This window comes from Ochotona curzoniae, unplaced genomic scaffold, assembly GCF_017591425.1.
Source record: "Ochotona curzoniae isolate NIBS_2020 unplaced genomic scaffold, NIBS_Ocur_1.0 scaffold_274, whole genome shotgun sequence".
Lineage (NCBI taxonomy): Eukaryota > Metazoa > Chordata > Mammalia > Lagomorpha > Ochotonidae > Ochotona > Ochotona curzoniae.
Genome location: NW_024467101.1, coordinates 673,262 through 744,911, shown reverse-complemented (window position 1 = coordinate 744,911; position 71,650 = coordinate 673,262). Strand labels below are relative to the sequence as shown.

Sequence of the window (71,650 nt, the reverse complement as noted above, 5' to 3'; positions counted from 1 at the left end):
GCACCGGCCCCGCCCCTCTTCCCGGCCCGGGCTTGGGTCTAGCCACGCCCCTAGCGCCACTGGCCCGGGGTCTGGTCGCTGTACCTGGGTTACCACGCTAGGCCCGAAAAGGGCCTCGTGTGTGGATCCAGCCTCCCCGAAGCAGCCTTCCGAGTGGGGGTGAAGGCTGCTGGTTGCATTCCGGGAGACAGGCTTGATCGGGCTTGAGGACCCCGGCCACCATCTGCCAGGGGTCACATCCCCGCGCGCCGGTCCCAACCCTCTTCCCGGCCCGGGCTTGGGTCTAGCCACGCCTCTCTGAATCAGCCTTCCGAGTGGGCGTGAAGGCTGCTGGTTGCATTCTGGGAGACAGGCTTGATGGGGCTTGAGGACCCCGGCCGCCATCTGCCGGGGGTCACGTCCCCGCGCACCGGCCCCGCCCCTCTTCCCGGCCCGGGCTTGGGTCTAGCCACGCCCCTAGCGCCACTGGCCCGGGGGTCTGGTCGCTGTACCTGGGTTACCACGCTAGGCCCGAAAAGGGCCACGCGTGGGGGGTCCAGCCTCCCCGAAGCAGCCTTCCGAGTGGGCGTGAAGGCTGCTGGTTGCATTCCGGGAGACAGGCTTGATCGGGCTTGAGGACCCCGGCCGCCATCTGCCGGGGGTCACGTCCCCGCGCACCGGCCCCGCCCCTCTTCCCGGCCCGGGCTTGGGTCTAGCCACGCCCCTAGCGCCACTGGCCCGGGGGTCTGGTCGCTGTACCTGGGTTACCACGCTAGGCCCGAAAAGGGCCACGCGTGGGGGTCCAGCCTCCCCGAAGCAGCCTTCCGAGTGGGCGTGAAGGCTGCTGGTTGCATTCCGGGAGACAGGCTTGATCGGGCTTGAGGACCCCGGCCGCCATCTGCCGGGGGTCACGTCCCCGCGCACCGGCCCCGCCCCTCTTCCCGGCCCGGGCTTGGGTCTAGCCACGCCCCTAGCGCCACTGGCCCGGGGGTCTGGTCGCTGTACCTGGGTTACCACGCTAGGCCCGAAAAGGGCCACGCGTGGGGGTCCAGCCTCCCCGAAGCAGCCTTCCGAGTGGGCGTGAAGGCTGCTGGTTGCATTCCGGGAGACAGGCTTGATCGGGCTTGAGGACCCCGGCCGCCATCTGCTGGGGTCACGTCCCCGCGCACCGGCCCCGCCCCTCTTCCCGGCCCGGGCTTGGGTCTAGCCACGCCCCTAGCGCCACTGGCCCGGGGGTCTGGTCGCTGTACCTGGGTTACCACGCTAGGCCCGAAAAGGGCCACGCGTGGGGGGTCCAGCCTCCCCGAAGCAGCCTTCCGAGTGGGCGTGAAGGCTGCTGGTTGCATTCCGGGAGACAGGCTTGATCGGGCTTGAGGACCCCGGCCGCCATCTGCCTGGGGGTCACGTCCCCGCGCACCGGCCCCGCCCCTCTTCCCGGCCCGGGCTTGGGTCTAGCCACGCCCCTAGCGCCACTGGCCCGGGGGTCTGGTCGCTGTACCTGGGTTACCACGCTAGGCCCGAAAAGGGCCACGCGTGGGGGTCCAGCCTCCCCGAAGCAGCCTTCCGAGTGGGCGTGAAGGCTGCTGGTTGCATTCCGGGAGACAGGCTTGATCGGGCTTGAGGACCCCGGCCGCCATCTGCCTGGGGGTCACGTCCCCGCGCACCGGCCCCGCCCCTCTTCCCGGCCCGGGCTTGGGTCTAGCCACGCCCCTAGCGCCACTGGCCCGGGGGTCTGGTCGCTGTACCTGGGTTACCACGCTAGGCCCGAAAAGGGCCACGCGTGGGGGGTCCAGCCTCCCCGAAGCAGCCTTCCGAGTGGGCGTGAAGGCTGCTGGTTGCATTCCGGGAGACAGGCTTGATCGGGCTTGAGGACCCCGGCCGCCATCTGCCTGGGGGTCACGTCCCCGCGCACCGGCCCCGCCCCTCTTCCCGGCCCGGGCTTGGGTCTAGCCACGCCCCTAGCGCCACTGGCCCGGGGGTCTGGTCGCTGTACCTGGGTTACCACGCTAGGCCCGAAAAGGGCCACGCGTGGGGGGTCCAGCCTCCCCGAAGCAGCCTTCCGAGTGGGCGTGAAGGCTGCTGGTTGCATTCCGGGAGACAGGCTTGATCGGGCTTGAGGACCCCGGCCGCCATCTGCCGGGGGTCACGTCCCCGCGCACCGGCCCCGCCCCTCTTCCCGGCCCGGGCTTGGGTCTAGCCACGCCCCTAGCGCCACTGGCCCGGGGGTCTGGTCGCTGTACCTGGGTTACCACGCTAGGCCCGAAAAGGGCCACGCGTGGGGGGTCCAGCCTCCCCGAAGCAGCCTTCCGAGTGGGCGTGAAGGCTGCTGGTTGCATTCCGGGAGACAGGCTTGATCGGGCTTGAGGACCCCGGCCGCCATCTGCCGGGGGTCACGTCCCCGCGCACCGGCCCCGCCCCTCTTCCCGGCCCGGGCTTGGGTCTAGCCACGCCCCTAGCGCCACTGGCCCGGGGGTCTGGTCGCTGTACCTGGGTTACCACGCTAGGCCCGAAAAGGGCCACGCGTGGGGGGTCCAGCCTCCCCGAAGCAGCCTTCCGAGTGGGCGTGAAGGCTGCTGGTTGCATTCCGGGAGACAGGCTTGATCGGGCTTGAGGACCCCGGCCGCCATCTGCCGGGGGTCACGTCCCCGCGCACCGGCCCCGCCCCTCTTCCCGGCCCGGGCTTGGGTCTAGCCACGCCCCTAGCGCCACTGGCCCGGGGGTCTGGTCGCTGTACCTGGGTTACCACGCTAGGCCCGAAAAGGGCCACGCGTGGGGGGTCCAGCCTCCCGAAGCAGCCTTCCGAGTGGGCGTGAAGGCTGCTGGTTGCATTCCGGGAGACAGGCTTGATCGGGCTTGAGGACCCCGGCCGCCATCTGCCGGGGGTCACGTCCCCGCGCACCGGCCCCGCCCCTCTTCCCGGCCCGGGCTTGGGTCTAGCCACGCCCCTAGCGCCACTGGCCCGGGGGTCTGGTCGCTGTACCTGGGTTACCACGCTAGGCCCGAAAAGGGCCACGCGTGGGGGGTCCAGCCTCCCCGAAGCAGCCTTCCGAGTGGGCGTGGAGGCTGCTGGTTGCATTCCGGGAGACAGGCTTGATCGGGCTTGAGGACCCCGGCCGCCATCTGCTGGGGGTCACGTCCCCGCGCACCGGCCCCGCCCCTCTTCCCGGCCCGGGCTTGGGTCTAGCCACGCCCCTAGCGCCACTGGCCCGGGGGTCTGGTCGCTGTACCTGGGTTACCACGCTAGGCCCGAAAAGGGCCACGCGTGGGGGTCCAGCCTCCCCGAAGCAGCCTTCCGAGTGGGCGTGAAGGCTGCTGGTTGCATTCCGGGAGACAGGCTTGATCGGGCTTGAGGACCCCGGCCGCCATCTGCCAGGGGTCACGTCCCCGCGCACCGGCCCCGCCCCTCTTCCCGGCCCGGGCTTGGGTCTAGCCACGCCCCTAGCGCCACTGGCCCGGGGGTCTGGTCGCTGTACCTGGGTTACCACGCTAGGCCCGAAAAGGGCCACGCGTGGGGGTTCCAGCCCTTCCAAAGCAGCCTTCCGAGTGGGCGTGAAGGCTGCTGGTTGCATTCCGGGAGACAGGCTTGATCGGGCTTGAGGACCCGGCCGCCATCTGCTGGGGGTCACGTCCCGCGCACCGGCCCCGCCCCTCTTCCCGGCCCGGGCTTGGGTCTAGCCACGCCCCTAGCGCCACTGGCCCGGGGGTCTGGTCGCTGTACCTGGGTTACCACGCTAGGCCCGAAAAGGGCCACGCGTGGGGGGTCCAGCCTCCCCGAAGCAGCCTTCCGAGTGGGCGTGAAGGCTGCTGGTTGCATTCCGGGAGACAGGCTTGATCGGGCTTGAGGACCCCGGCCGCCATCTGCCGGGGTCACGTCCCTGCGCACCGGCCCCGCCCCTCTTCCCGGCCCAGGCTTGGGTCTAGCCACGCCCCTAGCGCCACTGGCCCGGGGGTCTGGTCGCTGTACCTGGGTTACCACGCTAGGCCCGAAAAGGGCCACGCGTGGGGGGTCCAGCCTCCCCGAAGCAGCCTTCCGAGTGGGCGTGAAGGCTGCTGGTTGCATTCCGGGAGACAGGCTTGATCGGGCTTGAGGACCCCGGCCGCCATCTGCCGGGGGTCACGTCCCCGCGCACCGGCCCCGCCCCTCTTCCCGGCCCGGGCTTGGGTCTAGCCACGCCCCTAGCGCCACTGGCCCGGGGGTCTGGTCGCTGTACCTGGGTTACCACGCTAGGCCCGAAAAGGGCCACGCGTGGGGGGTCCAGCCTCCCCGAAGCAGCCTTCCGAGTGGGCGTGAAGGCTGCTGGTTGCATTCTGGGAGACAGGCTTGATCGGGCTTGAGGACCCCGGCCGCCATCTGCTGGGGGTCACGTCCCCGCGCACCGGCCCCGCCCCTCTTCCCGGCCCGGGCTTGGGTCTAGCCACGCCCCTAGCGCCACTGGCCCGGGGTCTGGTCGCTGTACCTGGGTTACCACGCTAGGCCCGAAAAGGGCCACGCGTGGGGGGTCCAGCCTCCCCGAAGCAGCCTTCCGAGTGGGCGTGAAGGCTGCTGGTTGCATTCCGGGAGACAGGCTTGATCGGGCTTGAGGACCCCGGCCGCCACCTGCCGGTGGTCACGTCCCCGCGCACCGGCCCCGCCCCTCTTCCCGGCCCGGGCTTGGGTCTAGCCACGCCCCTAGCGCCACTGGCCCGGGGGTCTGGTCGCTGTACCTGGGTTACCACGCTAGGCCCGAAAAGGGCCACGCGTGGGGGGTCCAGCCTCCCCGAAGCAGCCTTCCGAGTGGGCGTGAAGGCTGCTGGTTGCATTCCGGGAGACAGGCTTGATCGGGCTTGAGGACCCCGGCCGCCATCTGCCTGGGGTCACGTCCCCGCGCACGCCCCGCCCCTCTTCCCGGCCCGGGCTTGGGTCTAGCCACGCCCCTAGCGCCACTGGCCCGGGGGTCTGGTCGCTGTACCTGGCTTACCACGCTAGGCCCGAAAAGGGCCACGCGTGGGGGGTCCAGCCTCCCCGAAGCAGCCTTCCGAGTGGGCGTGAAGGCTGCTGGTTGCATTCCGGGAGACAGGCTTGATCGGGCTTGAGGACCCCGGCCGCCATCTGCTGGGGGTCACGTCCCCGCGCACCGGCCCCGCCCCTCTTCCCGGCCCGGGCTTGGGTCTAGCCACGCCCCTAGCGCCACTGGCCCGGGGGTCTGGTCGCTGTACCTGGGTTACCACGCTAGGCCCGAAAAGGGCCACGCGTGGGGGGTCCAGCCTCCCCGAAGCAGCCTTCCGAGTGGGCGTGAAGGCTGCTGGTTGCATTCCGGGAGACAGGCTTGATCGGGCTTGAGGACCCCGGCCGCCATCTGCCGGGGGTCACGTCCCTGCGCACCGGCCCCGCCCCTCTTCCCGGCCCGGGCTTGGGTCTAGCCACGCCCCTAGCGCCACTGGCCCGGGGGTCTGGTCGCTGTACCTGGGTTACCACGCTAGGCCCGAAAAGGGCCACGCGTGGGGGGTCCAGCCTCCCTGAAGCAGCCTTCCGAGTGGGCGTGAAGGCTGCTGGTTGCATTCCGGGAGACAGGCTTGATCGGGCTTGAGGACCCCGGCCGCCATCTGCCAGGGGTAACGTCCCCATGCGCCGGCCCCGCCCCTCTTCCCGGCCCGGGCTTGGGTCTAGCCACGCCCCTAGCGCCACTGGCCCGGGGGTCTGGTCGCTGTACCTGGGTTACCACGCTAGGCCCGAAAAGGGCCACGCGTGGGGGGTCCAGCCTCCCCGAAGCAGCCTTCCGAGTGGGCGTGAAGGCTGCTGGTTGCATTCTGGGAGACAGGCTTGATCGGGCTTGAGGACCCCGGCCGCCATCTGCCGGGGGTCACGTCCCCGCGCACCGGCCCCGCCCCTCTTCCCGGCCCGGGCTTGGGTCTAGCCACGCCCCTAGCGCCACTGGCCCGGGGGTCTGGTCGCTGTACCTGGGTTACCACGCTAGGCCCGAAAAGGGCCATGCGTGGGGGGTCCAGCCTCCCTGAAGCAGCCTTCTGAGTGGGCGTGAAGGCTGCTGGTTGCATTCCGGGAGACAGGCTTGATCGGGCTTGAGGACCCCGGCCGCCATCTGCTGGGGGTCACGTCCCCGCGCACCGGCCCCGCCCCTCTTCCCGGCCCGGGCTTGGGTCTAGCCACGCCCCTAGCGCCACTGGCCCGGAGGTCTGGTCCCTGTACCTGGGTTACCACGCTAGGCCCGAAAAGGGCCACGTGTGGGGGTCCAGCCTCCCCGAAGCAGCCTTCCGAGTGGGCGTGAAGGCTGCTGGTTGCATTCCGGGAGACAGGCTTGATCGGGCTTGAGGACCCCGGCCGCCATCTGCCGGGGTCACGTCCCCGCGCACCGGCCCCGCCCCTCTTCCCGGCCCGGGCTTGGGTCTAGCCACGCCCCTAGCGCCACTGGCCCGGGGGTCTGGTCCCTGTACCTGGGTTACCACGCTAGGCCCGAAAAGGGCCACGCTTGGTGGGTCCAGCCTCCCCGAAGCAGCCTTCCGAGTGGGCGTGAAGGCTGCTGGTTGCATTCTGGGAGACAGGCTTGATCGGGCTTGAGGACCCCGGCTGCCATCTGCTGGGGTCACGTCCCCGCCACGGCCCCGCCCTTTTTCCCGGCCCGGGCTTGGGTCTAGCCACGCCCCTAGCGCCACTGGCCCGGGGGTCTGGTCGCTGTACCTGGGTTACCACGCTAGGCCCGAAAAGGGCCACGCGTGGGGGGTCCAGCCTGCCCGAAGCAGCCTTCCGAGTGGGCGTGAAGGCTGCTGGTTGCATTCTGGGAGACAGGCTTGATCGGGCTTGAGGACCCCGGCCGCCATCTGACAGGGGTCACGTCCCCACACGCCACCCCGCCCCTCTTCCCGGCCCGGGCTTGGGTCTAGCCACGCCCCTAGCGCCACTGGCCCGGGGGTCTGGTCGCTGTACCTGGGTTACCACGCTAGGCCCGAAAAGGGCCACGCGTGGGTGGTCCAGCCTCCCTGAAGCAGCCTTCTGAGTGGGCGTGAAGGCTGCTGGTTGCATTCCGGGAGACAGGCTTGATCGGGCTTGAGGACCCCGGCCGCCATCTGCCGGGGGTCACGTCCCCGCGCACCGGCCCCGCCCCTCTTCCCGGCCTGGGCTTGGGTCTAGCCACGCCCCTAGCGCCACTGGCCCGGGGGTCTGGTCGCTGTACCTGGGTTACCACGCTAGGCCCGAAAAGGGCCACGCGTGGGGGGTCCAGCCTCTCCGAAGCAGCCTTCCGAGTGGGCGTGAAGGCTGCTGGTTGCATTCCGGGAGACAGGCTTGATCGGGCTTGAGGACCCCGGCCGCCATCTGCCGGGGGTCACGTCCCCGCGCACCGGCCCCGCCCCTCTTCCCGGCCCGGGCTTGGGTCTAGCCACGCCCCTAGCGCCACTGGCCCGGGGGTCTGGTCGCTGTACCTGGGTTACCACGCTAGGCCCGAAAAGGGCCACGCGTGGGGGTCCAGCCTCCCCGAAGCAGCCTTCCGAGTGGGCGTGAAGGCTGCTGGTTGCATTCCGGGAGACAGGCTTGATCGGGCTTGAGGACCCCGGCCGCCATCTGCCGGGGGTCACGTCCCCGCGCACCGGCCCCGCCCCTCTTCCCGCCCGGCTTGGGTCTAGCCACGCCCCTAGCGCCACTGGCCCGGGGGTCTGGTCGCTGTACCTGGGTTACCACGCTAGGCCCGAAAAGGGCCACGCGTGGGGGGTCCAGCCTCCCCGAAGCAGCCTTCCGAGTGGGCGTGAAGGCTGCTGGTTGCATTCCGGGAGACAGGCTTGATCGGGCTTGAGGACAAGGCCGCCATCTGCTGGGGGTCACGTCCCTGCGCACCGGCCCCGCCCCTCTTCCCGGCCCGGGCTTGGGTCTAGCCACGCCCCTAGCGCCACTGGCCCGGGGGTCTGGTCGCTGTACCTGGCTTACCACGCTAGGCCCGAAAAGGGCCACGCGTGGTGGGTCCAGCCTCCCCGAAGCAGCCTTCCGAGTGGGCGTGAAGGCTGCTGGTTGCATTCCGGGAGACAGGCTTGATCGGGCTTGAGGACCCCGGCCGCCATCTGGGGGGGTCACGTCCCCGCGCACCGGCCCCGCCCCTCTTCCCGGCCCGGGCTTGCGTCTAGCCACGCCCCTAGCGCCACTGGCCCGGGGGTCTGGTCGCTGTACCTGGGTTACCACGCTAGGCCCGAAAAGGGCCACGCGTGGGGGGTCCAGCCTCCCCGAAGCAGCCTTCGAGTGGGCGTGAAGGCTGCTGGTTGCATTCCGGGAGACAGGCTTGATCGGGCTTGAGGACCCCGGCCGCCATCTGCCGGGGTCACGTCCCCTGCGCACCGGCCCCGCCCCTCTTCCCGGCCCGGGCTTGGGTCTAGCCACGCCCCTAGCGCCACTGGCCCGGGGGTCTGGTCGCTGTACCTGGGTTACCACGCTAGGCCCGAAAAGGGCCACGCGTGGGGGGTCCAGCCTCCCCGAAGCAGCCTTCCGAGTGGGCGTGAAGGCTGCTGGTTGCATTCCGGGAGACAGGCTTGATCGGGCTTGAGGACCCCGGCCGCCATCTGCCGGGGGTCACGTCCCCGCGCACCGGCCCCGCCCCTCTTCCCGGCCCGGGCTTGGGTCTAGCCACGCCCCTAGCACCACAGGTACGGGGGTCTGGTCCCTGTACCTGGGTTACCACGCTAGGCCCGAAAAGGGCCATGCGTGGGGGGTCCAGCCTCCCCGAAGCAGCCTTCTGAGTGGGCGTGAAGGCTGCTGGTTGCATTCCGGGAGACAGGCTTGATCGGGCTTGAGGACCCCGGCCGCCATCTGCCGGGGGTCACGTCCCGCGCACCGGCCCCGCCCCTCTTCCCGGCCCGGGCTTGGGTCTAGCCACGCCCCAAGCGCCACTGGCCCGGGGGTCTGGTCGCTGTACCTGGGTTACCACGCTAGGCCCGAAAAGGGCCACGCGTGGGGGTCCAGCCTCCCCGAAGCAGCCTTCCGAGTGGGCGTGAAGGCTGCTGGTTGCATTCTGGGAGACAGGCTTGATCGGGCTTGAGGACCCCGGCCGCCATCTGCCGGGGGTCACGTCCCCGCGCACCGGCCCCGCCCCTCTTCCCGGCCCGGGCTTGGGTCTAGCCACGCCCCTAGCGCCACTGGCCCGGGGGTCTGGTCCCTGTTCCTGGGTTACCACACTAGGCCAGAAAAGGGCCACGTGTGGGGGTCCAGCCTCTCCGAAGCAGCCTTCTGAGTGGGCGTGAAGGCTGCTGTTTGCATTCTGGGATACAGGCTTGATCGGGCTTGAGGATCCCGGCCGCCATCTGCCGGGGGTCAAGTCCCTGCGCAGCGGCCCCGCCCCTCTTCCCGGCCCAGGCTTGGGTCTAGCCACGCCCCTAGCGCCAAAGGACCAGGGGTAGGGTCGCTGTACCTGGGTTACCACGCTAGGCCCGAAAAGGGCCTCGTGTGTGGATCCAGCCTCCCCGAAGCAGCCTTCCGAGTGGGGGTGAAGGCTGCTGGTTGCATTCCGGGAGACAGGCTTGATCGGGCTTGAGGACACCGGCCACCATCTGCTGGGGGTCACATCCCCGCGCGCCGGCCCCGCCCCTCTTCCCGGCCCGGGCTTGGGTCTAGCCACGCCCCCAGCGCCACTGGCCCGGGGGTCTGGTCGCTGTACCTGGGTTACCACGCTAGGCCCGAAAAGTGCCACGTGTGGTGGGTCCAGCCTCCCTGAAGCAGCCTTCCGAGTGGGCGTGAAGGCTGCTGGTTGCATTCCGGGAGACAGGCTTGATCGGGCTTGAGGACCCCGGCCGCCATCTGCTGGGGGTCACGTCCCCTTGCGCCGGCCCCGCCCCTCTTCCCGGCCCGGGCTTGGGTCCAGCCACGCCCCTAGCGCCACTGGCCCGGGGGTCTGGTCGCTGTACCTGGGTTACCACGCTATTCCTGAAAAGGGCCACGCGTGGGGGGTCCAGCCTCCCCGAAGCAGCCTTCTGAGTGGGCGTGAAGGCTGCTGGTTGCATTCCGGGAGACAGGCTTGATCGGGCTTGAGGACCCCGGCCGCCATCTGCCGGGGGTCACGTCCCCGCGCACCGTCACGCCCCTCTTCCCGGCCTGGGCTTGGGTCTAGCCACGCCCCTAGCGCCACTGGCCCGGGGGTCTGGTCGCTGTACCTGGGTTACCACGCTAGGCCCGAAAAGGGCCACGCTTTGTGGGTCCAGCCTCTCTGAATCAGCCTTCCGAGTGGGCGTGAAGGCTGCTGGTTGCATTCTGGGAGACAGGCTTGATCGGGCTTGAGGACCCTGGCCGCCATCTGCCAGGGGTCACGTCCCCGCACGCCGGCCCCGCCCCTCTTCCCGGCCCGGGCTTGGGTCTAGCCACGTCCCAAGTGCCACTGGCCCGGGAGTCTGGTCGCTGTACCTGGGTTACCACGCTAGGCCCGAAAAGGGCCACGCGTGGTGGGTCCAGTCTCCCTGAAGCAGCCTTCTGAGTGGGCGTGAAGGCTGCTGGTTGCATTCTGGGAGACAGGCTTGATCGGGCTTGAGGACCCCGGCCGCCATCTGCCAGGGGTCACGTCCCCGTGCGCCGGCCCCGCCCCTCTTCCCGGCCCGGGCTTGGGTCTAGCCACGCCCCTAGCGCCACTGGTCCGGGGGTCTGGTCCCTGTACCTGGCTTACCACACTAGGCCCGAAAAGGGCCACCCTTGGTGGGTCCAGCCTCCCCGAAGCAGCCTTCTGAGTGGGCGTGAAGGCTGCTGGTTGCATTCTGGGAGACAGGCTTGATCGGGCTTGAGGACCCTGGCCGCCATCTGCTGGGGGTCACGTCCCCGCGCACCGGCCCCGCCCTTCTTCCCGGCCCGGGCTTGGGTCTAGCCACGCCCCTAGCGCCAAAGGACCTGGGGTAGGGTCGCTGTACCTGGGTTACAACGCTAGGCCCGAAAAGGGCCTCGTGTGTGGATCCAGCCTCCCCGAAGCAGCCTTCCGAGTGGGCGTGAAGGCTGCTGGTTGCATTCTGGGAGACAGGCTTGATCGGGCTTGAGGACCCCGGCCGCCATCTGCCAGGGGTCACGTCCCCGCGCACCGGCCCTGCCCCTCTTCCCGGCCCGGGCTTGGGTCTAGCCACGCCCCTAGCGCCACTGGCCCGGGGGTCTGGTCGCTGTACCTGGCTTACCACGCTAGGCCAGAAAAGGGCCACGCATGGTGGGTCCAGTCTCCCTGAAGCAGCCTTCCGAGTGGGCGTGAAGGTGCTGGTTGCATTCTGGGAGATAGGCCTGATCGGGCTTGAGGACAAGGCCGCCATCTGCTGGGGATCACATCCCCGCACGCCAGCAATGCCCTTTTTCCTGGCCCGGGCTTGGGTCTAGCCACGCCCCTAGCGCCACTGGCCCGGGGGTCTGGTCGCTGTACCTGGGTTACCACGCTAGGCCCGAAAAGGGCCACGCTTGGGGGGTCCAGCCTCCCCGAAGCAGCCTTCTGAGTGGGCGTGAAGGCTGCTGGTTGCATTCTGGGAGACAGGCTTGATCGGGCTTGAGGACCCCGGCCGCCATCTGACAGGGGTCACATCCCCACACGCCACCCCGCCCCTCTTCCCGGCCCGGGCTTGGGTCTAGCCACGCCCCTAGCGCCACTGGCCCGGGGGTCTGGTCGCTGTACCTGGGTTACCACGCTAGGCCCGAAAAGGGCCACGCTTGGGTGGTCCAGCCTCCCTGAAGCAGCCTTCTGAGTGGGCGTGAAGGCTGCTAGTTGCATTCCGGGAGATGGGCTTGATCGGGCTTGAGGACCCCGGCCGCCATCTGCCGGGGGTCACGTCCCCGCACGCCGGCCCCGCCCCTCTTCCCGGCCCGGGCTTGGGTCTTGCCACGCCCCTAGCGCCACTGGCCCGGGGGTCTGGTCGCTGTACCTGGGTTACCACGCTATTCCCGAAAAGGGCCAAGCGTGGGTGGTCCAGCCTCTCTGAATCAGCCTTCCGAGTGGGCGTGAAGGCTGCTGGTTGCATTCTGGGAGACAGGCTTGATCGGGCTTGAGGACCCCGGCCGCCATCTGCTGGGGGTCACATCCCCGCGCACCGGCCCCGCCCCTCTTCCCGGCCCGGGCTTGGGTCCAGCCACGCCCCTAGCGCCACTGGCCCGGGGGGTCGGGTCGCTGTACCTGGGTTACCACGCTAGGCCCAAAAAGGGCCACGCGTGGGGGGTCCAGCCTCCCCGAAGCAGCCTTCCGAGTGGGCGTGAAGGCTGCTGGTTGCATTCTGGGAGACAGGCTTGATCGGGCTTGAGGACCCCGGCCGCCATCTGCTGGGGGTCACGTCCCCGCGCGCCGGCCCCGCCCTCTTCCCGGCCCGGGCTTGGGTCTAGCCTCGCCCCTAGCGCCACTGGCCCGGAGGTCTGGTCCCTGTACCTGGGTTACCACGCTAGGCCATAAAAGGGCCACGCTTGGAGGTTCCAGCCTCCCTGAAGCAGCCTTCCGAGTGGGCGTGAAGGCTGCTGGTTGCATTCCGGGAGACAGGCTTGATCGGGCTTGAGGACCCCGGCCGCCATCTGCCAGGGGTCACGTCCCTGCGCGTGCCGGCCCCGCCCCTCTTCCCGGCCCGGGCTTGGGTCTAGCCACGCCCCTAGCGCCACTGGCCCGGGGGTCTGGTCGCTGTACCTGGCTTACCACGCTAGGCCCGAAAAGGGCCACGCTGGGGGGTCCAGCCTCCCCGAAGCAGCCTTCCGAGTGGGCGTGAAGGCTGCTGGTTGCATTCTGGGAGACAGGCTTGATCGGGCTTGAGGACCCCGGCCGCCATCTGCAGGGGTCACGTCCCCGTGCACCGGCCCCGCCCCTCTTCCCGGCCCGGGCTTGGGTCTAGCCACGCCCCTAGCGCCACTGGCCCGGGGGTCTGGTCGCTGTACCTGGGTTACCACGCTAGGCCAGAAAAGGGCCACGCGTGGGGGGTCCAGCCTCCCCGAAGCAGCCTTCCGAGTGGGCGTGAAAGCTGCTGGTTGCATTCTGGGAGACAGGCTTGATCGGGCTTGAGGACCCAGGCCGCCATCTGCCGGGGGTCACGTCCCCGCGCACCGGCCCCGCCCCTCTTCCCGGCCCGGGCTTGGTTCTAGTCTACAAACTTTTAAAATGATCACATACTACTACGATAGCATGGATTCAAGTTAAATGTAAATACTTAAGTCAACAGCTTGTTAATACACACAACTTATAAGTGGAAATTCATTCACATTATTAACAAGCCATATGTTGCCCAGACATCAATTTCTAATACAAAGAAGTGCTTTAAAAACAAAACAAAACAAAACAAAAGCTGTGTGTTGAGTCTGGTGAAATTAGAGAAATTGAAAATGTTGTTGTGTTCTTCTGATAGAACATAATTCTCTCTTGATTTCATGATTGATCAAATGCATTCACACACACACACACACACACACACACACATGAGTCCCATGTTCATTTGAAACTGAAATCCAAAGTCTGAGTTTAAGTCGAGATGTTGCACTTAACGATCAGCAGCAAAGGAGCACAGATGAATTGCCTTGTGTCTAGGTCCCAGGGACAATGGCTTTCTACATTCCCTCTTCCAGTACTATCAGCCAGTCCTCAGAGACTGGGACTCTCTGGACCTACTGGCTAATGAGGAGCTCTGGGCACTGAGACCCCAGGGTCTTCCAAGTGTAAATAATGAGGCAGCAACTTCAGACCTTGACCTTGCTGGTGGAAACCTGGCAGCTTCTTTCTATGATAAATACCCCTGTGAGCACCTGTAGGAGGAGGACATGTTGTGAGTCTGTCTCTTCTTCACTCCAGAGTCAAAGATGGGAGGCACCACTGCCTGAAGGGAAGAAGAGGAACAGCAGAGCCCTCACACGGTTACACCTCATGTGCTTCCTGGTAAGTTCTCAGGGAGACTGCAGATGGATTTGGATGGATCTGTAGCATGTCAGGAGTATTGCTTTGTCATCAACAGAAAGAAATCATGATTGTAAGGACAAAGGGGCGGGATTGTTTTAGCTCCTCAAGTTGTAGAGTTTTATGGACTTGATTCTCATGAGTGTCTAAAAGATCTCATTCTGTGATTTTTTTTTCTTTCCTTCCCACTGGTATCTCCTTCATGACAGTAGCAACTGAGTCTGTACAAACTTCCTTCAAATTCCCAAACATAATTGTGACAGTTATGATGAGGCCTCCCCGTAATCAGTTTGTGAATTACACTGCCTCATCTTACCATTTAATGCTTCAGGGAACAGAACATATATTTTTTCACTTTGTATAGAGGAGAGGAACTCAGCACTTTTGGGTAACTTTCTTGTGTAAGCTGTTTAGGAAGAAGGTGAAGCCACTTCTGAACCAGGAATTGGGTTCCAGACGCTATTGTAGCATGGCCACCCTACCATTCTCATGTAACAAGCAATCTTTTCATGATTCTTTGCTCTGGGAAGAAACCTGGTGCTCACCGTGCCCTCTCTTGTGGTTTACCTATAGACCACAGTGGGCGGCAGCCAGTAAGTCATGACTGAGTTCAAATCTAAAGTCACAGAAAGGGCAATTACAGGGTCATACAGGGACAGCCTTCTCCTGACCCTCTATAGGATTTCACTTAAGCCTTCAACTCTTCGCACACCTCCTGAAATCACTCCACTTCATGTGAAAAAGCAGCACAAATCTGAGGTGTGAGATTCCAAATCTACTGCAGAAAATGCAGAGAGATTAACAAGGGAGCTCAGCGGTACCTGATGTGACGTGTTGGAACTCTGCTAGAAACTTTCTGATGATTGGATCCAGCAGAGAATGCTAATAAAGCAAACCCAGGGACAACGTCATTGGGAAGCAGGTCCACTCAACTGACCACTCTTCTTCTGTGGGGTGGGTTCTCAGGATCGGTGACAGTGGGCACTCCAGCTGGCAAAACGGATGCCTCAGTGGCAACAATGCTTTGAGTAATGTCATGAAAGATTGCTCTTTGTAACATGTAACTCAAAGATGAATAAAATATGCTTTAGATATGGTGATTAGGATTTTAAAGTTAAGCTTCATAAAATTTATTGAAATATAACCTGGTTAACACTATGCATTTCTATTTCTATACTGGCATTTGTTACTCCTGCCACTGTTTGAGAGAACTTCAAATGTTCATGGTAAACAGGAGCAGTTGTTAAGTAATTCTGGTACAAACCTTTTTTTTTTTTTTAAATCTACATTCAAGTTTTTTTTTTATATAATATTTACTTTCCAAATATAGTTATACCAAAAATAGCTACACCAAGAATGATTTTTTATTAAGTGAAACACACTTTCATCATTCCCAAAGCATTTTTAAGCCAGAGCATGTCCTCACGAATGTGGACTCTGTGTGTTTGGGAAGAATGACTGTCTCTCACTCCTGCATGTGTTACTTACACAGAGGAGGCCTCCAGGGACTATGTTTTCCATACTGAACTGAGTGGTTCATGCGTCATGGTAACTGGCCCTAGCCACTGTTGCTTCCACACATCTTCTTCTGTCTTGCCAGTAGCTTGATCCCTTCCAGGAATTTGATGGAATCAGAGATGCACGGGCATATCGGAAGAGCATGGGTTGGTGACTCTGAGGAGGACAGGAAGCTCCGGTAACTTCATTTAGCGGAGGCTAGATTATAACTCTTCCTGAGGAGTACTGACAAATGAAGGCAGAGATATTCGGGTGTGTAATAAAAGAAGCAGAAGAGGCAGATTTTCTACCTGAGGTGAGACGCATTATAAAATTTGAGCATAATTGCAGCTTCCAGTCTCTTTTGACCATGACTTTCATGACAAACCTGCAGATGTTATGTTCTACACAGATATTCTGTGTATCTCCAGAAGACGATGACGTTACAGAGAGGTGGCAAGATTTGCAGGCTTGTGTGTATCCTAGGTGAATGATCCATGAGTAGCATGCTGATTTCCTTATACCTTTCCCACCACACTGGTTCCACCTTTCAGCAGAATGAAATCAATATCCCCCTGTCAAGTGAGTTCTCATGAAAGGACTGTTATCCAATATTCCACTGCGAGATAGTGATTGTTTACTTTAGTGATAAAAAAGCAGTGATCACTTTTTCCCAGAACAGCAAACACAGCTGGTGAATAACAAGACTGCGTTTTGCAACTAAGAACAATTTCATGAATGATCTTTAAGAAATATTCATATGTGAGACATGGAGAGAGGAACAGAAATTATCAAAGCATTGTCATAGTAATAGACAAGACAAATGATGACCTCCTAGACAATGAATGGACAGATCAACTACTTAAATGAGGGGTGTGTGCCTGAAAGAATGAAGATCAAACATCAATGCACACTCAGGCATTTAGCAGCAGTATGTGCAGCACACTTTTTAAAAGGTCTATAAACACATTTCTTGTAGCTTGTAAAGAAAACTCTTTCAGTGCTCTGAAATCAGTGCTGACATAAGGGGTGTGTGTTGTGCTGCTGTGGATTAGAGCTCCACTTGGGAGATTGCATCTTATGTCACAGTGCCTGTGACTGCTTTATTATTCCACTCCTGATCCATTCCTATTCTTGTGCATCTTGACATACACCAGATGTTAATACAAGAAATGAGTTCCTGCCATCAATAGGAGACTTCGCTGCAGTTTCTGGCTTCAGATTTCAACTTGTCCTGGTTAGGTATTACGGCATTTGAGGGAGTGAAACAATGGATAGAAAATGGCTATTTCTTTCTACCTTTGTAATAAAAATGGAAAAGTGATGAAAATAATATAAAATTTACAGAAACTGCCTATAATAGTCCTTAAGGTCCCTAATTATTGTTCACTTACAGATGAAGAAATTGCTTGAGTGTGTTTTATATTATTTGATTTAATGGGTACTAAACGATAAGAATTATATGCAAAATGACTTATTTTTAAATCATACATGATTTTTTCAGTAAAGGATTTTTTTTTCATTCTATAGGTATAGTTCGAAACGATCCCATATCCTTCACTACCCCGCTTCTCCTAAAACACCTGCCTCCCTTCAACAGCATTTATGAAGTCACGGCTTTTCTGCATTCCACATTCACAGGCTTAATTTGCCACTAGTCATAATATTCAACATGTGAAATGCAAGAAGATGGCAAGACATCTTATCCATGGGCATATAAAGATAGGGTAAAAACAGAACCCTCTTGTTCCAAGGTGACCATTTCATTCCTACACATTCTGTGTGCTCTCGATTAGCTGCCACAAGGCAGGGAAAATCTATAGGGGCTAACATGTTTCCTCTCACACCTTTTGCTTTCAAGTGGTGGCTAGTGACGGCATCCTGCCAGGGCTGACTGTGAGAGTCAGTGATGAAGGCTGCATTCATGCTACCCATATTGGAGTTTGGGATTAAGTTCCAGCTCCCAGCCCCTGTGCTGGTCCTGACAGGGACACTGTCGGCATTTGGGGGAGTCTTCTAGAGGCTAACTGCCAAAAAGAGAACATAGAGTTACTTGAAAAAATGTTTATAAAATGCAGGAAAAATAATATGTTACTATCAAGAACAATCAAATTTTATGCTTATAGAATGCAATCCTAGCTATTTAAAGAGCATTTATAAATATTCTACGTCAAGAAAATAATTATCAATGATTTTTTAAATATATGTGATGCTGTCCTGCAGGTGGAAAGGGTACTTGCTATTGCTATTAACATACTTGGGTGCATTTCACTTTGATCAATGGCATGTTAAGCCTAACATTCTTATCTTTTGATATTTTTCAGCCAAGTGTTCTAAAACAGGGACACACAGAATATCAACAGGAGGAGGTAAATACTGCAGAAATCAATTCCGAAGCGGTTGCAGGTGACTGACTTTGTGAATGTTGAGCTAGAAGTGAGAAGTTGTATGGTGAGCAAGCATGGAATAGAGGTGAGTGTATTGAAAATTGATGAAAATAAAATCTCAAAAATTCGTGAAGTTCAATAATAATATTGAGTCAAAACCTTTTATTTTAATTCTATTTATTCTACAAAATCTTAGAGTTGTCCATGTCTTACATAATTGAAACACAGAACTAAGAAAATGTACAATTCCCATGTGCCTAATTATCCTGAGACTAACATTATTTTCTATTACACACAGTTCCCAGGTTGTACTAAAAACCAAAATCTCACACATGTCTCAGAATTCCATCTCATGGGCTTCTCAGAGGATCCAGAGCTGCAGCCCCTCCTATTAGGGCTGTTCCTCTCCATGTACCTGGTCACGGTACTCGGGAACATGCTCATCATCCTGGCTGTCACCTCAGATTCCCACCTGCACACACCCATGTACTTCTTCCTCTGCAGCCTGTCCTTGGCTGACGTGGGTTTCACGTCTACCACGGTTCCCAAGTTGATGGTTGCCATCCTCACCCACAGCACAGTCATCTCCTATGCAGGTTGCCTGATTCAGATGTCTTTCTCCATCATCTTTGGATGCATGGATGATTTGCTACTGACTGTGATGGCCTATGACCGGTTTGTTGCCATCTGTCACCCCCTGCATTACCAGGTCATCATGAACTCCCACCGCTGTGGCTATCTACTTTTACTGTCTTTTGTGGCCACCCTTTTGGATTCCCTGCTTTATAATTCCATGGTCTTAGAAATTACTTGCTTCAAGGGAGTGGAAATTTCCAATTTCTTCTGTGACCCCACTCAACTTCTCAACCTTACTTGCTCTGAAACCTTGAGCAGCGACATAGTCACCTATATTGTTAGTATCATATACGGTTTCCTCCCTATGTCAGGGATCCTCTTCTCTTACTATAAAATTGTCTCCTCCATTCTGAGGGTCCCATCTCCAGGTGGCAGGTACAAAGCCTTCTCCACCTGTGGTTCTCACCTGACTGTGGTTTGCTTGTTTTATGGAACAGGCCTTGGTGTGTATCTCAGTTCAGCTTTCTCTCTTTCTGCTGGAAAGGTTGCCTTGGCCTCACTGGTGTACATGATGGTTACCCCCATGCTAAATCCCTTTATTTATAGCCTGAGAAACAGGGACATCAAGAGGGCCATGTGCGTGTTCTTCAGGAAAACAGTCTTATCCCGGTCCCTTTACCATACATTCAGGCTTGGTGAGAAAAGGCAGCAGACATAAGCATTACTGCTCCAAATCTCATCTTCCCTAATACTGGATATGTGAGGTGCTTGTTTTCCCTATTTTGTGTCTCAGTATTGCTTCTTTTGTTTTTATTTCCAGTAGAGTTTTTGCATGTTTAAAATAGCTTTACCATTGCTTCCCTGAAAATGTTTTTGCTTTATTCCTAGGTTCCTTCCACACACATTTTGAACCTATCTAATTTAATTTGTGATTGTTTTCAGTATAGCAACACAACACTGCTCCTATTTAGGGAACTGCAATTGATGCCTTCACAAATCTCAGGCATGTGGCTCATCCCAAAAGATTCTGGTTTCTTCAAACTGTTTGAGGAGTGAGATGAGAGCCTTTTCAGGAACTGTAAGGATTTGCTGAAAATGCCAACAATTTTTCAGGAGCTCTACTGCATGTAATGAGTCACTTTTTCTTCACTGCTGCCAGAAAAGTGTGAGTGTGTGTGTGTGTGTGTGTCTTGGAACAATTTGATTATCATTTACCTGCATGATTAACTTTTGTTTTCATTCTAAATATATTAAATTGGAGCTCATTGAACTTTTTGAATGTAAATGTTGGCTTCCTCATTCCTGTTCTTTTTTTGGTATTCAATATATACCTCTGTCTCTATTTACTTTTCTTTGTTCCTTTTGTTTTGTTCTTTTGAGTTAGTACTGTGAAATGCCAAACAAGTCAACATGAGTACAGAAAGTTGATGCCTGGTGCGTGGAAATTATGAAAGTGTTTTGTGTTTAAAAAGTAGTGGAAGAAGTGTGTGGTTGAAGGAGACAACGACATTCACATGAAATATATTAAATGAGACAGGAGAGTGTAGGAACTCTTTGAATGACGGCTTCACAATTTTACTGCATATTAAAGCCATTCTGAAATAAAGTGTTAAAGATATAAATTCTTACAAATAAATTATTTGAAAAGCCAAAAAAGCTGGCTGATGCTTTATTTTGTCTATATGACGCCACTCTTGAGCACTCTATGAAAACTTCTAGTTCAGTTATATTATTTCTTGCCAACATTTATTTCTTTTTATATTTTGTTATCTTTATGTTTATTCTCCCTTTTTCCTGAATTTTTCCTGATGTTAGAGTTGGATTGTCTATGTTGTCTGTAAGTTTACTGACCATCTTGAAGATGCGTGTTTTGAGTTTGTTTTTTGAAAATACATATCTCCACATCTTTAAAGAGGATTAGGTTCTTTCTGGTGATACAATTTGTTCCTTCAACTTGGTCTGTTTTTTAAATTTCTATATAATTCTGGTGCTCTCTTAGGCATGAAAAATAAAAATCTGGCCATGTGGCTGCTTGGGCAGTCTCCAGCTACCATACCAACTAAGGGGAAATCAAAATGCCAAAACCAGAGAAATGTACAACAAAAAGAACTGTAAACCAATCACTGTGAGGAACATAAATGCAAAACACCTCAACCCAGTACCAGGTACTTAAATCCAGCAACACTTCCGAAAGATCATTCACCCAGATTAAGTGGAATTTATCCCTGTTGTATGGAGATATCCCTGGTATTCGATATATAGAAATTGATTAGCGTGATACATCCTATAACAAGTTAAAGAGGAAGAACTATGATTCTTTCAATAGTTGCAAAGCATTTCATAAAATACAAGATCCTTCCATGATAGAAACCTTAAGCAAATTTGGTATATATAAGGATCATTCCTCTATACAGTTAGGGAAATACCTGACAGAGTCTCAGCCAGTATCATACTGAATGGAAAAAAACCGAAAGCATTTCCACTAAGACCTGGAAGCAGATGGAGATGCCTACGTTCATCATGGCTCCTACTCAATACAATCCTGGAAGTTTTAGTGAGAAACAGTAGGCAAGAAAAGGAAATCAAAGGGATACAACTAAAAAAGAGGATGTCAAGGTATCTCTGTGTAAAAAAGACAACTGGATCTCATAAGAGGTCTTGGTAAAGTTGCAGAATACAAAATCAACATGTGAAAATCAATAGCCTTGATGTACACAAGCAATTCCATGGCTGATAAGGAACTTGTAACAACAATCTAACTAATCACAGCTGTAAAAATTTAAATATATTGAAACAAATTTAGTCAAAGATAGGAGGGATCTCCCTCATGAAAGTTGCAAAACATTAAATAGATCAAAGAAGGCATGCAAAAATTCACCATGCTCTTACATTGGTAGAATTAATATCATCAAAATGTCCATACTACTGAAAGCAATCTATGCTTCCAGATCTAGAAAAAATGATGCCAAACTTCATATGGAGACATGAGTGAATATCAAAGAAAATCCTAAACAACAAATACAAAGCTGGAGGCATCACAGTACCAGAGTTCAAGATGTACTGTAGGGCAGCTGTAATCATAACGGCCAGACATTGGCACAAAAACAGGCATGCAGATCAACAGAACAAATAGATTTCCCAGGCATTAGCTGATATATGAAGGTAAGCTGTGCTTTGCAGAGACAACTGAAATATACCCAGGGAGAAAGTACTGTCTCCTTAACAAATGGATGGAAATCACACTGTAGGAAACAGGATTTCCTCAAGCCCAGGATCAGAACGAAAGCTTGGGGTTGGTAGAGTGACAGAAGAAATATTTTCAGTGCAAATATCTGAAATGTAAAATCTTGCTTCAAGGGTGCAATTCAAGGACACTCAGTAAGAATTCTGCTCTCCTTTCACAAGCATTTGTTATAGAATTAAACAGCTCACCTTATTTATTTACTGAATGCCAAGGCTAAATGGAGATATTCTAATTTGCATAAAGACCTTCAAAATTACCAGGAAATTCAAATTTTTAAAAAATTAATCCTATTTTTCTATTAGCTTTTGATGTATACCCTGGGTTTCATTCTGCTACTCCCAGAACAACAAAGAGTAAGAGTTCACAGGAATCTGTACAATCAATCATTTTTAAATATATCAGTATAATGAAAATACAAGTTTCCAGGAAGAATTATTTAAGTATTCTAACAGCCCATAGGCCTTCAACACCTAAAATAGCAACACAAGCATGGATTTAAGCAATGAATATAGGAAGCTGTCTTTAGAAACAAATTCTGAGAAAAATGGACAGAGTGTCAGATTCTTAGCTTAGAAAGGAAATTGATCATGATCTTTTGGGTTAGTTCAATGAACTCAAGGACATAAGATTCACATTTTGATTTGTGAAAATGAAATCCGGTAGCTGAGTTTTATGTTAAGATCCTGCATGCAGTAATCCAGCAACAAGAAGCAGAAATGAACGCACTTTGGAAACATTCCAACATACATTTTCTTTTTTCTTATTTCCTTTCCATTGGCATCAGCCAGACACCATGGCTGGGGAAACCATGGAGATCTTGGCTAATTAGGAGCTCTGGGCATTGAACTCCCAGGGCCTCCCAGTGTCAATAATGAGACAATGTCTTTAGGCTGTGTCTTGGCAGTATACATAGAATGGCCCCATATGAATGTCCACTGCCCTTGTGAGCATCTGTATCAGGAGGACACAGCCTGAGCATGTCTGCTCTCCATTCCTAAGTGTAGAGCCCAAGACTCTTCATACCGTACACAGAAGAGTATCAGTGGAGCCATTGATCCTCTGCCATGTTCCTGCCCAGAATCAGCCGAGCCCAGTAAATGCAGAGGGTGACAGAGGAAATGAGTGGAACCATGCAGGAACATTGTTCCCTTATCATCTGGACAAACAGGACACTTAGGAAAGATAGCTGAGAGAGAATCAAGAAGCAAAGTTTCAGATCAGAGGACTGTGATGTTTATGTTCTGTGTGCCAGACTCTGAGGGCTAGGGTGTAAGTAGCTCATTTTGTTTCCTCTATAGGATTGCTCTCATAGTGTTCCATACATTATTTTGATTATATAGAAATCAATCTTCATGAGGTAGGAATGTGTGATGTCATGTGTGAGTCAGGTGGTCCAAAGGCAGACACAGGCAACATGTCCAGTCTTCCCTCTCCACCCTTTCCTTTAGCTGCAGGAAGAGACTCCTGTTTGCTCTGACCTTTCTGTGGGGTTTCAGGGTAAACCACAGCAGGTAGCAGCAGGTAAAGTGGCTGGGTGTCAAGACAAATATCTCAGCAAGGGCAGGTGCAGGGTCATTGAGGGAGGAGCCCTGTCTCTCTGAAGAGTCCACTCCTCCAAGATTGACCCCAAACATTCTGTCTCCCAACTCTTGCAGTCATCCCGCTTAATTCCAAAAGAGACATACAACTGCAGTCTTGGCTTCTGTTTTTTACTGCATTAATATGAATGATTTGAACAATGGACCTCAGAGGTACCTGGGCTAACATTCTCTTGTTCCAATTATGATGAGGGAGACAAAGAAGAACATTATCACTTTGGCTCCAGAGATGGTGCAATTAGGAATTCTGTCCATGGCACTGATTATTTCTGAGCTGTTGAGTGGGTTGTAAGTATCTGAGACACAGCCTTGTCAACTGAGTTGATTACTAGTTGACAGAATTGCATTGATAAGGACCAAATTGACAATGAATGATCACAAGGTAGATTATTAGAAGAACAGAATACAACTTACTCTATTACTGTTATTGATAATTTATCATTGACAGTTGCCCTTCTTAAAAAGTATTTATGAACACCTTTCACATATTTTAGAATACTGATTAGGTGCACATACTTTTAGTTCCCACATACACTTTCTCCTGCCTGCAATAATAAACCAGCTTACATTTTCCTGAATGAAGTTTAAATATATTTATATATATATATATATATATATATTCTGCAATTCATTTGGGTCTTCTTTCTTTCAATTAAAATATCTTCTGGCCTGGTGTAGTAATTTCCTATTTGTATAATGAGACCTTTGTCTTCTATCCTTATATGAGAATTAAAATGTTCATAAAAAGTAGAATGAAGTATTTATTCATTTTTGGTGCAAACATCCTTTGAAATGCATACATAACTATTTCAAAATATATACTTTTCACATAGTATGGGAAAAAACAACTTTGCATTAAAGTATCTTTGCACTGAAAGAAATCAAGAATACTACACGCTTTCAAAATTCCTTTGATGTATAATATATCCATGTGTAAGAATATGGTACCTGTTTGGAGACTGACTCTTAGACCCTAAACCTTGCAGCACACTGATGTATTCCTCTCTCCAGGTTGTTAATTATAGAAGAGAAGCTTCGTTTAACCCAATATTTGTCCAATAAGATGTGATGTTCCCACACTTGGTGGTTTCCTGTCTGCACTGCAGGTCCTCTCAGCATTGCCACACAGGCCTAGAGAACATCATCTGTGTGTGTGTGAAGGACACGTGGGTTCTGGCATTTCCTTTAAGGACCTTTACAGCATTACTGTTGTTTGTGATAGCTCCAACATGATGAATTCTGTATTAAACACCAATTCCAAAAAAAAAAAAAAAAAACTCTCCACATTTCAAAATATTTAGGATCTAAACCTTATGTTGATATTGCATTTGTCTTAGATTTGTCTTAGATTATCAAACAAATGATGCTGCATGTCTTTGTTTTATCTTCATTCACTCTAAATCCAGTAGAGAATCTGACCACAGAGTGGTGGAGTGACTCTCACATGCTGTGTCGATAGTGAGTGAATGACCTCAACAAAAACACCAATATCCTTACTCCCTTCTAAGGCAGCACTTGTCTGTCAGAGACAAATGGAAATATCCCATACTGATGACATATTTAGTCAGTTGTCATATGTGGATGATTTCTAGAGATTATTCAGTGTTAAATTTGAGTGTATATTTACTTTTAAAGATTTATTTCTTTTTATTGCAAATTCAGATACATAGAGAGTAGGAGAGACAGAAAGGAATATCTTCCATAAACTTACCAAGTGGCCACAATTGCTGGAGCTGAGCCAGTCCAAAGACAGGAGCCAGGAACATCTTCTAACTCTCCACACAGGTGCAGGGTCCCAAGGCTTTGGGCCATCCTCCGCTGCTTTCCCAGGCCACAAGCACGGAGCTAGATGGGACGTGGAGCTGCCAGGATTAGAACCAGTTCCCATATGGGATTCTGGTGCATGCAAGGGAGGACTTTTCCCCCTAGACTACAACACCAGACCCTGATTGTGCATTGTAAAAGCATGTGGCTGATACTAATTTTTAAATTGGGACAGCAAATGTCCAAATCCACTGTTAAATTAACCTAAGTCATTAGATGAACCCATGTGCTTGTTTTGCAAAATATCTCCACATTAAATTATGTTGAAGAAGAGGTTAGAAGTCGCAAAAGTTTTAAGAGTTATATGTCTCTGTTCTGACATGTCTGGTGATTGTGCATGTTTGTTTAGTCATTATTGTTGGTGTTTTATTATTTTTATCCTGACAAAAACTAGATTGTTTTTGTTTTAATACTCTTTCTCCAGTTTTATCTTTGTCTTGAATTATTCAGTTGTTCTTCTGAATTGGGAGCGTGTGTGACTGACTAACAAACAAGATGGGATGGACCATGACTAACCCCCCTTTTCTCTCTCCTGGTAAATAATTTTAGAGAGGTCTAACAAATTTAACACGACCTGGCCAGACCAGACTCCCCACCTCCACTGGGGAAAGGTTTGTATGATGTTTTCTTACTGCTGGGTCTTCAGCTTACAGTGTTGTCATGGCATTGATTAGGTCTAACATACAGTATTCAGCATGTTCTGTTAAATGCTAAAGGTACTTTTTGTTTAACACATTTAGACCTCTAAATTCTTCAGAATTCTAAACCAAGTCTCATGACTTAGAGGGTTCTAGTAGGATCCCTGGAACTCTCAGAGATTGAGACAAAAATTTGAATAATGTAATTGTAATACAAAATAATTTGGATTATAATCTCACAATATTATAAAATTAAGCTAAATTTATTGCATCATATATAGTATTAAAGTAGAAGAGTATTTATGCTCATTGGTTGAAATGTTTCCTACTCATGAAATTGATCCAGATTGTAAATTACTTGTATTCTTACTTACAAGGAAGTATTTGAGATTTTTGCTTTACAGGAGAACAATGGATTCTTTAAAGATGTGTAGTAAATCGGTCATAAAGTGTATATTTTCTGGATGTTGGCCTTTAAAACAATGGAATTGAAGTCTGATTTCTTGTGAAAAACAACAGTGTTTTAACATCTCTTTTAAAGTTCTTTTCATCTTATTCATAACTAACTTCAACAAATTCCTAGGTAGTCTCCCAAGACAACAGTCAAATTGAAGTTTTTCAGCTCTCTTGACTTCGATAAAACAACAGCTAAGGAGAAGCTCCCAGCCCTCCAGCCACAAAACAAGGGACGGGCATACTTGGAGCCTGCCGTTTGAAGAAGTTGGGGCCTTGATCTTGTCCCTGTTATAGTGATTCTTATCTGCCTTCATTTGAAAGGGGGTAACTTTGCAAATCAAAGTGTGCATACATAAAAATGCTAGTAAATATCTAGAAATAAAAATCTCGGACCCGGTGTGGTGGCGCAAGTGGTTAAGGTCCTCGCCTTGCATGTCCGGGATCCCATATGGGCGCCGGTTCTAATCCCGGCAGTCCCGCTTCCCTTCCTGCTCCCTGCCTGTGGCCCGGGGAAGCAGTCGAGGACGGCCCAAAGCTTTGGGACCCTGCACCCGCATGGGAGACCCGGAAGAGGCTCCTGGCTTCGGATCAGCATAGTATCAGCCATTGCGCTCAGTTGGGGAGTGAATCATCGGATGGAAGATCTTCCTCACTGTCTCTCTTCTCTGTATATCCGCCTTTCCAATAAAAAATAATAAAAATAAATCTTTAAAATAAAAATCTCTAATTTTGAAAACTGTTTAAAAATTGAAGCATTGAAGTTGAGATAGCCTCTGTTTATTTGGTGACTTTATTAAATGTCTGTTCAGCTTCAGTAGGCTCTATTCTTGTTCTGACCTTTAAATTTGTTCAAATTCTTTAAAAGCTATGAGATGGTTTTATGCACTAATTCCTGTGTTTAACTCTCGTGATCTATAAGAGCTGTGTTTTCAAGGGCATTTTGTGTCATGTGTTTACCTTGAAATGTTTGGGTGATCATTTATAAGTGATAACAATTTTTAATATGTTACTGTTTGAATCCATTTGACTAAAAGGATGGACATTATAATGAGAAATCTTCAATCAGATACTTTAAAGCCTTTTGGCATATTTAATAGGCTTAACTCTTCTGGGTTTGGGATTTCTAGATGGGCCCCTAGCAGCCTCAAAGTCAGAAGAATGTGTTTCAGAGGTTGTATCATTCAGTTGGTAGAGTTAATTGTAGGATAGACAACTGATTAGATCTGAAAAAAATGGGGGGCATTGCAGAAAAGACATTGAGAAACCTTGCCAGTAGGGAACCAGGACTAGATGAAATCCTACCGGGAAGGCTCCAGAATAGTTGATATGAAAATTTACAGGGAAAAAACTCCTTAATCCTCTGGTTAGAATACAGATCAAAAAAAAAATCTATAGGAGGTATCATAGTGCTAAACATAGATACTTTGTTTTCTACGGTTCTAGCAGAACTATTGTATCCATTAAAGCTAAAGTTTAATAGTAAACTATAGGTATGGTTTATTCAAATTCTTAAAAGCAAAATGTAATTCTAAACAATTGGTAACTTTAACACACTTAAGAGAATTCTCAAGTAGCTATTACAAAAGCTGTTGTGTTTTATAATATGTATTACCTGATATCAATGTACATGTTTATGTGGCAAGCTATGTAGTCTATCTTAATTGGCTTATAGATGAAAATATTCATAAATGTGAATTGTTAAGCTAAATCCTTTTGAAAACAATGTATGGATGCACACTTAAGCTCTTGGAGAGGCATGTATGTTTCTGTTTTCTCAGGACCTACAAAGTCTATTCACCTGAATCGTTCTGAAAGTATTCAAATGGACTTACTAGTCAGGACTTCAACAAAGAGAAGCCTTTGAAGTGCCAGGATGTACATCAAACACCTGATGACTTCTGCCTTCTATCAGGACCCACTAGATGGGCCCCCCTACTGCTGCTGTTACCCAACAGCGCCCCCTCTCAACAGGATGTAGCTAAGAGCAGACAATGTCCCTTTTCCCTAAAAACCTTTGGAGTTCATTTCTCTGTTTGGAAATGTAGGAGCCAGATGGGATGATAGGCAGTTAGGGTCTCTGGTTCTTGGCAAAACTGTTGTGTACACATGTAACATCTTAACTCTATGAGATTCTTGAATGTTAGTATTTTCAACAATACTTGTATATTGTTAAGTATGTCTTTTTGAATCTCACCAACCAGCTTGCTGCCTTCATTATTAAGGTCAATGAGACCTGGGTGCCCCTCATGTCGAGGAAAGTTATTCTAAAGGACATTAGACTGGCAGCCCAAATGTTTAACAAATGGAGAGGAATTGTATCCTTTGGATTGATGGTCATGGCCATAATTACAGTACTGTTTCCTTTTCTGCCACCTATGCAGGCAACAAGACCAGGAGCAGGTCATCATTTGACAAACCATAATGTCAAATGATGCGGAAAACCCTAGCACTCAAGTGTGGTTGAGCATGATGTGTGATGGGCAGCCAGAGATGGGTAAGATCTGGCAGAGTTGAGGATCAACCTAAGACAGGGATCCCAAGTTCATCCCTAGTTCGGGTGGGGCTCCCCATAACAGGCAAGGCATCAACTGACTGTTGGACAACATAAGACAGGCATCCATTAAAAAACAACAACAAAAAAAGGGTTAACCCAAGAGTTAACTCCATAGCTTAGCTTGTTTTTCAAGGGGTAACAGGATGTGCAATCTGCTGCCTGATATATTTAGCCCCTGGCTTGACCACAAGTTCCCGCCTCCCTGCTTCCCCTTTTTCAAGATTCCCCCAGGGGATCTTAGGAGTCACTTCAGCATTGGAAAAATACTGGGAGGGACTAGGCAGATTATAAAAAGTAGGCCAAGTTCAAATAAACAGTGTTCTCTTTGCACGAATGACCCAGTGCATGTTGTCTTCTTTGTAACCCTAGTCCCTCCGCTCAACTGAGAGTACAGGGTGATGTGGGCGTTGTGAACAAAACTGACAGTGTATCACCTTCCAGAAGCTTCAGAGGCAGAAATTATAGCAAGGAGATTTTTCTGATAACTCACCGATATAGCAGGAGTAGGAAGGTTTCTCAGCACTCCAATGAAGACACAAGTGTTTTGCCAAAATTTCTTTCACAGCCCCAGGTATAGCAATATTGAATTACATGAGTTTAACAAATGGATGGGGATATTCCTATGACTTTAAAATTTTATTTTTAAAACATTTATTGATATAAAATAAACAGGTTTAATGTATTTCCTAAATTAAATTCTAAGATATCTATCATATTGCTCTGGCTCAATCATATTTTCATTTACTTTTTCTACTATCATGTTATTTAAACCTTTAATCATAGTGTTTCGGATAAGGTAAAATAGAGACAGAGTTTTTTTTTTTTTTTTTTTCCTTGATTACTTCACAATATCTTATTGCATGAGATACAGGTTGTTTGGGGTTGAAATAATATTACTGTTTCAGATTGACATCAATTCATAACAACCACATCAACAACAACACCAACAACATCGACAACAAAGTATATCACCCTGAAAAAAAGTAACACCACTGAATAGCCAACACATGCATGACAAAAAGGAATCACAGAGTTTTGACCTACCAGATAACACCCATTGCAATGCAATGGGTCATTCAGTTGCTGTGTACTCAGAGGAATTAAGCATTAAAAAAGAGCAGTGAACCGTCTAAGCATGCTCTGTTTCCTATTCTGATAAATGCATTACAGTATCTGACCTTGAGGCATGAGACAGGAAGTCATTGACATGACTCAGCTCCAACACCATGGTTCCACTATCATTTATGGATAAACAGTCTTTTTACAGAGCCTTCATGTCTGTGTTCCTGAGACTACAGATGAAGGGGTTCAGCAAGGGGGTGACCACCGTATACACCACCGAGACTGCTGCAGTTGAGGCTGAACTTGGGGCACCACTGGCACTGAGATACACACCTATGCTTGCACCATAAAATATGGAGATGGTCAGGAAATGAGAGGCACAGGTGGAAAAGGCTTTATACTTGTCCTGTTTTGATAAAGAGATTCAGTTCTGGTTATGAAATAAAGTGATCCTTGCACATATGGGACAAGTGAAGGCAGAATTGCTAGGATTGTGACCAAATGACTCAATCATGTTAAGCAAACATGAATCATCAAGGGTGCCAAATGAAAGAAAGACTCAGTATGGAGTAGGTTGGAAATATATATGAAACTGACTTATGAAGACTCCATTTACAGAACTAAATTTTTGTAGATTTAATATATGCCAGTTTGGAACTCAGGATGAAGTAGTGACATTGATAACAGAAAAAATAGAAGCTTTCACACATCTTCTTAAATTTTACACAACATCCATTAAAATGTCTAACAAAAAGTTGTTCGAATAGTGATGACATTTTGTAATCATGGATTAAGGTATATATTTGTATTGGATTTGGTAGGAAAACAATCTACCTTCTAAATATGTTTTTCATTGTACTAAAATAAACTCAAGTACACATCAAAGGACTCCATGGCAGAAAGAAAGCTGTCAACAATGGCCAATTTGTAGGTAAGAAGGCAATAAGGACAGGAATAAAGGTCTCTCACCTGACAGCATACCAGGATAGCAATAAAAATGTGGAAGAAAATAAGAATGACAGGAAAACCTTGAGTGTATCCAACTCACAGTTGATGCAGTAACTCTCAAGCAACTGTCTTTGATAGAGCTTTTCTTACTGTATGATTAAGATAACATTGAGTTATCTGAGTGCAGTGAGACATGTGAGTTCCAGCATCTGCTACTATCAGGATTTCCTGTCAATAATGGGACAGTCAGTTATAGCAACTCTTTCCTGCCTGAATGGGCAGAGTGGTGAAAGTCTGCACAGGCTGTTCCAGGGCCAAGGGATGTATTCAACACTAGGTCCTTTCACACTGCAAAAGAGGTATGACCTCACTCCACCACATGTCCCCAACCCAGAAAATTCAATCTACTTCCTTGAGATCTTGCAATATGCAAAACTGGCTTTGTGTACTGGAGGAAACATATATCACTCATTGTCTATTAGAATTGATCTTTTCTTGCCCTCATTTCTTCATTAGCAATGCTTATTGCCCTAGGAGATCCAACATTTCCCTCCCCATTGATAATCACTGACAAGTACATTCATTAGTTCAGTATAGCAGTCACCACCACAGACCTAGCCCAGGTATTAGGTAGGTTAGCTCAGTTCTAGGTTAACCCAAGCAAAAGCTGTGTCCATGTTCCACAGTCTCAGACCCTCCCAGGGTTTCTGCCAGGCTCACCTGCATGGTAACTCTATGACTAAAATGTCTGTATGGAAGGCCAAATTCCTCCCTGGATGGTGGATGCTGCACACTGAAGTTCTGTCTCAGGCATGGCAGACAGAAGGAGGGAAGCTCTGCTCCATGAGCCAGACTCAGGACCCCAAATGCAAAAAACAGGCTGCTTCTAGCCCAAGGTTGCACAATCTGAGGGAACACAGCAGAGGAGCTACTTACAGCTCCAGGCACCTGCTCATTAGGCAGCTTCCTGACCTCTAAGCTCTTGCTGGCCCTGAGGCACTCCGGCCATGACACAAAGCCTTGTTCTTGCAGGTGTTTCCCAAGAGACCATGATGGACTCAGATGAATCCTCTCTCTCATTCTCCTGCTCTGCAGCATTGCAAATAGCTGCCATTTAGTTCCTCACTTTAAAATGTTTTGTTTAGTGAGACAAGCCAGTTCCCCTTACACATTTATCATGTGTTTTTCCTGGTATGTGGTAGTTAATATTGAACACAAAAATAATGTATGAATGGTGAGAGTAAATTGAGACTTGATTATTGTTTGTACTTCTTGTAAACTCATTTCTAGTTTTTTACTTGTGTATAATGTTAGTGGTGCACTATGTGTGAGTAAAATGTTGTAGTTAATATTTTTAACTCAGCTTAAAAGAATTTATTGTATATTTCAAATTAGTGTTATAAGCTTCTAAGTACATGTATAGGATAATATATATTTTGAAGATTATTAATTTTTATTGCAAATTCGGATTTATAGAGAGGAAGATCTTCTTTCTGATGATTCAATCCCCACATGACTGCATGGCTGGAGCTGAGCCAATCCACAGCCTGGAGCCAGGGACATCTGTGTTTCCCACATCAGAGCATGGTTCCAAAGCTTTGGGTTGTCCTCAAGTGCTTTCCTAGGCCATAAGCAGGGAGCTGCCTGCAAGCAGGACTTCTGGAACTAGAACTGGTGCCTAGAGGATGCAAGGTGTGGAATTTAACCACTAGGCCACTGTTCCGCATCCAAAACTTATATAGAAAAATATTTAAGGAAATTCAAATTCAAATACCATGATTTGATTTTTACACATTGTTTACACATATGAATTTTCATAATATATACACTAAATAAATGAAAATATTTTCTTTAAAAGTCTTTTAAAAATAATTTGTATCTATCAGCATATCATTTAACTTCCTGGCATTGTAAATGTCTATTTCTTTTCATATTGTTGATTTTGTGCTGTGGCTTTTCATTTAAGGGGATGTACAGTAACCGTTTAACAGAGACTATCATATTTACATGTGAGTATACAATGTAGTATGCATCTCTACTTCCAGACAAGATGGATTCTCAATGAAACCATTTACTATATGTTGACATCAGGATGCTGGATTCTCTGACATTGTCCATGCCCACAATGATGGACATATAACTGTGTATGAAGACTTAAACAATAGTAATGATATAGGCGAACCCAGTGATGAAGGAGGAAATGGAGAGGAAATAAGGGAAATCCCAGGACCTTTGGAACTGTATCATAAAATGACAATAATAGAAAGAAATAAAATATAAGAAAGAAAAAAAAGGAAATATACATGAAAAATAAAAGTAAAATTAGATTTTTCAATTGGGCCATCTCAGACAGGATTATAGTATCTGCTGGCACACACAACAACTAGGTCTTACAGTACCCATGGTAGGGTAACTTTGAAGACTCCCTTGCTGGCTGCTGCTTCCACTGGTGAGTGAAAGCGCTGAGATGGGGTGGAGAAGTCAGAGAGTTGGACTGGTTGGGCTCACTACCACACTCATAGGCAAATACAAGAGCCTTAATGGGTGTAGGCCAGCTGAGCTAGACCACAGACCAACTGACAAGTTCTGGCTCTAGATATGAATCATGTCAGGCAGAATTGCAGCAGCCCCTGGCAGGTGCAACACTTGGAGGTGGGAAAATACCTAGTAAAGGAACCATGGGCATTTCTCTGCTTGGCTGCACCTATTACTTGCCACAGCACACATCAGTTCCTGTGCAAATTGGGTTTGGGCACCACTATGTCCATCACCTGGTGCAGGTGATAGACTGAAACTCATCCAGTCCTGTCCTCTGCACACAAGAATCAAATCGAAGCTCACGTTGGGTGAAATTTCTTGGGGACTCTCCAAGAGAATCGTGGGACTCTAACCCTAGAATGCAGGCATTGACACTGTGTCTTCTCAGTTGCTCCTGCCTGAGTAGTGAACATCATGGGAGACAGGACAGCCAGCTCATTTGGGACAGCAGGAGATGCTGAATGTATCATTAGAGGCTCGTTCTTGCAATTAGCACTGTCCTGGGGCACATCCCAGAATGACTTTCCCCAGAAAGTTCACGTATATGCTGATGAGTACTCTGGCCTGGCCATGCATGGTCTGCACACGACCCTGCTTCTCACACTCACCAGTAGGCGCCGCAGCCCAAAAAATATGTCCATGAGTTCCCCTACTTGCATTTTCCAATCAGGGTCTTGTATTTGTTGGCAGGTGCTTCAATGCAAAACAACCTGGCACACCCACATTCTTTTATTATTATTATTATCCTTCTAAATACTATATATATTTTTAAAAATAATCTACTTAGTTGATTAGGTTGCAATTGCTGGGTCACTTCTCTTTCCAGTCATGTCTTCCACTTGAACCAATGGGTGTTTTGGTCCAGCTCAAACCTACCCATTTCATACTTGGTCCTGATGCAAACCAGTGGGAGTTGCAGCCTAGTTGGGGTGACTCCCCATAACCTTCACCAGACCTGCCTCTTCCCTGATTCTCATGCATGCCATTATGTACAGCAAACTTGTTCAGTCTTTCCCACATCCCATTTAGCTCTGGTACATGTCAATGGACATTGAAGCCTAGTTCAACCCAACCAACCTACTATCCAGTCCACATACATACTGACAGGTGCATTTCTGTCTAGCCACCCCTACCCCTGTCCTGGTTTTCATGCTCTCCAGTGGGAGTGGAAACCCACGAGGGGGCTGCCCAATAGCTCCCTACTAGGCCACTGCAACTTCTGGATTGTGCAGTCTCCAGGTGATTCTGGCATTTAACTTGATAGAAAGAGCCCCCAGTGACAACCTCTGCCTGCTGATGCTGCAGGGAAGTCCAACCAACCCTCATCTACTTTAATTTTTGCTTGTATCAGTCAGAACAGTTGGAACAGTTAGCCCAATATGGCCCTTCCACAATCTAACTCAAACGAGGCCCACAGGTGTTTTAGCCCTGCTGGTCTGGTCTGCCCCCATCTCAACTCATGCTCTCCAGTGGAAGTGGTTGTCCAGCAAAAGAGCCCAAACCACCTTGCCGGCTTTGCCCTCTCCCTCCAGGTTCTCACGTGTGCTGTTTGGATACTGCAACCACATCTGGTACAGTACACCTTACTTTGGCATTCCTTAATGTGCACTGGTATGTGTTGTAACCAAAGCTGGCCTGTCCAACACTTTATTCTGATGTTTGGATTCACCATTAGGTAATGTGTCTGTCCCTCACCTATGCCATATGTATGATGGTGGGTATCTTCCTCTGACCTGGTCTGGGTTGCCCCATACCATGCTTCTTGCTCTCACCTGTAAGAACTGTGTTCCCACAGAGGAGTTCCCCAAGCTCCTCTTTCAGAACCTCTCCCTATTCCAGGTCTTGCTCATACTGATAGTTCCATGCTGGCCTTCGATCCATTCCAGCTCTTGGCGTTGGCTGTTTCACCCCAGCCAAGGCTTGTTCATACCCAGACACTACTCACACATGGGCCAGTAAGGGCAGAGACCCAGCCTTGTCCATTCTACTTCTACCGAAATTCTCCAGAGTGCCAGGTGGTGCTGGCTTCTAGCCCAGCTTGGTGTGCCCATCCGCAGTCCACACTTGTGTCTGGGGAGATTGGAGCCATATCCAGACCAGAACTCAGCCCCCACTCCGGCCCCTGCACCCTCCAATGGGAAATCCCAACCCAGCAACTGTGTACACTCACAGCCGCCCAACTGAGTCTATTCCCAGCCCTAGATTATGCAGGTGTCAGTGGGGCTCTGACTCAGTTGGCTTAGCACCTCACCTTTGCTTTCGATGCTGTGCTGTAGTATCCATGCCTCATGCAGATGAGTTGGAGTAAGAGCCTAGGTTGGAGTGACATGTGCTCCCTCCTGATTTCTATTCTTTTTTGTGAGTTGAGATTTGCTTGGCCCTACCTGGTCTGTCCGCTTCCAGTTTCAGCTCCACCCACCCCATATTCCTGTTTTATGATTCACATTTGGGTGGTGATGCCTTGACCTGCTCAGATTACCATTGGTTCCTTTACCCATAAGTGATGGTAGATGCTGTGGTCACTCCTAGCTTGGGGTGGCGCCATCCCCACCCCAGCTTGCCAGCTAAACTGTGGGACTTGTATTTCCACAGGGTTGGGCCCAAACATCCCTCACAGAGTCTATCCTCGGACCAAATTCTCTGACGTGCTGGTTAGTGTCTTGATACTGCCAAATGTGACCAGTCCACTACTCCACCACCCACTCAAGTAATGGTACCTAGCCCTGCCAGGCAAGCTCCCATCCATAGCTTTGCTTTGGACTGGTGTGTGGCTGTCAGTGATCCTCTATGTTAACAACCCATGTCACAATTCCTAATTTGGATGGTGAATCAGTTTGGCCCAAATAGATCTTATGGATACCCCCTCCATACCAACAGGTCTCAGTCCCAATGCTTACCCAAAAGTTTCATGACCTTGTTACTGAAAATTACCCAGAATTCTTCTCTGAACTACACTAAAACTGCCCTTATTCAAATGTGTCCTTGAGCAGCAATTTCATATCCTAAAAACCCCAGAGTTTGCAGCCTGGAGGCCAGCAGGCAGAGCCTGGCAGCACTTGGTGCACTGCCACCCAAAGCCAAGGATTTGGTCTCTGCCTTTTGGCAGCGGCTTTGGCCTGAGTCTCCAGCATTGGGTCCGGCCTGGCAGGGATTCCCCCACAGCTGCTACACTAAAGGAAGATGCAGAGGTAGGACTTTAATCAGTTCCCAAGTTTCCCTCATGGTGTACTTACCCTGAGGGAAAAGCTCTCTTGGGCATGGAGAAAGCCTAGGACTCGGTCACTGCTCTTAGGCAGTGGCTTTAGCTTAAATCTCCAGAACTGGGTCTGTAGACTGCACACTTGCTAGTGAATAGTGCAGCCCACCCAGCTGGGCAGATCACACATCCTGTCCAGGCTGTCTTTTATGCCAGCATGTGCTCAGGCCTGGCCCTCAGTCCTGGTCCACACAAATGCTGATGTGTGTTGAAGACTTGCCTGGGCTTAACCTCCCCCAGCCAAGATTCTTGTGCTCCCCTTAGGGAAACTGCAGACTTACAGGGGAGTTCTAGTTGTGCTATCAGTCCTACTCCAAGCTCCAGATCTCATTCTTGCCAGCAGGGGCAGTAGACCTGCTTGTCATAATCTCAGTCCTGGTCCTTGCATGTGCCTGTCCCACTTTGTCTTTTCACAGTCCCAGCTTCCATGAGTGTCAGATGGGTTCGGGTCAGATGAACTTGTTGTCCACCCTGCCTTGGCCTTTCACCACCCCCAGTTCTCCATGTAAACCAGTGTGCATGGAGTTGCATGGAGGCCAGTCTGCAAATTTAGTACATAATCTATGCCCAAATCCAATTCTTTCTCACTCTGGTGGGTGTTGTGGTGCAACTTCATGAGGCTCATCCTTGTTCTGACACTCATGGCTTGCTACTGTGGCCTGGCCTAGCCTAGCCAGGTATGCTTCCAGCATCAGCCTTTGCTTGCATCAACAGGCAGTGGGTGATGCTATCTAGCCCAGTCCAGTTCTTTTAGGTCAGCAGGTTCCTTATCCTGAACCAGACATGACTTCAGGTTTCCCTGCCTTAACCATCCATCTTACTTTTCCTCCTGCAAGTGCACTGTTTGGAACATCACAGATGTCATCCTTCCCCTGTCAAACTTGCCCTCAGCCACTCCAACTTGAAAATGTTCCCAGGCTCCATTCCCCAGGAAAGCTACAGCTCCCCGGACAGAAGGCACAATGACATGTCATAGCCTAGAGTTCTCCAAATTCTCTAGTCATCACATTACAAATAATAAAAAGGGATAAACAACTCTGCTGGTATAGTGGGAACGTTAATACAGATTCGGTATTGGCAATGCTCAGAATGCCCACCAGGCACTATCTGCTTTTCTCTCAGCACTACAATAGTTGTCTAAGGACTAGGCAGCTTAGGCATCTGTGTTCCATTTTTGATTCACTGTCCTTGTAATGAACCTCAGAATGTGGTGGAAGATGTCTTGTATGTTTGGGCCTCTGCCATCCATGTGCTTTAACCTGGTCTAATTTCAACTGTTATGAACATGTAGGGAATAGGAAATTCTTGCTCTTTCTCTCTCTTTCTCTCTCTCTCTTTCATTCCCTCTAACTTTATTTCTTTCTATCAAGTGAAAATTCAATAAATATTTAAAACAGGCAAGATAACCATTTAAAAATATTTTAAAAGTTTATTTAGAGTTTGCTTTTTTGCTTTTTAGGTACAGATATTTTCTCAAAGTTTCGCTCCCTATATTGAATACCATTTGATAATTTTGATAAAGGAAATTAAGATGTTTTAAAAATTGAATTAATACTATGCTGCTGAAAAATTGCAGTTCAATGTCTACAGAAAGCTAAACATGAAAGATAACTAATTTGATTAGTTGTCAAAGGAAATGATAACTACTGTCTTACTATCTTGGTGTTACACATTTAGAGAAGGTTATTTAGAGTGAGACTGAGAGATCGGGAGGGAGGGCATGAAAGAAGCAGAAATCTTCCACCAGCAACTCACTCTTAATTGTCCATGATATCCAGGGATGGGCCCCCATGAAGCCAGGAGCTTAATCCTGGTCTCCCAGCTTGGTGAGAGTAATCACATACATCTATAGCCTTCACAGATGCATTGTCCAGGAGTGGAGAAGTGGAGCACCTAAGACTCAGAAAATTGCTTTGATGTGGGTCATGGCATTGCAAACATCAGCTGAACCTGCTGAGTAGATTTTCATGAAGGTTCTTACAATTGTCTCAGCAACAGTGTGGCATCTCTAGAAATCTGATATGTGAGCAGCACTCATTGGGTTATGTGGAAATGTATGTCACTGAGATAATCAGATTTCCTTGTCCTTTGTACTTCAGTTACAATGAACTTCCCAGGATTTTATGCACATATATTTTATGTCTTCTTGAGCAATGATAGGTGGCTTATGCAAGCTATTGATCACAATAATAAACTGACAATGTCTCATCTTCTATAAGCCTCATGGGATGAATTACAGCAAGGAGAGTTTTCTGATAACTTACAGACATACCAGGACTAGGACAATTTCTTAGAACTCAATGAAGACACAAGTGTTTTGCCAAAATTTCTATCACAGCACCAAGGATAGCAATATTGAATTACATGAGTTTAACAAATGGATGAGGATATTCTTATGACATTTAAAATTTTATTTTTAAGCCTTTTATGGATATAAAATGAGAGGTTCAAGGTATCGCCTAACAAATTTCAAAGAAATTAGTCATACTTCACTGACTCAACTTTCCCTTCTTCCTTTTCTCTACAATTGTTATTTAAACATTTTATTCATACTCTTAATGATAAGTAAAAAAAATGAAGCATATTGACCTACCAGATAACACACATTGCAATGCAATGGGTCATTCAGTTGCAATGTACTCAGAGGAATTAAGCACTAAAAAAGAGCAGTGCACAGACTAAGCAAGCTCAGTTTCCTGTTTCGATAAATTCATCACACTGTTTGACGCCATGGGCTGAGATAGGAAGTCATTGACATGGCTCTGCTCCAACACCATGTGTCTGACTGTCATTTATGGAACTGCAGTCTTTTCAGAGCCTTCTTCATGTCTGTGTTCCTCAGGCTGTAGATGAAGGGGTTCAGCATGGGGGTGACCACAGTGTACATCACCGAGGCTGCTGCAGTTGAGGCTGAACTTTGGACAGCATTGGCACTGAGGTACACACCTATGCTTGTGCCATAAAATAGAGAGAGGGTCAAGAGATGAGAGGCATAGGTGGAAAAGGCTTTATACTTGCCCCGTTTTGATGAGATGGCACGGATGGAGGAGGTGATCTTGGAGTAGGAGTACAGGATCCCAGACAGGGGACCACCCCCTAAAAACGCAGCTGCAAAATACATTATGAGGTCATTGAGAAAGGTGTCAGAACAGGCTCTGTGGACCATCTGATTCAACTCACAGAAAAAATGAGGGATTTCCAGGTGTGTGCAGAAGCTCAGTCTCAGCACCAGTAAGCTCTGCATAAGGGCATTCAGGACACCAATGACCCAGCACAGCAGAACGAGCTGTACACAGAGCCGGGAGTTCATGATGACTGTGTAGTGCAGGGGGTGACAGATGGCCACAAACCGGTCATAGGCCATCACAGCCAGAAGAAAATCATATAGTCCTGCAAAGAGTATGAAGCAGAACATCTGTGTGATGCAGCCTGCATAGCTGATGGCTCTGCTCTGTGTGTGGATGTTCACCAGCATCTTGGGGATGGTGGTGGAGGTGAAGCAGATGTCAGAGAATGACAGGTTGGTAAGGAAGAAGTACATGGGAGTGTGGAGTTGGGTGTCTGAGAAGATGGCCAGGCCAATGAGCAGGTTCCCAATGACACAGATCATATACATGGACAGGAAGAGCACAAATATAATAGGCTGTAGTGCTGGGTCCTCTGAGAATCCCAGCAGAAGGAAATCTGAAAGCTGAGTTTGGTTGTTCAGTTTCATGTGGTGTAGATCACTATGAAGAAGTCATTGAACCTAAAACATAATCATAAAAGGTAGATGTAAACAACACAGCAGAAATCCCAAATTTATATTTTCCCATTTGAATGTGAATTTGGAGATGGCTTGGTACTAATTTTGGTCATTTCCTTTGGGATCACTGACCAATAATTTCTTTTTACCCTCAATGCTTCCCTTTAGCATCAAGCTTCTCACATATAATGAGATATTTTTTGATCACTTGAGGAAGGAATGTCTATTCATCAGAGGTTAAAAACTCACCATTGATTTTAGAGATGAATGCATGAAGGAAAGATCAGGGGAAGAAGCAGTGTACAATGTGTGGTTCTATGTTTCTTAAGAGATAAAGAGATTCCATTCTGATCCTGAAATAAAGTGATCCTCATTCACATGGTACAAGTCAAGGCAGAAATGCTATGATTTTGAGCAAATGACATACTCACGTTAAACAAAAAGGAATCACAAAGGATGTCAAATGATAAGAAAGACTCAACATGGGAAAGGTTGGAAATATATGTGAAACTGACTTATGAAGACTCCATTTGCAGAACTAAATTTTTGTATATTTAATATATGTCGGTTTGGAACCCAGGAGGCATTAGTGACTTTTACAACAGAAAAATGCAGGGTTTCAAAACATCCTCTTACATGTTATTGAGGGTCCATCAAAATGTCCGACAAAATTAAGCTAAAAGATTTGCTTATTTTTGTGAATACCTTTTGCAAAATAGTTGTTTGGATTTTGATGACCTCTTGTAAGTGTGGATTAAGATATATATTTGTATCAGATATTGAAGCAATTAAATCTACCTTGTAATTATATTTTTCGTTGCACTAAAATAAATTCAAGTATGTTTCAAAGGACTCCATCGCAGAAAGAAAGCTGTCAACAATGGCTAATCATTGTAGGTGAGAAGACAATAAAGAAAGGAATAAATCTCTCTCACCTAATTGCATACCAGGAAAGTGCTGAAATTTCAGGACAAAATGAGAGTGACAGGAAAGCCTTGAGTGTATCCAACTCACAGGTGATGTGGTAACTCCCAAGCAGGTACCTTTGATAGAGCTGTTCTTGCTGCCTGGTTAAGATAATACTGAGTCATTTGAGAGTGCAGAGAGAGAAGACAGAAGACCCTGAAACATGTGTGTTCCAGCAGCTGCTATTATCAGGATTTCCATGCAGACATTTCCCCTCTCCTGGTCCTTTCCTGTCAATACTGGAACAGTCAGTTACATCAACTCTTCACTGCCTGAATGGGCAGAGTGGTGACTCAGTACACAGAGGCTGTTCCAGGGCCAAGCATTATAATCTTGGCTTCTCAATTTTCATGTGTTGGACAGCAAGGACCCTCCTCACTGTCAAATTACGTGACTTCACTCCACCATATATCCACCAAACACAGAAAAATCCAATCTACTTCTTTCAGATTCCCCAATACTGCAAAGTATGTTGTATGTAATGGAGGAAACTTATACCATTCATTTTCTATTAGAGTTGATTTTTTCTACCCCTCATTTCTTCTTTAGCAATGTTTACTGCCCTAGGAGATCCAATATTTCCCTCCCCAGTGATAACCAGTGACAAATATATTCATTAGCTCAGTATAGCAGTGAGTAACCCCATACCTACCCCAGGTGTTAGCTAGGTTAGATCAGTTCTAAGTTAACTCCAGGGAAAGCTTCTGTGCCCAGAGTCTGGATCCCTTCTGCAGTTTCCTTACAGGCTCACCTGCATGGGCTCTCTATGATTAAAGTGTCTGTATGGAAGGCCAAATTCCTCCCTGGATGGTGGATTCTGCACACTGAAGCTCTGCCCCAGGCACAGCAGAGGGAAGGAGGGAAGCTCTGGTCCCTGAGCAAGACTTAGGACCCCAAATGCAAAAAACAGGCTGCTTCTAGCCCAGGTTGCACAGTCTGGGGGAACACAGCAGAGGAGCTACTTACAGCTCCAGGCGCTTGCTCATTAGGCAGCTCCCTGACCTCTAAGCACCTGCTGGCCCTGAGGGACTCTGGCCATGACACAAAGCCTTGTTCTTGCAGGTGTTTCCCAAGAGACCATGATGGACTCAGATGAATCCTCTCTCTCATTCTCCTGCTCTGCAGCATTGCAAATAGCTGCCATTTAGTTCTTCACTTTAAAATGTTTAGTTTAGTGAGACAAGCCAGTTCCCCTTACACATTTATCATGTGTTTCTCCTAGTATGTGGTAGTTAATATTGAATACAAAAATAATATAGAAATGGTGAGATCATCTTGACACTTGATTGTTGTTTCTACTTCTCGTAAACTGTCATTTCTCTAGTTTTTTCTTGTTGTGTATAATGTTAGTGTTGCACTAAATTGAGTAATATATTGCAGTTAATATTTTTACTCAGTTTACCCTAATGTATGGTTATATATTACAAATTAGAGTTATAAGTTTCACAATAGTTATGTAAGATAATAAATATTTTTAAAGATTATTATTATTTTTTTTTTTTTACAAATTCAGATATACAGAGAGGAGGAGAGGCAGAGAGGAAGATCTTCTGTCCGATGATTCAATCCCCACATGACTGCATGGACGGAGCTGAGCCAGTTCAAACCCAGGAGCCAGGAGCTTCTTCCAGGTTTCCCATGTTTCCAAAGCTTTGGGTTGTCCTCAACTGCTTTCCCAGATCACAAGCAGGAAGTTGGATTGGGATGGGACCACTTGGATTAGAACTGGAGCACATATGGTATTTTAGTGTTTTCATGGTGAGGCCTTCAGCCGCTAAGCCACTGCGCCTGGCTCATTACTTAAATAGGATAAGCTTTAAGGAGATTCCAATTCAATTACTTCGATTTGATTATTACACTATGCTTACACATATCAATTCTCATATAACCTAAATCAATGAAAATTGTTTAAGTCTTTTTGAAAATAATTTAGTTAAAAAAGGTATGCATATATATGAAAAAATAAAAGTAAAATCAGACTATTCAGTTGGACCATCTCAGAATGGGCACACACAAGCCATGGGTCTAAGAATACCACTGTGAGAAGATATTGTTACAGGTAACTTTGGAGACTACCTTGCTGGCTGCTGCTTCCATTGGTGAGTGAGAGAGATGGGACTGGTCGTGGGGCAGTCAGGGAGTGGGACTGGCTGGGCTGGCTATGATACTCATTGGCAAGCAGGAGAGCCTTAATGGGTGCAGGCCACCTGAGCTAGGACATAGCCCAGCTGACAAGTGCTAACACTAGATATAAGTCATGTCAGGTAGGATTGTAGTAGCCCCTGAGAGGTGCAAGATCTGGTGCTGGGAACATGCCTGTTAAGGGAACTGTGGGCACTTTCCTGCTTAGCTATATCTATTAGTTGCCACAGCATACATCAGTTCCTGTGCGTGAATTGGGGTTGGGTACCAATGTGTCCATCGTCTGGTGCAGGTGATAAACTGAATCTGACCCTACCCTGGCCAGTGCATGCAAACATCAAATATAAAGTCACCCTGGGTGAGGTTTCGTGGAGGATTCCCCAACTAGATTACAGGATTCTTCCCCCAGAGTACAGGTGTCGGGACTGGGTCTCCTCAGTTGTTGATGCCTGAGTAGTGGACATCATGGGAGACAGGACACCAGTTCATCTGGGACAGCAGGGAATGTTGAGTATAACTTCAGAGGATGGCTCCTACAAGCACCGGTGAGTTCTGGAGTCTAATCTAGAATTGCCTGCTTCCAGACCAGCCTACACACATGCTGATGAGTGCTATGGCCTTGCCCAGCATTGTCTGCATACATCCCTGTTTCTCACACCCACCAATGTTTCCTCAGCCCAAAAAAGGTGTCCAAGAGTTACCCTAATTGCCCTTTCCAAATCAGGGTCTTGTTTGTATTGGCAGGAGCTTCAATGCAACCCTACCTCGCGTAATCACAGACCGCACTCTTGTTAGTGGATACCGTGGCCCATGTCAGCTGGGCAGATCACACCACTGACCATGCTCTCTTTTATGCCAGCATGTGCTCAGGCCTGGCCCAGAGTGGCCTGCCCTCAGACCTGGTCCACACAAATGCTGATGTGTGCTGAGGACTTGCCTGGCTTGAGCCTCCCCCAGCTCGAATTCTTGCATGTACTGGTCCCACTTGGTTTCCTCACAGTCCCAGCATCCATGAATGTCAGGTGGGTTCTGGTCAGATGAGCTTGTTGTCCACCCTGCCTTGGCCTGTCACTACCCCCAGTTTTCTATGTGAAGTAAAGGGTGCTAGAGTTCCACTGACACAAGCTACTATATAATCTATAGCCAAATCCCACTCTTTTTCACTCTGGTGGGTGCTGTCACCCATCTTCGCATGGCCCATCCCTGCTCTGACACTCGTGAGTGACTGCTGTGGCCTATCCCAGCTACGTATGACAGCTAGCACCAGCCTTTGCATGCATCAGCAGGCAGTGGGTGATGCTATTTATCCCAGCCCAGGCTTCCCATGTGGGGAGGTGCTTTGGCCTGACACAGACATGCCCTCTGGCTTTCCTGTATACTCCATTCTATCTCATCTCTTTTCCTGCAAGTGCAGTGGCCTGTCTTTGGAGGACCCAGAAATTCATTCTTTGTCAAATTTGCCCTCATTCACTCCCACTCTAATGTGTCCCCAGGCAAGCTGCATCCCCTGCTGCCTGGGGACTATGATGATGTGTCTCAGCCTGAAGTTCCCCACTTTCTCCACTTATCACTTAAAAAAAGAAGGAAGAAAGATAAAAGAATAAGCACCTCTGCTGGCATAGTGATATAGTTAACACAGATTTGGCATAACCATACCCAGAATGCCCACCAGCTACTAGCTACTTTTCTCCTGGCACTGTAATAGTTACCTAGGTACAAGACAGCCTAGGCAGTTGTGCTCCAGGTCTAGGTATGTCTTCTCTTCTTATTCCCCAGCACCCCTCCCCCAGAACAGAAGGGAGAAATAGAAAATTTGAAACTAAAGATCACACACACTTTCCCCTAACCCTTGTCTTACCCAACTCTGATCAACAGTGTTAACATCATGTAAAAGAAAATAAATTATTTACAACATTAAGGCTATAAACAGAATAGGTTTCACGCATTTCATAAATAAAAATCTAAGATATCTGTCATACATTCCTGCCTCAATCTCCCCTTTCCTCATTTTTTCTTGAAATTTTTACAGTAATGTAATCTCAACTATATAAGCATATTCTTAACGACAAGTAAAAAGCAGAAAGACTATTGCTTATAGGAGTATAGGTAAGGGTTAATACAATAATCAAATCACAAGATGACAGTCTCATTGTTTTTAAATTTTATTAGTGATAATGTTTACATAGACGATCAGGTTGGGAAGGGTCAAGGAGCAGAGGGTAGTGGGTGAAACCTTTGTTTGCACATTTTCTTCTTCTCCCCTTAGAAGGAGAGGGGATACAAGAGGAGAAACCACACCCAGACTCCCAACTGCCACATAAACCCGGGGGATGGGCAACTGCCATCCAATGTCATCCCAGGGTCCCCATTATGGAGTATTTTCTGAGGGTTCTGTTCATGTGTTTTTGGTACTTCTGAGATGTTGCCTGCATTACCGCTCCGAGGATGAGGAAATCTTTCTGAGCTCGATTGACTGTCATAGTCCACCTCTGAATTTCCTTTTGCAAAATAGTTTGCTCTCAAGTTGCCCTGGGGTAGTAGATCAATTTATTTTTCCCTCTATCTTCAGCAAAGCAATGGGTGCTGTGGCTCAGCCCAGCCCTGCACAACAAATGCTCAATCCTCACATATTACAGGCGGAGCTGTCAGAGCGACCCTCCAATGACCACCACAGGACTGGCCCCCAGCTCTGGCTCCTGTGCCTGCAAGCATGTGCAGTGGAGTAGTCACCAGTTTCATTCCTACACACTGTGTTTTTTGGTGTGTAATCCGTATTAGCTCTAACATATAAGAAAAGAATAAAATATGTGTCTCATTGATGTGGCTGGAATAGAATATCCAAAACTTTTACTCTACTGTTTCTTAAATGTATGTTGTCTGAAAGGTAAATTAGCAAGTTAAGATGGAGAACATCGGATAGTGTCATATGATGTTATTTGAGACAAAATTGTATCATGAGAAAAGTGCACACTTAGCTTCAGGCAATTCAGAGGGAGCATGCAATTGTTATGCAATTGTTATGCTAATTTACATTCCATCAACAGGCTTCTATTGCTCATATAAAATGAAATACCAACCACGATTAAAAAAACAAAATCGTATCTTTCTGGCAATACATTTGGTGTAACTGGGGAATATTATACATACTAAAATAGGCTTAATCTTATAAAGACACATTCATGTGGTAGTTAAAGAGAATACAGAAAAATGATAGGCATGGAATATACAAAGCACTCTATACACTGTAAAGATACACATGGAATTAAAAGTTTTCAGCACATAGAATTCCCCTCCCCAACTTCCATTTTTCAATGAAATATTTGAGTCTTGTATTTCGTGAACAAGGTGCATAGCAAATGTCAGAGAAAAGCAATTCTCAGGAAGAAATTGTGAGTGTCCACAGATAACATATAGTGCAATGCAATGGTTCAGCCATTTGCAGGATACCCAGAGGAATTAATTATTATAAAAATAAAATCAAGACAGTGATAAAATAAGCAAGCTCTGTTTCCTCTTTTCGTAAACTCATCACACGGTCTGAGCCTGAGATTTGAGACATGAAGTCACTGACGCTGTTCTGCTCCAACACCATGGGTTCGATTATCATTTATGGAACAGCAATCTTTTCAAAGCCCTCTTCATGTCTGTGTTCCTGAGACTATAGATGAAGGGATTCAGCATGGGGGTGACCACAGTGTACATCACCGAGGCTGCTGCAGTTGAGGCTGAACTTGGGGCTGCACTGGAACTGAGGTACACACCTATGCTTGTGCCATAAAATAGAGAGAGGGTCAAGAGATGAGAGGCACAGGTGGAAAAGGCTTTATACTTGCCCTGTTTTGATGAGATGGCACGGATGGAGGAGGCGATCTTGGAGTAGGAGTACAGGATCCCAGACACAGGAACAACCAACAGCAGCACAGTTGCAATATAGACCATGAGGTCATTGAGAAAGGTGTCAGAACAGGCTCTGTGGACCACCTCATTTATCTCACAGAAAAAATGAGGGATTTCCAGGTGTGTACAGAAGCTCAGCCTCAGCACCAGTAAGCTCAGCATAAGGCCATTCAGGACACCAATGACCCAGCACAACAGAATAAGCTGCACACAGAAATGGGAGTTCATGATGACTGTGTAGTGTAGGGGGTGACAGATGGCCACAAACCGGTCATAGGCCATCACGGTCAGGAGAAAGTCATCTAACGTTGCAAACATTATGAAGCAGAACATCTGTGTGATGCAGCCTTCATAGCTGATGGCTCTGCTCTGCGTGTGGATGTTCACCAGCATCTTGGGGATGGTGGTGGAAGTGAAGCAGATGTCAGAGAAGGACAGGTTGGCAAGGAATAAGTACATGGGAGTGTGGAGTTGGGGGTCTGAGAGGATGGCCATGATGATGAGCAGGTTCCCACATTCAGTGATCAGGTACATGGAGAGGAACAACCCAAAGAGAAAAGGCTGCAGTGCTGGGTCATCTGAAAATCCCAGGAGAAGAAATTCTGAAAGCTGAGTTTGGTTATCCAGTTTCATATGTTGCAGGTTACTAACAGGAAATAGTAGCTGAACCTGAATCATATGCGTACAAAATAAGATGTAACCAACAGAGCAGATATTCCAAATGTATGTTTTCCCATTCAGCATTGAGTTCCCACATTTCAAGATATGTCAGTTCTGATATGGTCCTTCCTAGTGGAAACCCTGACCAAGCATTCTTTGCAAGCCTCCATCTTCCCTAAAGCATCAATGCTCTCACAATTAATGAGATGATCTTTGACAACATTAGGTATTTCTGTTCATCAGTGGTTAAAAACTCACCATTGATTTTCCGGTTAAATGCATGAACATGAACGCAGGTGAAAAAGCAGTGTATAATGTGTGGTTCCACATACCACAAGAAATAATGGGATTTAATTCTGCTTGTTAAAGTGATCCTCACTCAAATGGTGTAACTGAAGTTAGAAGTGGTATGACTTTGAATAAGCGATTCACTTACGTAGACCAATGAGGAATCACAAGATATGTCAAATGATAAGAACAACTCAACTTGAGCAGGTTGGAAATATAGATATGAAACTGAACTATTAAGACTCAATGTATATGGGCCTGGTACGGAAGTGTAGTGATTAAATTCCTCTTCTTGCACGTGACTGGGATCCCATATGGTGGCCGGTTCTTATCCCGTTGTCCCCACTTCCCATCCAGCTCCCTGCTTGTGGCTTGGAAAAGCAGTTGAGGATGGCCCAAAGCTTTGGGAGCCTGCAACCACGTGTGAAACCTATAAGAGCGCCTGGCTCCTGGCTTTGGATGGGCGCAGCGGGGCCGTTGTGCTCACTTGTGTAGTGTACCATCAGATGGATGATCTTCCTCTCTGTCTCTTCTTCTCTCTGTATATCTGCCTTTCCAATAAAAATAAATACATCTTTTTTTAAAAAAGACTCAATTTATAGAATGAAATGTTTGTACATTTAGTAACAGCGCAGGTGGAGCCTAGGGTAACTTAATGATTTTCACAACAGAGAAATGCCTGCTTTCCCAAGTTCTCTTACATTTCACTAAGAGGGTCCATCGAAATGTCTTGGAAAATGCCACCAAACGGTACACTAATGTTTGTCCATACATTTGGAGAAATAGAAATTCATATTTCGATATTTCCTAAACGTGGAATACAATATTTTTTGCATCAGACATTTTTGGAACATGACAAACTTCCCTTTTAAATACACTTTTTCTTCACTTAAGAACAATACAAATATACATCAAAGGACACCATGGCAGAAAAAAGCTGTCAACAATGTCCAGTCTTGTAGGTAAGAAGACAATAAAGGGAAAATATAAAAGTGTCTCACCTGACACCATACCAGGAAAATGTGAAATCGCAGAAGAAAATGTGAGGGCTAGAAACCCTAGAGTGTATCCAACTCACAGATGATGCAATAATTGTCAAGCAGGTGTCTTTGAGAGAGCTGTTCTTAAGTTATTACTAAGTTAACATTGGGTCATGTGAGAGTACAGTGAGAGAAGACTCTGAGACCTGTGTGTTCCAGCACCTGCTGCTATCAGGATTTACAGGCAGACATTTTGCCTCAACTTGTTTTTTCCTATTAATATGGGGACATCGGTTACATCAACTCTTCTCTTCCTGAATGGGCACCGTGGTGACGCGGTCTGCAGAGGTGGTTCCAGGGACAGGAGTGGGCATTATCTCTTGTCTAATTGGTTTTGAGTGGTTATATGTACTCTAGGCAATTTATGCATCTCATTGCCTATTAGAATTGATCTTTTATTGCCCTCATTTCTTCATTAGCAATGTTTGCTGCTCTAGGAGATCCAACATTTTCCTCCCCTTTGATAATCACTGACAAATGCATTCAATAGTTCAGTATAGCAGTCACCGCCACAGACCTAGCCCAGGTGTTAGCTAGGTTAGATCAGTTTGAGGTTATTCCCAGGGAAAGCTATCTGTGTTTACAGGCTGGGACCCTTCTGCAGTTTCTGCCAGGCTCACCTGCTTGGGCTCTGTGGGAAGAAGGTGAATATAGGGATGCCCGAATTTCTCCCTGGATGGTGGATGCTGCACACTGCAGCTCTGTCCCAGGCACAGCAGAGGGAAGGAGGGAAGTTCTGGTCCCAGAGCAAGACTCAGGATCTCAAATGCAGAAAACAGGCTGCTTTTAGTCTGAGGGACCACAGCAAAGGAGCTACTTACAGCTCCAGGCACCTGCTCATTAGGTAGCTTCCTGACCTCTAAGCACCTGCTGGCCCTGAGGGACTCTGGCCATGACACGCAGCCGTTTTCTTGCAGGTGTTTCCCAAGAGACCATGATGGATCAGGTGAATCCTCTCTGTCTTTCTCCTGCTCTGCAGCATTGCAAATAGCTGCCATTTAGTTCCTCACTTTAAAATGTTTTGTTTAGTGAGACAAGCCAGTTCCCCAAGGATAATTATCATGTGTTTCTCCTAACAGTCCTAGTTAATTCTGAACACAAAATTAATGTAGAAATGGAAAAGGCATCTTGAGATTTGATTGTTGCTTCTACTCCTGGGAGACTGATGTCTCTAATTTTTACATGTTGAATATGATGGTTAGTTTTACACCAAGCCTATATGTTGTAGTTAATATTTTGTAACCCAACATCAATTGTCATATTGTATGCTCTAAACAAATATTTTCCCTAAAATATCAGTTAAAATAATGATTTTTAAAAGTGAAAAGCATATATTAAAAAATCATAATGTTAAATTTGTCAACCTAAGAGTTGGCTGTAGTGTAGAAGTGCATCTCTGAAGCATTCCATCAGATGCCCTAGGACCTAAAAGCTCATACACTCTCAACTTACTGAGAGTACTATCAGGAAGCAGACTTCCTGTGTGGGACTGTGGCTGCCTCACTGGCCAAGCATGGCTGGGAATAAGCAGCGCTTCCCTATGCCTCCTTTCTCATTAGTTGCCTGTAGCCTATCATGTCCCCTTCCTCAGTTAATTGGTCTGATTGCTAGAATCCGTTCCTGAAAAACATGTTTATTTCTTTCCCTTCACACTGCTTGTAACTTCATTTCCTTGTTTGCTACCTTTAGAGGGGCTTTCTGTGGTTTCCTAGGTAACCTGCCTAGCATATAAATACCCTGTTGAGTTCAATAAAGTGTGCATTACATCATTGGACTTGCATCTGTTACATACTGATCTTTGTCCATCTGGTAGCCATACCTCAGGTCCTGATTCCCTCAGAGGGATCATTCACAAGTGGAGCCTTGATAAGGAACTGAATAGAAGCCCACTGGAGGCCATGGGTAAGCAGAAAGACATATTGACGTAAGTTATTACAAGGTAACGGGACAAACTCAGTCCACTCCATTTGCGATTTTCATACACCATGTTCTTAAGCAACATGGGGTGTGAGTCATCCAAGCTTGGATAGATTGTTGTCTTAATGTTGTTGTTGAGTTTAATCCTTAGTTCCTGGAGGAGGGCTCTTTGGACTTCGAAACTTGGTTCAGAGTTAAGCGGAATGTGGAAAAGCCGTTGAGACAGGGAAAGAAGGTGCCTGTAGATTTTGGACTGTTTGTGTTGGATCAGAGTGGCTGTCAGTATGGATCAGGACGATGTGCTGGTGTTGTCTCCATATAAAATGAGAGAGGAAGCTGAGGAGTCTACTCATGAGTATGATTTAGCTGAGGAGGTCCGGGTGTAGGTGATTGTGAAAAGGAAACAGGTTTTGTCAGATCCGGAACCTGTCATACCTGTTCCAACGTCTTCTAATTTGGATCCAGTGACACCATTGCAGAAATCTTTCAGATCCCCGGAGTCAGACTCATGAACTCCCCAAAATATAAAACACAGAGGAAGTACCCACATATGGAGCAAAAATTACATTTGACTGGTGAAATAGAAAAACTGAAAGCAAAAGCAGCTCACATGTGGTTGCCACGCTGTTCCAGCTCTCGCTGCGGTTTGAGTCTGTTTGATGTGCGATCATGATTCGGATAATGACAGGGATGTTTTCAGTTTTCCACTTATTAGACAGTCCCCTCAGGGTGGCAGTTCATCCGTGGCACCTCAATGGGAAAGTAGAGATATTGATCATAATTCCAAAATGAAAAAGGCAGTGACATCATATGGGACTCAGTCTCCATATATTAAGGAGATTGTTGATGGATTCACCAATCACTATGGCACCCTGGTACCAGAAGATGGGAAATTCTTTGTAGATCCTTATTGCCTCCTGGGGAATATTTATAGTGGAACATGTGGTTTAATGATATGTTTGCCTCACAGGTCATGGAAAATGTTAACAGGATGCACAAATTAGAGAGATCACTTACCCGATGCTGTCTGGAATGGGCATTTTTGATCTGTCTTTGCAGAAAGTTTATAATCCTACTCAAGTTTGTGCGCAATTGAGCAAAATAGCCTTAAGCATAGGATAAAATCATACCTAAGGGAGATCATGATGGTCTTGGAATAGAATGTTACAAAAGTCTAATGAACCTTATGTGGAGTTTATTGTACGGCTTGAAAATGTCTTAGATCAAACAGTTTAAGGAGCGGCTGTACACAATTAAATATGAAAGGCTTTAGCTTTTGGAAATGACAATGAGGAATGTTGTCAAGCTAATTTTACCAGTAAAAGAAACAGGAGATGTAATGAAATATATTAAGATCTGTAGAGACATTGATTCAGAAACAACAAGGGCTCAAATGCTTGCCTAAACTTTGCAGGGTTCAGCCATACTCCAGAAAAAACTTTAAAATGTTTCAGATGCAGGAATACCCAAAGGAACTGCAATAAACAAAAGAAAGCACCTGGAAAATGCCCAAAATGTAAATGGGGCACTCACTGGGGCAAAGAATGTGAGAGAGGAGTTAGAGTGGGTAGTAGGCAGTTAGGGTATTCTGGGTCCCTGAGTAAAAGAGAATTTCCCACCATGTCTTGAACTCACCAGAGCATGTCTCTTCCAAGGGACAGGGGTGCTATTAGCATATCAATTCCCCACCTGAAGTATCGGCCATCCCCTCTGGCCATTGTGGGAGGGTCTCAGGCAGATCTCTTTATCATTGAAAGGAGAGCAGGAAGAAGTAATACACATCCGCCCAAGGCCTGGAATGTCCTATGTCTGGCACCTCTGTGGCCTTTTGTCCCAAGGCCAGGTACCATGGAAACCAGGAATTTTCTTTGTTCGTGGAAAAACATCTTTGAGGGAAACCTTTAAAAGGTGCATTCCCCACCATTAATACGGGTTTTGCTTATTCTTCTCCTGCCACTATGGCAGAGCACTAGGGTTTTGCTTCTTGTCCTCCTGCCACTATGGTAGGAGATAAGGGTCTTTTCTATCTCAAACCCCCCTCCAGTCGCTAGGACGGGAGTCTTCTTTTCTCAGCCTTCCTAATAAATCCTGCTTTAAAACTAAACTGTGTCCGCATGAAAATTCTTCTTTCCTGCGAGACAAGAATTTGAGGTTGCTGCCACACATCTTATCCTCCTTCCTGTTTTTCCATAAATACTTGATCATCAAGTTGGACTGGCTGATTGAAAGCACTGATCCTGCTGAGATTTTTTTTTGGGGGGGGGAGGTGGGGTGAGCTATGGAAAATTCTAAAAAGCAGCCTAGGGTCAAAGTACACCTTAACAATAGTCAGGTAGTGCATAGTTTAGTAGGTACTGGCTTAGATATTACTAGCATAAGGGAATCAGATTGGCCTTTGTCTTGGCCCACTCAGATCATGCCATGCTATAGAAAAGGAGTTGGACTCACAAACATTCCCAGCATTTCTCAGGCTTTCTTTTATTGCCTTTATTAAAGTAGTTAAGCAAACTGCCATTTTTAAGTGTTATATTCTTAAAATACCGATTACAGTTTTTTCACAAAATCTTTTTGAACAATGGAGGGGCTCACTTAGTGTTTGGCCACTGGGTAATGAAGCCGCCTTCTGTCATCATTCATTGGAGATCAGATCAACCAATATGGACAGAACAATGATCTTTAAGTGATGTAAAATTTGAAGCTGCTTCTCAATTAGTAGAACTTATACAAGGACATACGAAGACTTCCACATCTCTTTGGAATTCTCAGATTTTGTTTTTAAAAAGAAATTGGCAAGTGGTGCTTACTTACCTACCGTTAGGCAGTTAACTCTACTATGTATCATATGGGAGCCTTATAGTTGGGTTTGACTCAGCCTTTCATGATTTCTATGGATTGTCATATTATGCTTCTTGATTTACAGGATCGCTTCTTTACTATTCCTATCCACCCTGATAATTGCATAAGATTTGCACTTGCTTTGCCATTTCTTAATAATGTTCATCCCCATAGACAATATCAATGGGTTGTTTTGCCTCAGGGTATGATGAACTCTCCTACTTTGTGTCAAATATATGCTTCCAGCATTCTACAACCCATCAGACCACAGTATTCTCAATTATTAAAATTTTCATTTTATGGAAGATATCTTGTTCGCTTCTCCCGAGGCAGGTATTCTTGATCACATTCTAACCGTGATAATCAATCATTTTTACTATGTATGGCCTTGTTGTTTCTCCCAATAAAGTGCAAAAATACTGTCTTGTTTATTATCCACGACAAACTACAATGTCAGTTTAATCACCCCAGTTTTTTCAAATATGCCGAGATAATCTCAAAATGCTTAATGAAAAACTTTTAGGTTATATAAATTGGCTCAGACTTTCCTTGGGGATCCCCAACTGTGTTCTTTATAATTTATTTTCTACTGTTCAAGGTGGAAGATGGCTTGCATGTTTGGGCCTCTGCCATCCATATGCTCTGACTTTGTCTTCTTTCAGCTGTTATGGCACTTTAGGGAGTAGAAAATCTCTCTCTCACTGTCTAACTCTTTCTCTCACTCTTACAAGTAAATAAATAAATAAATAAATAAATAAATAAACAACTTAACCCTGGTTAAAACACAAGCAACTAGCCCTGGTTAAACATATTTTGAATATGTATATGTAATTGTGCTTTTGTTTTTCTTTTATTGTTTCAGCTAGTCACATTTTCCTTAAAGCTTGGCTTCCCAAAGTTTCAACACTTGGACACATTTTGATAAAGGAAATTACTATTAAAAAAAAATCTTGAAGCAATGCTATGCTGCCAAAAGGGCCTCAGAAATGTCTAGTGAATTCTAGAAAGAAAAGATGAGAACTGATTTGATTTATTGCTAAACTAAAGGAGAAGCACTGTTAAAGAAGACATATTTTACTCTGTTTGTGTAATATAATTTAAAGAGATGATCTAAAGGATAAAGGTACTGAGAGAGTTAGAAAGAGATCATCCATCTGCTGGCTCACCCCCAATAGGCCATGATAGCCAGGGCTGGGCCTCCATGAAGCCGGGAGCTCAATCCTGGTCTCCCAACTGGGTGACAGGAATCCACACACATTTACAGTATCCCTGGATACATTATCCAAGAGTGGAGCAGTGGGGCATCTGAGACTCAGACAGTTGCTTCCATGTGGGGTCATGACATTGCCAACATCACCTGAATCTGCTGAGACATATTTTCACAGTCATTCTTTTTTAAATATTTATTTGTTTATTTATTTTTAAAGATTTATTTATTTATTGGAAAGTCAGATATACAGAGAAGAGGAGAGACAGAGAGGAAGATCTTCTGTCCGATGATTCACTCCCCAAGTGAGCGCAACGGCTGATGCTATGCTGATCTGCAGCCAGAATCCAGAAACTTCTTCTGGGCAACCCACGCAGGTGCATGGTCCCAAATCTTTGGGCCATCCTTGACTGCTTTCCCAGGCCACAAGCAGGGAGCTGGATGGGAAGTGGAGCTGCCGGCATTCGAACAGGCACCCATATTTTTCCTGGCTCGTTCACTTCAGCCACTAGGCCACGCTGCCAGTCCCAATTTATTTTCATTGGAAAATCAATATTAGAGAAAGAAAGAGAGCCAGAGATAAAGATCTTCCATCTGCTGATTCACTGCCCAAATGGCTATAGGAACAAGCTGAGCTGACGCAAAGCCAGGAGCCGAGAGATTCTGCCTGGTTGCCTACACGGGTACAGGGTCCCAAGGCTTTGAGCCATCCTTGACTGCTTTTCCAGGCCACAATCAGTGAACTGGAATTGAAGTGGGCAGCTAGAACAAGATCCTGTGCTTTCTACACATGCGTGTATGTGATTTCTACGCATGCGTGGTGAGGATTTTAGCCATAAGATGAAGTTAAATTTTCAAAATTTTATGTGACATAGTAGAAATATGTCACTGAAATAACCCATTGTTTCATAGTTTCTGTTGAGTCATATTTTCCTGCTGAGCCATAGTTTCATGTTGGTTCTTATATGTGTCTCAGAAATGCCATGGAATTTCTAGAAATCTGATGTGTGAGCAATATTATTATGTTTATGTGGAAATGTATGCCAGTGAAATGAGCAGATGTTCTGGTCCACTGCACTTCCATTACAATGAAATTAACTGCATTTTTTTTTTCATTCTGAGACAATATTTATAGTACACTAATTTGATCTTAACTTTTCAAACAGGTATTTATCAAGGATGACAAAGTGCAATTGTGACACAGATTTATAAGTCAAGAATTAGGGAAAGATGAAACCTTCTCTCCAATAGGCAGGAATCTTGTCTGTCCCTCCCACAGAGCATTGACTGACATGGGGGATGGTGATTAAAACAGCATAGAAAAAGTATATGGGAATAAGGCAAAAGGCTCAGTATTTTTCAATAAATATGCAAGGTTTCAGAGGAACATCACATTTTTTTTTTTTTTGGTCGTTTTGGTTTATGTGGCTGTAGTATGTTGACACAATGCTTGCACCATCACATGAGTAGATACAGATGGGAAGATGATAGAGTCTTTAGAGCCTGCCCAACTGAGGGATTGGTTGGTTGGTTGGTTGGTTGGTTGGTTGGTTGGTTGGATTTTTGGTTTTTTTTTGTTTTGTTTTGTTTCATGGTGCAGCTAACTGATTCTTTAACTCGTGCCACAGAGTAAATGGTGCTCCAGCAAGTAGCAGTAATCTTCTAGGCTGCCACCCAACACAGCATTGGCCACAAGTAGATGCACATGTCTTCCAGTGGGCACTCGGAGCAAAGCTGGCTAGTGATGGCCATGAGCAGGACCACAACCTTCTGAAGCTTTGCTTCTTCTCCCGGCACTCCTCGTCCTATTTATGATGGAGCTCATGATCCCGATTCCTAGCCAGATCTCCTGCTAAGCCTGGGTGTACGAGGCTGCCTGGGGACCCAGTCATTGTCAACACTGGTTTGAGTCAACTCAGAGCAGACAACCATCCCAGGCCACACCAGCTCCCACAGCCAACAACTCTGTAGATCGGAGGTTTTACAAACATTGTTTTGTCAAACTTTGAAAAAGTAATCACATGGAAATTCATTTTCAGAGGCAGAGAGAAAGGCTTACAATGAATGAGTTTAGGCCTGAGCCAGGAGCCAGGACTCAACCCTGTTCTCCCATGGGCATGGCAAAAACAGCTACTTGAGCCATCATAGCTGTCTGTCAAGGTGTTATGCATGGATATTTTAAATTTTATGAAGTATAGTGTCTTCTGAAAGTTTTTGCAAACTACCATCATCTTCAAGTGTCTCACCTTCCAGGAGTCTCATGGGAAGAATTAGAACAAGAACAGATTTATAATAACATATTGTCCTACCAGGATTAGGAAGAATTCTCAGAAAACCAATGAAGAAACAGGTATTTTCAGAAAATTTCTAATCCAGCAGTGAGGAGAGTAATGTTGCATCAAGTGACCTAGAAATGGATGAGGATGTTCTTTTGATTTTTTTTTTTTAATTTCAGTTCTTAAATTTGTATGGATAGAAAAAGAACAGGTTTCAGGATTTTCATTAATAAAATTTGAAGAAATTAGTCATGCCTCCCTACATCAATATCTTCTTTCTTCCTTTTCTTCTACAAGTTTATGCAGTTACTTAGTTATATATTTTAATCATAGTCTTAATGTCAAATAAAAATCAGAATGACTACTGCTGTGCAGGAGTATTGACAAGGGTTAATACAATAAACATGTCACAAGATGCCAGTTCCATTCTTACATATCTTGTTCTTATGTGTGTGTTATATATGAACTATCATATATAATAAAAAGCATAAAATATGTTTTTTTTCTGTTGTGGTTGAAATAAATATAAAACAAATCACCATAGTGATTCTTAAATGTATCTTAACTAAAAAATGAACTCTTAAGCTATAAAAGAATATTCACTAGAGTCATAAGATGTTGTTTGACAAAAAATTATATCATGAGAAATGTGAACATTCCAATTGCACACACTTAACTTTATCTACATCAAGAATATGTGTAGGGCCTGGCGCAGTGGCACAGTGGCACAGTGGTTAAGGTCCTCGCCTTGTACCCCCGGGATCCCATATGGACGGTGGTTCTATCCCGGCAGCCCTGCTTCCTTCCAGCTCCCTGCTTCTGGCCCAGGGAAGCAGTCGAGGATGGCCCAAAGCTTTGGGAACCTGCACCCGCGTGGGAGACCCAGAAGAGGCTCCTGGCTTCGGATCTGCATAGCATTGGCCGTTGCGCTCACTTGGGGAGTGAATCATTGGAAGAATGATCTTCCTCTCTGTCTCTTCTCTCTGTATATCTGCCTTTCCAATAAAAAATAATAGAAATAAATCTTTAAAAAAAATAGAATATGTATAAAGCTATGCTAACAAAGATTCCCCTCAACAGAGCATGTGGTACACATAAATGGAATAAAACACAGCCATCAAAAGAATGAAATCTTATATTTCTGCATTAAATTTGGTGCAACTGGATACTAGTTTGCATACCGAAAAAAGTCATTCCAAAAGCAAATATAACTGGTAGTTCAATAGAATTTAACATATATGAAATTATTGAAAAATGTATAGGCACTCTAAAAATACACATGAAATTAAAAGTCATGTAACACATAAAGTGTTCTAATTGATTTCCATTTTTCCAAGAAATTTTTGAGTACCCATGGATTTCTGAAACAATGCTGACAATAAAAGTGGGATAAAGGAAAAATCAAAAAGTTTGGCATACCAGAAAACACACATACCATGCAATTGCTTGTTTATTTGCAATAGACCTAAAAGAATGCATACTAAGGATAATAATAATAATATGAACAAAACAGTGAACAGACTAAGCAAGCTCTGCTTTTTCCTCTGACAATTTTGTCACAATGTCTAACATTGAGGTGTGAGACATACAGTCACTAACACCGCTGAGCTCCAACACTGTGGGGTTCACTACAGTTTATAGAACTAGTCTTTTCAGAGCCCTCTTCATGTCTGTGTTCCTCAGGCTGTAGATGAAGGGATTCAGCATGGGGGTGACCACTGTGTACATCACCGAGGCTGCTGCAGTAGAGCCTGAATCTGGGGCAGCACTGGCACTGAGGTACACATCTATGTTTGTGCCATAAAATAGGGAGATGGCAGAGAGGTGAGAGGCACAGGTGGAAAAGGCTTTATGCTTTCCCTGAGCTGATGAGATGGCATGGATGGAGGAGATGATATTGGAGTAGGAGAACAGGATCCCAGCCAGGGGACCTACTCCCAGCAGTACAGATATAATATAAATCATGAGGTCATTGAGAAAAGTGTCAGAACAGGCTCTGCGTATCACCTGATTCAACTCACAGAAAAAGTAAGGAATTTCAAAATGTGTGCAGAAGCTCAGCCTCAGCATTAGTAAGCTCTGCATAAGGGCATTCAGAACAGCAATGACCCAGCACAGCAGAAGTAGCTATACACAGAGCTGGGAGTTCATGATGACCATGTAGTGTAGAGGGTGACAGATGGCCACAAACAGGTCATAGACCATCATGGTTAGGCGAAAGTCATCCACGCTTCCAAATAGCAGAGAGAATAACATCTGTGTGGTGCAGCCTTCATAGCTGATGGCTCTGCTCTGCATCTGGCTGTTCACCAGCATCTTGGGGATGGTGGTGGATTGAAAGCAGGCATCCACCAAGGACAGATTGGAGAGGAAAATGTACATGGCTGTATGGATGTGTGGGTCAGAGAGGATGGCCAGGACAATTAGCAAGTTCTACTTACAGTGACAGTACATGGAGAGGAACAGCCTAAAGATGAGAGCATGCAGTGGCTGAGTACTCTGCGAATCCCAGAAGAAGGAATTCTGAAAGCTGAGTTTTGTTTGTCAGTTTTATGTGGTGCACAACACTATCAGGACGATGTAGTTGCACCTGAAGCATATTTATACAAAGACAATGTAAATAACAGAGTACAAATTCAAAATTGATGTGTTTCTGTTCAGAATGTGGCTCCCACATTTGGTGATGGCTCAGGTTTCTCTTTTGATCCTTCCCAGTGAGTTCACTAAGAATTCCTTCCCACTCTCAGGCCTTCCCTAAAGTTTCAGTATTTTTGACCCCTTTGAAATTTCTATTCATCCGTGTTTACCAACTCACTATAGATTTTACAAGGAAAGTCATGAAGAAGTAAGGAGATGAATTGATATATAATATGTGTTTTTGTGTATGTTAAGAGAGACTGGGATTCAATTCTGGTTATCACAGATAAAATGATCTTTAATCTGATCATACAACTGGAGGCCGAAGTGTGTGACTCTGAGTGAATGGTTAATCAGCTAGACTAGAGGACTCATAAAGGATGTCAAATGAGAACAACTCTATGTGAAGCAGGTTAGAAATATATGTAAGGGTGACTTATGAAGACAATGTGCAGCACCAAATTTGTGTAGATTTTAATTGCAGTGCATTTGCAACTCAGGATGAGTTTGTGATTTGACAACAGAAAAAATACAAACTTTCACAAGTTCTCTTAAATTTTACTAAGGAGGTCCATCAACATGTCTTAAAAATGCAGCTAAGATTCACTCATTTTATGTATGCATTTAGCAAAATAGAGTTCTCCAAGTTTGATTACCTGTTATGAGTATGAATTAAAATACTTGTGCACCAGACATTTTGGACCATAACTAAGTTACCTTTTAAGTAAATCTTTATTATTTATTTATTTTTTGCACTAAAGAACACTCCAACTACATATAAGAGAACTTCATGGCAGAAAAAAAAAGTCTGTCAAAAATGGCCAATCTTTGTACGTAAAAAGACAATAGTCAGGAATAAAACTCTCACCTGACAACACTCCAGGAAAGTGTGAAATTGCAGAAAAAATGTAAGTGAATGGAAAGCCTTGGCAGATATCCAACTCACAGATGATGCAATATCTGCCAAGCAGGTGTTTTCGTTAGAGCCTGTCTTACTGTGTCATTAACATTGAGTCATCTGAGAACACAGTGTGAGAACAGAATGAGAACTGTTAGACCTGTGTTCCAGCAGCTGCTCCTATTAGGATTTCCATGCAGACATTTCCCCTTACATGGACCTTTCCTTTCAGTACAGGGACAGTCAGTTATAAAGCAAACAAGGACAGTTGTAACTCAGTCAACAGAGGCTGTTCCAGGGCCTGGAGGTTGTCATTTTCCCTCCTCTAATTAGTTTTGAATGTGAAACAACCGATTTCTCATATTGGAAAACGAGTAAGATTGAGATCCATCACATGTTCCTACAGAAAGAAAATTAGTTCTCTGTTCCAACAGACTTCCAAACGCTGCAAAGTTTGCTCCATGTACTCTAGGCAGCTTAAGCCTCTCATTTTCTCTGAGAGATGATCTTTTCTTGTCCTTATTTTTATTAGCAATGATCATTGCCCCAGGAGATCTAACCCTTTCCTGAACTTTGATAATCACTGTCATTTGTATTCAGTAGTTAAGTACACAAGTCAACAACCCCAGAACTGTAATACTGCAATAAGGTGGAGCAACCCACCATGGGGGGAGGGTAAGGGGAAACATAAGAGCCTTTGAAACATTGATTTAAAATTAAATGAGGGCCCGGCGTGGTGGCGCAGTGGTTAAGGTCCTAGCCTTGCATCCCCGGCATCCCATATGAGCTCCGGTTCTAATCCTGGCGGTCCAGCTTCCCATCCAGCTCCCTGCTTGTGGCCTGGGAAAGCAGTCAAGGATGGCCCAAAGATTTGGGACCCTGCACCTGCATGGGTTGCCCAGAAGAAGTTTCTGGATCGGCATAGCATTGGCCGTTGCGCTCACTTGGGGAGTGAATCATCGGACAGAAGATCTTCCTCTCTATCTCTCCTCTTCTCTGTATATCTGCCTTTCCAATAATAATAATAAAAAAGAAATGAAATAAAAAAAGACAATTCTCATGATTTTCCCCTAATATGTCATAGTTAAATGTAGTACAAAAATAGTGTAGTAATGGAAAAGGCATCTTGAGATTTGATTGTTGTTGCTACTCCTGGGAAATTGACTTCTCTGATTTTTTACTTGTTAAATATGATGGTTAGTGGTGCACTAAGCTGTGACTATCGAGGAGAGTGAGAATATATTTTTGAACAATAAAAAAGATGGAAAGTCATGGGGAATATTGCTAGGCAAGAATGGATGAAGGCAGGAATGTATTACTGCAATTGTATCTACCAAATTTAATTACAAAAGGATAAAGAGATAAAGCCAAAACACCTTGATGTTTACATATATGCATAGTTTAGTTTACTTTACCATTCAATTGTTTAAACATATTAATATATCTGTACTTACATTAACATTTTATATGCTGAACATATATAAACATATTAATTTTATATCATTGCATATTTAATATTATATATTTAATTTATTGAAATAAATTCATTAAATAGCTTAATATACATGTTAAATAAACTTGGCTTTCATTGGGGGAAGAATTTATTTCCTTGGCAAAATAAACATAAAAATTCTCAAATTTCCTAGAAGTGATAAACACTATTTGTTTCTTTACCTGAATTATATAGAGATAGGACACAAAAAGTTGAAACAAGCTGCATGATTTATGGCTGATTTCCTCAAGTCAGAAGCCATATTTAAGCAGCTAGTCCAAATGCAAAAAAGTGTACTAATTATTCTCTACACCTCCCCCCCCCAAAAAAAGTTAAGCTTTTTTGGCTGTAACCATACAGACTACATTTGATACACACACACATTCACACACACTCACACATACACACACACTCACGCACACATGGCCATTTCAGAAAGTTCGGGTAAAAGTTAAATTGTAATATTTGCTGACAGTTTTTTTTTGGGGGGGGGTTACTGCATTGTGACATTGCCCTCCTCTGTTAATGCACCCTTTCATGCCCAACTGCTTTGCCTCCATCCAAATCCCAACCAATGCTCATGTGAGGCTGGTACAGTTCAGTCCAAGACCTTAAGTCTTCTGCATCCCATATGGGAGACACAGGTGGAATTCATGGTCCTGGGATCAGACCTCAGCCACTGAAGAACTTTTTGGGAATAAACAATCATAAAGGGAATGCCATCTCTGTCTGCCTGCATCTCCTTCTCTCGTGGTCACTCTGTCCCCAAATCCTCAATTAAAATTAATTCATTTAGCTGACATCACTGACCACGACCAAGAGGGACAGGGTGCAGGGAGGCCTGCTTGCCTGAGTCATGATCTCAGCAAAGTACTTGTTCCTAAGAAAGAAAAGGGACATGCCCACAGAACTCAGGAAGGCAGGGTCACTGGGGATCAGGAAGTGAATGTACCTGAAGCCTATGGTAACAAGGAATGTGACAGGTCAAAAAGAAGAGTTGTTTCCAATGATTTGTGTGATGAAGGGCTATAGAAGCAAGGTGTTGGTAGTGGAGGACTGTCCAGGCACATGAGGGCATGTCATTTTTATCTGTGGGATGGGCCTAAGTAAATATGCTTTGATATTAATAAGAAAATTCCAAAGTCTAGCTGCAGAAGCAGTTCTTGTGTCTCACACATTGTAGCCTCTTCTCTCGTGTGGTTGATTCACAGAAGGAAAAGTTTTATGTGGTAGAAGTGGTGAATTCATGAACTTCATGTTACATTTCCAAGAGGTCTTCTGAGATCTCTTGGAAAATTCAGTATTATGTTAAAAACTGACTATGCATGACTTTTCAACAGCTGTGTATATGAAACATAGCTCTTATTATTTTCTTCTCTGTGAAAACTTGAATCCATTTGCATTTTCTTAGATATTTGGATGAAGATACTTATGGGTTGGTGAGATGCTACCTGCAGTTCAATTTTATGGGTATGTGTATTTTTAAGTTGTGATTGTATATCTGCTACTTGTTGGAAGTTGTCATCTTCCAGAGATCACATCTCTTTCTAAAAGTTATACCCCTTACTTCTTAATTCTGAAAGCAACTGTTATCATTTAATTAAACAGCATATTCACCTTTCATTAGCATGTGGAATCCTAATAACCTTCTTATGAAATTACACTAACACACATTGTGTCCTTTCACGATTTCTACTTTGTTTTTCAAATTTCAGAATAGTTGCACTGTAGGACTAGGGAAGGGAGAAAGCAGGCATGTCACTGTGCACCTAAAAATACATTAGAGATTATCACTTTGTATAAATTAAGTTCAAAGTTATCAAACCTTAAAATTAAAAAAAAATTAATTGTAACTGTCTCCACTGGGAGAAAAAACAACTTGAAATATGAAATACCCACCTTCACTGCTGTGCAAATCACCCATCCTTCTCATAGTCTTTTAAAAAGACTCTCTATGTCCCATGCATATACTCATGTATTTTCAATACAAATACATGAAAATAATCCTTTAAACAACATGAGTTCTTGTCAAAGTCAGCAGGATCTACCCAGCTGAAGATCTCATCTGTGAATTTCTACATGTTCACCTACATTCATTTTCATCACGAGGTGTCTGATTCTACATTTTTCAAACATGTTTTTCATCTATTTGTTTAAAAGAAGAAGCGACAAATGGGGAGAGAGTGAGTACCTCCATTTAGTCTGACAACCAGCACTGGTCAAGCTGAAGCCAGGGTCCAGGAACTCCATCGGGGTGTTCCATGTGGATGACAGGGATCCAAGCACTGGGTCAGCTTCTGCTGCCTAACCAGGAGCCAGGAACTCAAACTGGGTCTCCACTCAGATGAGGAGTGGGGTCAGCTTCTGCTGCCTTCCCAGGTGCATCCCCAGAGCTGGATCCTCAGCAGAGCAGCTGGGACTCAAAGTGCAAGCTGTGATAAGGAATGTCAGCCTTGCCAGAGTCACTTAGCTAGTTTCAGACACCACAGTTCAGTTCTCTGAATGTTGTGATCATCTTAACGATATGTGAGGTGGGGACCACCACTATGTTTTTGCAGATAGAGAGACACCTGTGTGAGAACTTATGACACCTTTCAAACTTTGCTATCTAAATTGTAATAGTATTTTGCTATGGACTCAGTTTTGTCTTGAACACTCTACCTTAATTTCCTCAGTTTTTGTTTGTTGTCATGAACCCCACATGATCTGAGATAATATCCGTGATGTAAAAAAAGAATAATATATATGCATAGAACATCTACATAGGAAGGGAATATTACATATGTGAAACACTATTAAATTTAAAAAATATTTTTGAATTAATAAATTTAACATAAAGAAAAGTTGTAAGAAAATAAACACCCATACATATAAAAGACAATTATTGATCAAAACAATCAATTTGACATTGTATGTGCTCTATGCCAGAATAATACATGTCACATATGTTGTAATCAGATAATCACTAACTTATTCATGAATACATGTCTGTGTTAAACTATTGCTATGCAATTCATGTTGGAGACTTTCTTTTGTTCAAAACATTTTTGGAGAAATGTAATGATTTGATTCTTCTCCTGTTCTTGCTTTTTCCTTATTCAAATCTGTTTCTATGTCATGCACCGCTATTCACTGGACCATGTCAGATTGAAAGAGAAACAAGAAAGGTTAAGGCAGCTGCTCATTTAGCACTTGAACTAGCAAAGGGAAGATACCACGTAATTAAAGAAATGCCTGTGACATAATGTCTTGGGGGACACATGTTGTGGAGAATGCTATTTCATGCAAAATTACGAAGTTGCTACTTTTGAAAAAAACATGTGTGCAGTAGAGTCTCTGTGTGTTGGAGACATATGAAAACTAGAACCAGAGAGTGCTCAATGGGTTAATGAGAAAGAGGAAAAACAAAACACAAAATAACAACAACAACAAAAAACAAATATGACATCCCTGAAAAGGACAATGAAGCCTGCCCTCAGCAGCCGTCAGACCTCATAGAGACCAACTGCTCCAATAGTATGCACTAGACATGGAAAATAATTCTGGCTGACACAAGTTCCAAGTCAAAGTTCCAAGTTGCTGTTCTTTGTGTGTTGCCTTTGGGGAATCGCTGGGTTATTCTTTTTGCTCATTTTTCCTATCACAGTGCTCATTGTAAATGTTTCCCAATGCTGCTAGGCTCTCATCATTTTGTTCCATTAGATGCTTGATTTTTAATCTTCTGCTGTTTGCTTCTGGGCATTAAGGTTTTATAATTGGAATGGCGTACTTCCAACAACAGTGAAGGTTCTAATGATCTCTCCAGAAGTCCTTGATCTTGTTTGATTCTCCTTAGGAAAAGTTCTATTTATCTGGCACTTTTAAAAACCACGGTTTTCACAAATTTTCTACCCTAGCAAATAGAAGAGCAACTTTCAGTTACCTGAGTTTAACAAATGAATGGAGATGTTCTTATGACTTTTAAAATTTCATTTTTTAAAAATTTTATGGGTATAAGGACAGGTTTCAAGCATTTCATAAATAAAATTCTAAGAAATCCTTCATGCTTGCTTGTGTCAGTCTCTTCTTCATTCCTTTATTCACTGATTTTTATAGTCATGTCATTTCAACTATAAAATCATAACCTTAATCTCAACAAAAAAGCATAAAGCCTACAACCGTACAGGAGTATAGACAAGGGTTAATAAAATAATCAAATTAGGAGATGCTGGTGTTATTTTTATCCATTGTGGTTTTTCTGTGTTTGCATTTTCTGTTAGCTATGACATATGAGAAAAGCAAAAAATAGCCATCTATTTAATCTGGTTGGAATAGAACATATATTCCTTTTGCAATGATTCTTAAATGTATATTATCTGAAAAATAAACTACTAAGCTAAGAAGAAAAATAGTGAATTATGTCACAAGATGTTATTTTTTTAAAGATTTATTTTTTTTATTACAAAGTCAGATATATACAGAGAGGAGGAGAGACAAGAGGAAGATCTTCCATCCAATGATTCACTCCCCGAACAGCTGCAATGGGTTGGTACTGCAATGTTCCAAAGCCAGGAAATCAGATCCTCTTCTGGGTCTTTCACATGGGTGCATGATCCCAAGATTTTGAGCTGTCCTCAACTGCTTTCCCAGGCCAGAAGCAGGGAGCTGTATGGGAAGTGGGGCTGCAGGGATTAGAACCTTCGCCTATATGGGATCATGGCCTATTAAAGGCGAGCATTTAGCTGTTAGTCCACAGCGCTGGGCACTCACATAATGTTACTTAACAAGAAATCATATCATGACAAATTTGGACATTTCAATTCTGCACACTTAACCCCATGCAGTTCAAGGAGCATGTGTAATTCTTATGCTAATTAATGTTCCATCCACAGCCATCTGTTATACATTAACAAGGGAATACAACCCAGGCAATGAAGTCTTACCTTTTTGCAATTAATTCTGTGCTACTGGAGAACGGTATGTATACTCAAATAGACCGATTCTTTTCTTTTTTTTAAGATTTATTTATTTTTATTACAAAGTTAGATATACAGAGAGGAGGAGAGACACAGAGGAAGATCTTCCGTCCGATGATTCACTCCCCAAGTGAGTGCAATGGCCGGTACTATGCCAATCCGAAGCTAGGAACCAGGAACCTCTTCCGGGTCTCCCACATGGTTACAGAGTCCCAAAGCGTTGGGCCGTCATTGACAGCTTTCCTAGGCCACAAGCTGGAAACTGGATGGGAAGTGGAGCTGCCAGGATTAGAACTGGTGCCCATATGGTATCCCAGCACATTCAAGGCGAGGACTTTAGCTGCTAGGCCATGCCGCTGGGCCGGACCAATTGTTAAAATGACAAATTTATGTGGTAAGTGAATACTGAAATATCACAGGCATGAAATGTAAAAAGCAGAATATACACTGTAAAAAATACACATGTAATTAAAATTTGTTTAGCACATAGACTAATGAACACCTCACGCATTTATATTTCTCCATAAAATTTCACAACCCCTTTTATTTCTGCAACAATGGTTACACCAATGATGGGGGTAGGGTGAGAAAAATCAGGAAAAAAAAACCTGTGTGCACCAAAGAAAACACACAATGCAATGCAATTATCTTTCATTTGCAGCGTAAACAGAGGAATTAAGCATTAAAAAATCTAAAACTAGACAGTGAACAGACTAAGCAAGCTCTGCTACCTTCTCTGATAAATGGATTACAGTGTCTGACTTTGAGCCTGCAACATTGACACTGCTCAGCCCCAACACTGTTGGTTTCATCATCATTTATGGAACAACAGTCCTTTCAGTGCCCTCTTCATGTCTGTGTTCCTCAGGCTGTAGATGAAGGGGTTCAGCATGGGGGTGACTACGGTGTACATCACCGAGGCTGCTGCAGTAGAGCCTGAATCTGGGGCAGCGCTGGCACTGAGGTACACACCTAGCCCTGTCCCATAAAATAGGGAGATGGCAGAGAGGTGAGAGGCACAGGTGGAAAAGGCTTTATGCTTTCCCTTAGCTGATGAGATGGCACGGATGGAGGAGATGATTTTGTAGTAGGAATACAGGATCCCAGCCAGGGGACCAACTATAAAGAACACAGCTGCAAGATACAGCATGAGGTCATTGAGAAAGGTGTCAGAACAGGCTCTGTGGATCACCTGATTCAACTCACAGAAAAAGTGAGGGATTTCCACTTGTGTGCAGAAGCTCAGCCTCAGCACCAGTAAGCTGTGTACCAGTGAATCCAAGGCAGCTAAGACCCAGCACAGCAGAACCAGCTGCACACAGAGCTGGGGGGTCATGATGGCTATGTAGTGTAGGGGGTGACAGATGGCCAGAAGCCTGTCATAGGCCATTACAGTCAAGAGAAAGTTATCCAATCCAACAAAGAGTGTGAACAGGGACATCTGTGTGATGCAGCCCGCATAGCTGATGGCTCTGGTTTGCATTTGGATGTTCACCAGCATCTTAGGGATGGTGGTGGATGTGAAGCAGATGTCCACCATGGACAGGTTGGTGAGGAAGAAGTACATGGGCATGTGGAGGTGTTGGTCTGAGAGGATGGCCACAATGATGAGCAGGTTGCCACTGACAGTGACCAGGTACATGGAAAGGAATAACTCAAAGATGAGAGGCTGCAGTGCTGGGTCCTCTGAGAATCCCATGAGAAAGAATTCTGAAAGCTGAGTTTGGTTTCTCCTTTTCATGTGGTGCAGATCACTATCAGGAAGAAGTAATTTCAACTGAATCATAATTATGCAAAATAGGAACAACCAACAGAGAAGAAATCACAACTTCATGTTCCAATTCAGAAAGTAGATCCTGTGTTTCAAATGCCTTATTTCCTTCTGATACTTCACAATGGATCACTAAGAATTTCTTCCCACAGTAAGTCTTTTCCTAAATCATCAAAAACTTCTCACACTGCTTGTGATGTTCTTTGATTACTTGAAAAAACACCTATTTAACAGTGGTTGCAAACTCACCATGGGATTTCCAATTATATATACAAAATAGAAAGCAGGGGATGAAGCAGTTTATAATATGTATTTCCAAATATCTTAGTAATGGGATTCAATTCTCTTTATAAAGTGAACTGCAGTAAATTGGTGTAACTGGAGGCAGAAGTAATTTGGAATTTAGTAAATGACTCAATCATGTTAAGCAAAAGGGAATCAGAAAGGATCTCAAATGATCAGAACAACTCAACATGGAGCAGGTTGGAAATGTATATACAACTGAATTATTAAGACTCTGCTTGCACAACCAAATTTGGTAGATTTCATAACAGTGGGATTCAAACCCAAGATGAGTCACGGATTAGATGACAGAAAAATACAAGCTTTCACAAGTCCTCTTAAAATTGAGTAAACGTTCATCAAAATCTTTTTGAAAATACTGCTAACAAATGCATTTTTGGTGCATCTATTTTAGAAAATAGAAGGTTCGCCAACATTTAATGACATTAGCATAGATTAGGGTATTTTTGCAACATTATGGATCATTAAAACCTATGTTCTAAATACATTTTTAATTACACTGAAGTATACGCAATAACACATAAAAGAATTCCATGGCAGAAAAAAAAAAAGTGTTGACAGTGATCAATCCATGTATGTCAGAACAGTGAAGACAGGAATAAATCGGGCTCACCTGACAGCTCACCAGGAAAGTGCTGAAAAATTGCAGGAGAGAATGCGAGGGGCTGGAAACCCTGGAGTGTATCCAACTCACAGATGATGTAATGACTTTTGAGCAGGTGTCTTTGATGGAGCTCTTTTTACTGCATCAATAAGACAACATTGAGTCATGTGAGAGTGAAGTATGAGACAAGACAAAAGACTGTTAGATGTGTGTTCCAGCAGCTGCTACTCAAAGGATTTTCATGCAAGCATTTTCTCTTCCATGGCCATTTCCTGTCAATACTGGGAGAGTTAGATACATCCCTTCTTAACAATCAGAATGGGCAGAGTTGTAACTCAGTCTGCCGAGGCTATACCAGGGCCAGTAGTTAGTCATCACCCCTCCTTGAGCCACCTTTGAGTGGTGAATAACCAAGCTCTGTAACACTACACAACTGACATGACCTCACTCCAGCACATGTCCCTCCACACAGAAAATTCTTTCTCTACACCCCCAGATCTCCAAATGCTGCAAAGTTGATATATGTGATTGAGAAACCAATACCAAAAATTGTCTAATAGAATTGATCTTTTCTTGCTCTCATTTCTTCATTAGTAATGCTTGTTGCCCTAGGACATTCAACGTTTTCCTTTCCTTTGAATCAATGACAAGTACATTCAATAGTTAAGTATATCAGTGAGCAACCCCAGACCTATGCCAGGTTTTAGCTACATTAGTCCAGTTCTAGGTTAACTCCATGAAAAGCGCTCTGTGTCCACAGATTGGGACCCCTTCTGCAATGTCTGCCAGGCTCACCTGCATGGCAACTTTATGACTCTGTATGAATGCCCAAATTCCTCCCTGGATGGTGCATGCCACAGACTGAAGCTCCTTCCCAGCTACAGCACAGAGTAGGAGGGAAGCTCTGGTCCCTAAACCAGACTCAAGACCCCAAATGCAACAAGCAGGCTGCTTCTAGCCCAGGTTGTGCAGTCTGAGAGAGCACAGCAGAGGAGCTACTTACAGCTCCTGGCACCTGCTCATTAGGCAGCTCCCTGAACTCCAAGCACCTGCTGGCCCTGAGGGAATCTGACCATGACACAAAGCCATTTTCTTGCAGGTGTTTCCCAAGAGACCATGTTGGACTCAGGTGAATCCTCTTTCTCCTGCTAGGTAATCTCTGTTACAAAGAAATTTTACTGGATTTATGTATAGATATTTTATGTTTTATTAAGTACTGGTAAATGCTTTTTGAAAACTTACACAAAGTTTCTCACCCTATAGAAACCTCATGGGAAGAATTTACAACAAGGACAGGTTTATGATAATTTATTATCCTATGAGGAATAGTAACATTTCTCAGAACACCAATGAAGAAACAGGTGTTCTCACAGTGTTTTTTAAAGATTTATTTATTTATTTTATAGGAAAGGCGGATGTTCAGAGAGGAGAAGAGACAAGAGGAAAATCTTCCATCTGATACTTCACTCCCCAAGCAGCCAAAACAGCTGGAGCTGAGTCAATCCGAAGCCAGGAGCTCCTCCGGGTCTCCCACAAGGGTGCAGGGTCCCAAGGCTTTGGGCCATTCTCAACTGCTTTCCCAGGTCACACACAGGGATCTGGATGGGAAGCGGGGCTGCTCT

General features: G+C 46.1%; 5 protein-coding genes across 5 annotated transcripts; 1 reads left to right on the top strand and 4 right to left on the bottom strand.

Moving 5' to 3' along the window:
- Nucleotides 1-17,978: 17,978 nt before the first annotated feature.
- On the top strand, nt 17,979-18,995 carry LOC121171825 (olfactory receptor 18-like). Its single transcript, XM_041003553.1, has one exon. The coding sequence runs from the start codon at nt 18,054-18,056 to the stop codon at nt 18,993-18,995; it is 942 nt and encodes a 313-aa protein (XP_040859487.1). The 5' UTR covers nt 17,979-18,053.
- Nucleotides 18,996-39,183: 20,188 nt separating this feature from the next.
- LOC121171824 (olfactory receptor 7A10-like) lies at nt 39,184-40,149 on the bottom strand. Its single transcript, XM_041003552.1, has one exon. The coding sequence runs from the start codon at nt 40,108-40,110 to the stop codon at nt 39,184-39,186; it is 927 nt and encodes a 308-aa protein (XP_040859486.1). The 5' UTR covers nt 40,111-40,149.
- Nucleotides 40,150-46,851: 6,702 nt separating this feature from the next.
- LOC121171823 (olfactory receptor 7A10-like) lies at nt 46,852-47,778 on the bottom strand. Its single transcript, XM_041003551.1, has one exon. The coding sequence runs from the start codon at nt 47,776-47,778 to the stop codon at nt 46,852-46,854; it is 927 nt and encodes a 308-aa protein (XP_040859485.1).
- An 11,225-nt stretch (nt 47,779-59,003) lies between these two features.
- On the bottom strand, nt 59,004-64,319 carry LOC121171820 (olfactory receptor 1571-like). The gene is given in 3 exon segments (XM_041003547.1): nt 59,004-59,801; nt 63,245-63,354; nt 64,295-64,319. Coding segments are annotated over 3 exon segments (933 nt in total).
- A 3,845-nt stretch (nt 64,320-68,164) lies between these two features.
- LOC121171819 (olfactory receptor 7A10-like) lies at nt 68,165-69,094 on the bottom strand. Its single transcript, XM_041003546.1, has one exon. It carries the CDS (start codon nt 69,089-69,091, stop codon nt 68,165-68,167), a length of 927 nt encoding a protein of 308 aa, XP_040859480.1. The 5' UTR covers nt 69,092-69,094.
- Nucleotides 69,095-71,650: the final 2,556 nt, after the last annotated feature.

Bases quoted from the DNA above. Each gene is read 5' to 3' on its own strand.
- LOC121171825 (XM_041003553.1), top strand. From the start codon at position 18,054: ATGGGCTTCTCAGAGGATCCAGAGCTGCAGCCCCTCCTATTAGGGCTG.
- LOC121171824 (XM_041003552.1), bottom strand. From the start codon at position 40,110: ATGAAACTGAACAACCAAACTCAGCTTTCAGATTTCCTTCTGCTGGGA.
- LOC121171823 (XM_041003551.1), bottom strand. From the start codon at position 47,778: ATGAAACTGGATAACCAAACTCAGCTTTCAGAATTTCTTCTCCTGGGA.
- LOC121171819 (XM_041003546.1), bottom strand. From the start codon at position 69,091: ATGAAAAGGAGAAACCAAACTCAGCTTTCAGAATTCTTTCTCATGGGA.